Here is a 53,121-nt window from a genome sequence, read left to right as displayed (position 1 = left end):
GGCACTGTCGCCAGGGCAACAGAGTGAGACTCTGTCTCAAAAAAAATAAAAAATTAAAAAATAAATAAATAAATAAATAAAAAGTTAGTTCTCCCATGATCTTTCAGTAGGGTTTTATTCTGTTGAACATTCCCTCCCTGCACTCCATTTTGTCTTAGTTTCTGTGACATCAAATTCTACTGATTTTCCTCCTATTCCTCTGGCTTATCTTTCTCAGTTTCTTTGAAGTGCTTGTTCTCCTCCTGCCCAAAGTTCATGTTTCCCAAGTTTTGGTCTAAGACCCCTTCTCTTTTCATTTTATATGCTCTCCTTAGATGTACTTATTTGCTTCCATAATTTTAAATACTACCTCTATCACAACTCTGTATTTCCAGCTTAGACTTCTCTCGTGATTATCAGATTCATATTTTTTCTTCCTTTGACAGATAATTATTGAATGCATAGTAAGTTCACTTGACAAAAAGTGAAAAATATTGAGAAGTTCCTGGTCTTCATGCTGTTTATATCCCATTGGTGGAATAATAATGAAAAAAGTAAATAAATAAGCAAGGTAATTATGATATGTGCTATCAAGTTAATGTATAAGTTGATGTGAGAGATAGGGTTTAAGATTGTCCCCTACATATATAAGGAGTTTAGAGAAGATCTCTGTGAGAAGATGACATTTGAACTGAGATCTAGACCTTCAGAGGCAAAAGGCTTGACGTGGAAAGAGCTTCAAGTCTTCGAGGAATAGAAAAGAGTTCAGTGTGACCAGAGCATGATAAGTTAGGGAGAGAGAGGAATGAGATGATGTTGAGAATATAAACAAAGGTGTCATCTGGTATGGCCTCAGAGCAATATTAAGAAGATTGAATTTATTCTAGGTGTGAGGGGGTGACAATGTAATGTTGCTAGTGGTAGTGTCATCAGATCTGAAATGTTTTACTATGAATGTTGCATGGAATAGAGGTTATATAAAGATAAAGAATATAAATATGGATAACAGTTTGGAAGCTGTTGCAATTGACTAAGCAAGAAATGATCAAGATTTGGCTTAGTCTAAAATGGTGTTACTGGAGATTAAAACAAGGGGAGAGACTGAGAATATATTTTGAAAGTAAAATTGACAGGTATTATGGAAAGTTTAAATAAGGGGTATACATATTAAGGAAAGAAAGGAGACAAGGGATGTCCCCTAGTTTTTAAAACTGAGCAAGTGGGTGAATGGTGGTGCCATTTCTGAGATGGAGAAAACTTGGAAAAGAAAGGAAAAAGTAAGAATGCATTTTCAGAGATGTGGTTTGTGATATCGCTTAGCAACCAGGATGTGGGAAATATCAAGTAGGCCCTCTGGGATATACAGATCTGGAGTACAGGGGAGAAATTGAGTTGGAAATATAAATTTGGAAATCAATAATGAACTGATGGTATTTAACAACCATGGACCTGAATGAGATCCCCTAAGGAGAAGAGACGCATATAGAGATGAGTAGAAAATGGTGGACTAAGTCCTGGGGATTATAAATTATAGAAACATAGTTATAGCCAGTCATTAAAAGTGCAAAATTGATTCCATGTTAATTTCCATTTAACCTTTAAAATCAGATAATTATGGTGATGTATGTTTTTTCAGCCATAGAAAAATATAAAAAGCTCCCCAGATCATTTTGTGTAGGCATAATACCCAATGAGAAAAATATATTACCAAAAGAATGCTATTGACCCATCTCATTCATAAATATAGCTGCGAAGAGATTGCACCAACATTTCTATGTTACTTTTGGTTAATAGTTCAAGAGCAATTCCTTGTTGTGAGATTCTCACATTATATATTAAGTAGTATAACTTTTGAAGGTATATTATGATAAGTTAAAGATGCATATTATAAGTTAAAGATGTATATTCCACACCATAAGAAAAGATCGACAGATTCCCAGTTTATTTTGTGAATCCAACAACATTTTAATAGCTAATCAGAAAAATAGTGTACAAAACAATACAACACAAAATGTACTGACATATCTACAAATATACTTCCTAAAATATCTGAAAAGTGACTATATCCACATTCATGTGGCAAATATTGCTTGTTAATAACCAACAATAAATCCCCTCTCTTGCTAACAGAACCTTTACATCGCTCAGACAGTGATGTGGCAAGCGCTGGGTATTCTCTCATCATTGGTTTCAGCCAATGTTTTTCCCCTTTGTTGGTAATCGGCTTAGGGGTGGACATTGTGCTGGTCTATGAGAGATATCAAGACATTTATTGGGGGTTTCAGGGAAAGATTGTCCTTTGTGATTAGATAGAGAACCAATAAAGTGAAATCCTTTCATCATGAGTCCCCATCCTTTATGTTTGGGATGCAGGTATGAGAATGTGTTATTTGGAGCTGCAGTATTTACCTTGACATCATGAGAAGACACATGGCAGACATGTGTTGAGACCATCACGCAGAAACAGGATGAACCCTCACCCAAAATTTGGTTCAGAGATCAAGACTGATGATACCACATACTCACTAAAGAGAGTATGAAAATATTTATTACTTATGTAATGGAGCTACGTGGGGAGAGCAGCTAGGCCCCCAGGTTGGTCCAAAAATGGCTTGAGAGAGCAAGGAAAGGAGGCTGGCTTGGACTTTAACTGTGGTTAGGGGTGGGGCTTAGGTGAGGGTTTTTGTGTAAGGTAGGGGCTTGCATGGTTTGAAACTCCCGCTGGCACCAAAGGCAGCAGCACTGAGGCTTTCTTATAGGCTTGCCCAGATGTGGGGCATAAAGGGAGAGGCTTAAAGGGGTGAGGCTTAAAAGCTGTTAGCACTCAAACATCAAAAAAATGGAGTCAGGCTCTTCATTATAATTCACTCCTGAGGTTTGACTGACAACAAAAATGTGACATGCTTCATTTAATTGAATTTGAACTTGTTTAAATAAACCATTATGGCACTCTATGAAGCTTGAAGCCTGTAGCCTGTAAGGAAGGCGAAGTTTCCATTGAATGCCTTAAGAGCCCAATATTGTGTATTCTGAGAAGTGAAATAACTGTCTTGGTCACTATCAGTAATGTCTGGAACTCCAAAGGATATAAGGAATGTCTCAGTGAGGCCTTGTATTGTATATGTACAGGCATGTGTGACCTTGGTTTATATTTGGGGTATCTTTGAGGCAGTAGATTACCAGAGTTCTTTATTGCAAAGGAAACCTTGGATGAGGAATTATTGTTGTTGCTATTGGCCAGACCAGAGAGCTAGACCATTGGCAATGGCCCAAGAATCTGTAAAATGGTGCAGACAGGGCTTATTTTTGGCCAGGGAAAACAGTGCTAAAGTGCCTGCCTGAAGTTTGTCCAATTGTGTTGGCCCTTGGGTGTCATCCTATATCGGACGTTCTTGTTAAGGGATAAAAAGCAGTAGCTCTCCAGTGACCTCCAATCACATATAATGGTGACAATATCATCTCTAAAGTGTATGAACTCCCATTGTTGTTCACTTAGTTGATCCCAGAGGACTCTCCAGGTAGCCAAGGAAGAGAGTGATATCCTCCAGCACCATGACGTCTGGCAAGGAACTGAGGACTGGGGAGGCCACCTACCTTCTGCAGGTGGGATATGCCACAGGGCCAAGGATCAGTTCCATCCTGTAGTAAGGAGGGCTTGGTGGCCACGACAAGTCTGCAGTGTGCTACTTCCATGACCCAGTGCATAGTGGGCATGTGAGTATGGAGGGCCATGGGCTCAAGGCATGTGATACCTACCTCTATGTCCAGGAAATTCCAGGAAAGTCTAGTAAGTAGTCAGCAATTGCTGCTCTAGTGACATATAGCACAGGGCTGAGAAGGGCAGTTTTTTTGCATCAGAAGCCCATAGGTAACTTATGGTCATTATGAGTAGTCCAGAGACTCCAGGAGGCATGAGAGGAGGTTACTAACACTGCTACCATGAAAGGAGACTGATGGAGGGGCACTAACAGGAGGGGCTGTTATATTGCAATTTGGACAGACTCTAGAGCCTTTTGTTGGAGGGTGGCTTATTCAAGGTGGGCTGATTTGCAAATAACCACACAAATAGCATTAAGTGAAGTTCGTAAAGAAGGAATATATTGCCTTCTGAACCTAAAAGGCCTAAAAGATGTAGGGCTTGTTTTAACATTGCAGGGGCTCAGAGGGTCAATAGCTATTTCTTGACAGTGTCAGGTTTGGGGTAATCCATGGTTTGCCAAATAATTTCCAGGAATTTACAGAGTTGATGGAGGTTTGCACTATGTGCAAGACAATAGGTCATCCATTCTTTTGAGCTCCTTTGTGAGTATTTGTATGTCCTGAATGAGTGTGTCAAATTAATATCCTCAAAAGAGGATGTCATATATGTATTGTCATACCTGAATCCCTGAAGAAAGTTGGATGCAGTTAAAGTTGTGTTTTGCAAAGATTGTGTGTAATGGCAAGGCTGTTGAAGTACCCCATGGATAGCTGGGTAAAGATGTACCATGTCCCTTAGGAGGTGAGGGCAAATTACAGCTGAAGGGATGTTCAGGCATTAAATAGGCATTAAACAAAACATATTAGCCAAATCTATTATAGCAAAATATTTATCAGTTGCTGATAGGATGTAGTCAGTAATTTCAATAATTTGGGGTATAGGCCCTTAATGGATGGGGCCACAGCATTAAGGTTGAAGTAATCTACTGTGAGGCATCATTCATTCTTTCCAAGTTTAAGAACAGGCCAAATTGGATGGTTAAATGGAGGAGTAGTGGTAACACCACTACTTTTGTAAATATGTTTTGGATAATGGATTTCAATCCTTGAAGATCCTATTTTAATTTATATTTGACCTTATTAAATATTTTAGTGGGGGTAGGATGAGCTGGAAAGGTCCACGTGGTCCTATATTTTAAAGACCATTTGTAAGTGCCAAAAACTTTAGTTTTAATTTATTACCTGCTGGGTCAAAGCATCTGTACCCACTATAGGATATTTTAGGGCAGTGGGTACTACAATAATGAGGAATTTAGGCAAGGCAATTTCGATGGTTAAAGTCAGGCATAACTGCTTGTCCTCTATTTTATGTTCAGTAACTCCCCTAAGATTATAGGGAGTGTGTTGTTCAAATTTAGAAGGATCCCCAGGTATTACTGTAATTTGACCCCAAGTTTTGATTAAGGCCATGAAGGTTTGCCAATTGATGCATTTCAGCAGATATTAAAGTTAATCTAAAAGCTATGTTGTAGAGGTGCAAAAGCAATTCAGCACATGTTTATCTTTCTGTTTTATAAATTCTTTAAGCAAATTTTGGATTTCCAATTGGGTCAAATTGTGGACCTCTGTTTCAATATTTTGTTTCCTCCCCTATATCCAGATTCTTCTCTTCTTTCTTTCCCGTGTTCCTGCCTTTCTGTCTTTTCTTGCCTTTTTTTGTGATTACTGAATATACTTTGGGAAGTTTCTCTCTACCCTGCTTGTATTTATAATTTTTTTCTTCAGAGAGCCCGAAATAAGTATAATTAGTGTTAGGGACTCCCCCACGGCAATGGAGTGTGTGTGTATATACATATATATATATATATATATATATATGTATATACACATACTTAAGGACCTCATGCTATAATCAGGTTTGAATTTACTTCTTTGCTGTGCCTCAGGGATGCTATGGGTCATTTTCTCCATAACCCTGATGGTCAGGATCTTTGTTGTGGCATAGGCACTAGCAGCAACAGCAACAAAGGCATTTTGTGTCCTAGGGAGCCCTCTGCCTTTAGGAATGTGGACTCAAAACTTAAAATCTTCAAAGAGTAATTGCTCTTCAAATAGCAATCACTCTTCTTCCACACAAGAAACCACCCAATTGGCCTGTATATTGCACAGGGTATAGTATTTCCCAGGCGCACTCTACAGAATGGTGGTCAGTGTTTGATTGAGACACACAACCAGTCTCAGGGTTAGACTCTTTCCCCTTAGCCTAGCATCAGTCACAGCTTATATATATATATATTTTTTTTTTTGAGACACAGTCTCACTCTTTTTGCCCGGGCTAGAGTGCCGTGGGGTCAGCCTAGCTCACAGCAACCTCAAACTCTTGGGCTTAATCAATCCTTCTGCCTCAGCCTCCTGAGTAGCTGGGACTACAGGCATGCGCCACCATGCCCAGCTAATTTTTTGTATATATTTTTAGTTGTCCGATTAATTTCTTTCTATTTTTAGTAGAGACGGGGTCTCGCTCTTGCTCAGGCTGGTCTCGAACTCCTGAGCTCAAACAATCCTCCTGCCTCGGCCTCCCAGAGTGCTAGGATTACAGGCGTGAGCCACCGCGCCCGGCCTAGTCACAGCTTATATTAAAATCAAGACAGATGATTCATTCTAAGACACACGGACAGGTCTAGGCCAAGACACACAACCTAGAATCACTTTAAGGAGAGCCCCAATCCCATACTCCTGTTCCTAAATACCACATTGAAGCTTCTGACTTAAGTCAGTTAAATCTATAACGGAAGCTCAGTAGAACTCAGCAAATGCAGCACAAGGCAGCACAACTCAAAGTGCATGCTTATCACCAGGCAGCAGAATCAGTTAGCAAGTCAAAGCAAGAGAAGAAAGATACCTGGTAGTGGTGGTCATTGTCTCAGCATCCTGCTCACAATACCAATTATGGACACCTTATTAGAAGAAACAGGATGGATCCTCACCCAAACTTTGGTTTTGATGTCATGACTGATGACGCCATAAACACATCAAGAGGATGTGAAAGGTTTATTACTTACATAATGAGGCTTTCTGGGGCAACCAGTGAAGGCATCATGAGATGATCTGAAAATGGCTTGAAAGAGTAAGAAAGGAGACTGGATTGAGACTTTTATGGTGGTTAGGGTATGGGGTGAGGTAAGTATCCTGTGCATGGGATGGGGCCTGCATGGTTTGAATCTATGGCTGGTACCAAAGGAAACAGGTTCAAGGCTTTCTTATCAGCTTGTCAAGATGTAAGGCATAAAAGGAAGAGAGAAGAATGAGGCTAAAAAGCTGTCAGAAGTCAAACACTGAAAAATGGAATCAGACTCTTTATTACAACATACTTCTGATGACAGTATGGAAAAGTGAGAGAGCTTGGGTCCTTGATAATGCTATTCAACCTCTAAAATGACCTTGGAACCACCTTCTCCACACTTCTAGTGCTGCTGAATAATTCAGTGTCTTTATGGTTGAGGATATTTTTAGCCAGGCTCTCTGTTACTTGCAGCCCAAAGAATTCTGAACTGACATGACGTCAAAGATGTAATCAATTATTACCATGCTGGATATATTCAGGGAATACAAAGACAGTTAAATATAAGTAAATCTATCAATGTAATTCATAAATAAAAAGGAATTAAAGGAGAATATCACAGGGTCATATTAATAACATGCTTAAAAGCCTTTCATAAAATTCAGCAACTATCCCTAATAAAAACATAAGGTAAAGGAAAAGTAGAAAGCACCTACCTAAAAACTCCTTACTAAAAACTAACAGCAAATATCATTCTAAAGAATTAAACACTAAAGATGTTTTCAAGATAATCAAGTATTACACTGGAATGATCTTACAATTATTATTCAATGTATTCTTCAAGATTCCAGTAAAAACAATGAAAGAACAAAGTGATATAGCATAATAAATATGTAAAAAAGAGTTGTAATTTTTTCTAGTGTGAGTGTATACCAAGAAAGTGCAAGAGACACTAATAAATACTAATACAGTTAATAGAATTGTCAAGATTTCTGGACACAAGATAAACATTAAAAAGGTTTTCTCTATAGTAGGAATAAGTGAGGGTAAATAGAAGTGGGGGAAATATTTCACTCTCCAAAATGACTTAAATTATAAAATACTTCATGTGGTAGGTTTGTAATGGGTAAACTTCTTTAGGTTCAGCTACGTTTCCCGGAATTCCCTTGCCTTTATGTCTCCAGTTAGGGTGAGCCACAACAGAGATGACTGTGGGAGACTTGAAGGACAGAAGTGATGCAGTAGCCATTTTGGAGCTCTAACACATTGCCTCTTTTCTGCTGGCTCACCACATTGGCACAAGACAGCAGCTGGGTTGGAACTACTCCACTTTCCTCTGGATCCTCCTTTAGCTTCTCTGACTCCTGGGCCAGGTGTGTGAGTTTAGCTCTGTGATGAAGTGTCTTGGGTTGTGCAGGATACCCATACCATTAAGGTGAGAGGAAACAAGAACTGATACAGATTTCAGTCCATCCTTGGGGGTGCCAGCTTGTGCTTGTGGATTCCAGCTTGTTCTTGTCCTCTTCCACTTTATGTCTATATCCATCTTGCCTTATTGACTATCTGCACTCTGAACTTCAAGCTCCAGCATCATATGTGAAGACAACAGCCTTACACAGACTGCTTAACCAGCTCACATGATTGTGTAAGGTAAAATCTTTGTAACAATTGTCTTAAAAAGTTACATACATACACGCACATGCACTTGCACACGCACACACAGTAGTTCTGCGACTCTGACTGTAGCCTAACACACTTGGAAGTAAAATTTAACAAAAAGGGAGGCTACGATGATGCCACTGCACTCTAGCCAGGGTGACAGAGTGAGACTGTCTCAAAAAAACAAAAAAAGAAGGCAGGCAGATTTCCACTACTAGCAAAGATGATATAATACAGACTGAATTTACTCTCCCACCTGAAAAAATAAAACTTTTAAAATGGACAAAAGATATGAAATAGTGGTTTTCTAGTCACTGGGCATCAAGTAATGAAGGACAGTGGAGAAATTAGAAACAAATGAGACAAGTCCCAGGTTTTCTCAGCATACTTCCTGGAGGCAGTTTCTGGGCCATGGCATAGGGAGAGGGAACCCAGGAGGAATCTGGAAAACTCTGTGAGTTGAGGAGGTGCAGTGGAGAATCTGGAGAGACCAAGGTGGCTAGGAGTTTGCTAGAGTGCCAGAGAGGGGAAATGTATTGATAGAGAGGACCCCAGAGACCTACAGAGAGTCCCCTTGAGTACTGATGATCCCTTCAAGTATTGATGGACACACATGTGAAGAAACTATTCAAGGCTAAGGAATTAACCACACAAAAAATTAGCACACATAGAGCTGGAAATAGTGCCTGTTCCCTTTAGACTAGTAAAACCTCATACATGGAACATTGGATACTGACAATAGTGGAGAATTCCTCAATAGTGGAGAATATTTAGGATATTTAGGAGGAAATATATTCCTCCTTTTAAAATGAAGTTTTTCTTATTATTTAAATCTCTTTAAATTATAATTGACTGCTAAAATAATAATAATGTATCATGGGGTTTATAATATATGTAAAAGTAAAATTCATGACAATAATAATAGGAAAAATATTCATAAATCATATACAGTATCTGATAAGGGGTTAATATTTGGAATATATAAAGAAGGCTTACAACTCAACAATAAAAATCAAAAAACCCTATTAAAAATCATCAAAGAACTTAAATAGATATTTCTCCAAAGATGATATACAAATGGCCAGCAGGCATATGAAAAGATGCTCAACATCACAAATCATCACAGAAATGAAAATCAAGCCACAGTGAGGTATCACCTCACACCTACCAGGATGGCTACTATCGCAAGAACAGAAAATAAAAGTGATAATGAGAATGAAGAGAAATTGGAATCTTGTGCACTGTTGGTAGGACTGTAAAAATGGTACAACTGCTATGGAAAACAGTGTGGAGGTTCCTGAAAAATTAAAAATATAACCACCACATGATCCAGCAATCCCACTTCTGAGTATATATCCAAAGGAATTGAAAGTAGGGATGCTAAGAGATACCTGCACACTCATGTTTATGGCAGTACTATTCACAATAGCCAATAGGTGGAAGCAACCCAAATGTCCATCGATGGATGAATGGATAAACAAAATGTGTTATATTCATACAATGAAATATTATGCAACCACAAAAAGGAAGGAAACCTTGTCACATGCCACAACATAGATGAACCTTGAGGACATTTTGCTAAGTGAAATAAGCCAGTCACAAAAAGAAAATACTATTATGATTTCACTTATATTAGGTATCTAAAGCAGTCGAATTCATAGGAACAGAAATTAGAATGGTTGTTACCAGAGGTTAGAGGGAGGGGAAAAGGGAAGTTGTTGTTTAATGGTTATAGGATTTCAGATTGGCAAATAAGTTCTGGAGATCTTGCTTCATAACAATGTGAATATACTGAACACTACTGAACTATACACTTAAAGTGGTTAAGATGATAAATTTTATGTGCTTTTTACTATAATAAAAAATAACAAAGAAATAAACGTAAGTATGCAACAAAGTTTTTGCACAAGAATGTTCATTGCTATATCATTTTTAATAACAAGGAAAAAATAGGCAACAAGCTTAATGCACAATTAGGAATGGGTTAAATAAATTTCGATGCATCTATACTTTATGTATCTATTAAAAGTCATGATGCAAAAGAAAAAAAGGAATTGGTTAAAGCAAACATAATAGCATGTAGTGTGGTGTTTATAACATATGTAGAAGAAAAATATATGACAACAATAGCACAAAGATGAAAATGGAATTATGTTGTTTTAAAGTACCTATAGTATACATGACTTGAAGGTAGACAGTGATAAGTTACAGATATGTACTATGAACTCTAAAACAATGCCTAAAAAATACAAAGCAGTATAGTTAATATGTCAATATAGAAAATAAAGTGGAATTATTTTAAAACTGAATTAATCCAACAGAAGTCAGAAAAAGAAGAAAGGGGGAACAATGAACAGATGGGACCAACAGAAAACAAATAGTGAGATGGTAGATTTAAATACAACCACATCAATGATCACATTATATGTAAATTATCTAAACAACTCAAGTAAAAGAGATTGTCAGGATAAAAAAAATGCAAGACCCATGGTTATTTAAGGAACTCAATGACTCTGATAAATACCCAGCCAGACTCATTAGAAAGAAGTAAAAGAGAGAAAAGACATAAATTACCATAGAAGGAATGAGAGAAAAGACATCACTATGAATTCATCCTGACATTAAGAGGATTTTAAGGGGATATTATGAACAATTTTATGTCAGTAAAAATTACAGAGTAGAGTATAATTTGACATACTAAGATATACTATTTTCTTTAAATCTGGGTCTGTTATGATTTGAAGGTATGTGTCCCCCCAAAATTCATATGCTGGAAATGTTTTCTTAAATATGACACCAAAAGCACAAACAACAAAAGAAAAAGGATAATTTGAACTTCATCAAAATTAAAAACTTTTGTGCTTCAATTTCTACTCTCAAGAAATTGAAAAGATAACCCACAAAAAGGTAGAAAATGTTTGCAAATCTTATATTTGACAAGGGTCTAGTATCCAGAATATATAAAGAATTCTGACAAATCAATAGTAAAAAGACAATCCAATTTAAAAACGAGCAGAGTATTTGAATAAACATTTCTCCAAAGAAGATATACAAATAGCTAATGAGCAAATAAAAAAAATGCTCAACATCATTAGCCATTAGGGAAACACAAATCAAAACTACAATGAGCCTGGCATGGTGGTGCATGCCTGTAGTCCCAGCTACTTGTAGGCTCAGGCAGGAGGATGGCTGGAGCACAGGAGTTCAAGTCCAGGCTGGGCAACATAACAAGACCCTATATATATATATATATATATATATATATATATATATATATATATATATATATAGTGAGAATATAAAATGTTATAGCTACTTTAGAAAATAGTTTGGCAGTTCCTTAAAAAGTTAAACATAAAGTTGTCATATGACCAAGAAATTTGTCTCCCCCTCCCATATTTTTCCTGTCTTAGTTCATTTCTGCTGCTATAACACAATACCACAGACTGGATAATCTATAAAGAATAGAAATTTATTTCTCATAGTTATGGAGGCTGAGAAGTCCAAGATCAAGTCATCAGCATCTGGTCCAATGAAGGCCTTCTTCCTGCATCCTCACATGATAGAAGGCAGAAAGGCATACCAAACACTGCAAAGCCTCCTTTATATGGGCCTAAATCCCATTAATCACGGTGCAGCCCTCATGGCCTAATCACTTCTTAAAGGCCCCTCCTCTCATACATATTTATAAACCTCATCCCCATTAGCAGTCACTCTCCATTTCCCTCCCTCCAACCCCTGGCAACCACTGGTCTACTTTGTGTCTTTATGGATTTTGCTATTCTAGACACATCATTTAAATGGAATCCTACAACATGTAGCCTTTGTGTCTGGTTCCTTTTACTTATCATGATGTTTTGAGTTTCATCCATGCTGTCGCATGAATCAATATTTTATTCCTTTTATGGGTGAATAATATACTACATTTTGTTTATCCATTCATCAGTTGATGGATATTTCAGTTGCTTCTACTATTGGTTATTGTGAATATTGCTGTTGTGAACATTCCTGTACATGTTTTTGTGTGGACGTATATTTTCAATTACCTTTAATGTATATCTAGGAGTGAAATTGCTGGGTCCTATGGTAACTCTATGTTTAACCTTTTGGAGAACTTCCAAACCATTATTTCAAAGTGGCTTCACCATTTTACATTCCCTCCAGCAGTGTAGGAGGGTTCTAATTTCACCACATCCTCGACAGCACTTGCTATTGTTTAATTTTTTTAAAAAAATTATTGCCATCATAGTGGGTGTGAAATGATATCTTTTTTCCAGCTTTACTGAGGTATGATTGACAAATAAAAATTGTATATATTTAGAGTGTACAATGTAATGTTTTGATGTACATATACATTGTGAAATGGTTATTGCAATCGAGCTAATTAACATATCTATCACCTCACACAGTTACCTTTTGTGTGTGTGTGTATAATGAGAACACTTGAGATGTACTCTCTTGGCAAATTTCAATTATTCAATATATTATTATTATTAACTATAGTCACCATGCTGTACATTTGGTCTCCAGCTCTTACTCATCTTATAACTGAAGGTTGGTACCCTTTGACCAATATCTCCCCTTATCCCCCATGCTCTAGCCCCTGGTAACCATCCTTCTACTCTTTGTTACTATGGGTTCAACTTTTTAAAAAGATTCTGTCTATAACTGAGATCATACAGTACTTGACTTTCTGTGTTTGGCTTATTTTGCTTAGCATAATGTCCTCAAGGTTCATCCATGTTGTTGCAAATGGCAGGAGTTCCTTCTTTTTAAAGGCTGAATAATATTCCTGTGTGTGTGTTTGTGTGTATAACATTTTCTTTATTCATTCATCTATTGATGAACACTTTGGTTGTTTCCATATCTTGGCTATTGTAAATAATTCTGCAATGGACATCAGAGTGCAGATATCTCTTCAAGATAGTGATTTTATTTCCTTTGGATATATATCCCAAAGTGGATCATATGGTAATTCTATTTTTAATTTTTTGAGAAACCTCTACACTGTTTTCCACAATGGTTGCACCAGTGTACATTCCCATCAACAGTATACAAGGGTTTCCCTTTCTCCACATCCTTGGAAACATTTGTTATATTTTGACTTTTTTAATAGAAAAAAGCAATCATAAAATTCCTATTAAATCACAAAAGACCCTGAATAGCTGAAGCAGTTTTGAGCAATAAGAACAAAGCTGGAAGCATCAAACTTCCTGGTTTCAAACTGTATTACAAACCTATAGTATAGTAATCAAAACAGTATGGTACTGGCATAAAAACGGACAGACCAGTGGAACAGAATAGAGAATCCAGAAACAAACCCACGCATACATAGTCAACTAATTTTCAACAGAGTCACCAAGAATATACAATGGGGAAAGGATAGACTCTTCAATAAATGGCTTTGGGAAAACTGGATCTCCACATGCAAAAATATGAAATTGAACCCTTCTTTTACACTATACACAAAAATCAGTTCAAAATGGATTAAAGACTTAAATGTAAGATCTTATTGTGATTTTGGTTGTCATTTCCCTAAGGTGTAATGATGTTCAGCATCTTTTCACATGCTTATTGACCATTTGTATATTTTTTGGAGAAATATCTACTTAGATTCCTTGCATATCTTAACTGAGTTATTTGTATTTTTATTGTCGAGTTGTAAGAGTTCTGTATATATTCTGGATACTAATCCTTTAACAGATATATAATTTGCAAATATTTTCACCCATTCCGTAAGTTGTATTTTTACTTTTGTGATGGCGTCCTTTGAAGCACTAAAGTTTTTAATTTTAATTAAGTCCAATTTATCTATTTTTTTTGTCATGTGTGCTTTGGTGTCATATTTAAGAAACTGTTGTTTAATCCAAGGTCACAGAGTTTTATGTTTATGTTTTCTTCTAAGAGTTTTATAGTTTTTGAACTCTTCCATTTAGATCTTTGTTCCATTTTGGGTTAATTTTTGTATATGGTATGAGGTAGGGGTCCAAATTCATTCTTTTGCATGGTGATCGTCCCGGCACCATTTTTTGAAGAGACTATTCTTTGACTATTGAATGGTCTAAGCATCTTTTACAAAAATCAATTTGCCATGGGTGCATGGGTTTATTTCTGGACTCTCAATTCTATTCCTTTAATCTATATGTATCCTATGACAGTACCACAATGTTTTAATTATTCTAGCTTTATAGTAAGTTTTTAAATTGGAAATTGTGAGTCTTCCAGCTTTGTTCTTCTTTTTCAAGATTGTTTTAGTTATTCTTGGCCCCTTCCATTTCCATATGAATTTTAGGATCACTTTGTCAATTTCTGGGAAAAAAAGTAGTTGGAATTTTGAAGTAATTGCATTGAATTTGTAGATCAATTTCATTAGTATTTCCATTTTAGCAATATTAATCTCCTAATCTATGAACACAAATGTCTTTCCTTTTATTTAATTCTTCTTTAATTTATTTCAACAATAGTATGTTTTCAGTGCACAAGTCTTGCATTTCTTTTCTTACTCTTTTCTTAAGTGTTTTATTCTTTTTAGGTTATTTTAAATGAAGTTGTTTTGTTAAGTTCATTTTTAAATTGTTCAATGCTTGTGTATAGAAAGACTACTGATCTTTTATCTGATCTTTTTATACTGATCTTTTATCTTGCAACCTTGGTGGACTCGTTTATTTACTTTGATAGTCTTTTAGTACATTCCTTAGGATTTTCTATGTAGAAGATGATATTATCAGCTGGAGGTCCTCATTCGTGAACGTGTTTGTTTCTAATGGAAGTCAAAATACTTTTCTTATTCAAGTTAACTGGGTTTTTTTTATTTTTTATTTTTATTTTATTTTTTTGTCTATCTGTCAGTCTGCTTCTAGCAAGTTAACTATTTTATGAAGCTTGTACCATTCTCTTCTGGAAAGAAAATGTTTTATACAAGCTAGACTTCTAATGCAGAATTTGATTATAGAATTGTATTTGGTAAAAACAAAGCAGAATAAATTAAGGTGACTTCTTCCCCTCTCCCCCACTTCTACTGAGCATAAGGTGTAGACAAAATGCTGGGTTAAGGTGAAAATACTGTTTTTTGGAGATGTTAATGTTAAAATTTTGAAAAGATTTTAGTCTAAAAGTTCAGATATAATCATAAGTAGGTGTAGGATTTGACAGGACACTGATGAAATGTAGTATCTATTCTGTCACTTCATATCCATTCACTCCTCTTTTGTAACATAAACTCAATTTTCCTCAGAGGGATCACCTCTCCCTGGCTTTCAATCCAGGCAATTTGAGTGGTGTTGATACCACCCTAAACTCCAGGGATGGGCATGTGACTCAAGCCTGGCCAATCAGAGAAGTTTCTCCCAGTGGCCACAGAGATTTGTTCAGGGATTAGCACAGGATCCAATTCAAGCCAATGGGAGACTCCAAATTTTTATTTTTTATTTGAACTTTGAGGAAAGAGCAGCTCTCTTTTCAAGTGGACATTAACCTTTAAGGATGTAGGCCTGGCAATGCTGGCAGCCATCTTGCCTATCTTGATTTGTGATGGAGAGCAGAATAGAGAGGTAGAGAGAGACTGGTTCCTAATGACACCTTTGAATTCCCAGACCTGGCTATGCCTGAAGCAAACTATACCTGAACTTTTCAGTTATGTGATTCAGTAAATTCTCTTTTATCGTTAAGTCAATTTGAATTTTTGTGCTCATTTGTTTGCTTTGTCACTTACAAGCTAAAGATTCCTAAATGATGTACCAAAGGATACCAGATTTAGAAAGAATTTGCTTTCCTGTTCCTCTCCCTACAAGGTCACCTTGGGCTAGCTTAGTCCTTCAACAAGGTCACCACTCCTCTCAAGTCAGTCAATTGTACATGACTCACTCTTTCTGGGTTCTACTAACTGCTTCCTGCCCCTGTATCTTAGGGTCAATGGATGGTAAGAGTTCAGCTCCTACCAGGCTGGGTTACTGTACTATTTGTGGTCCCCTACATCTATGCTTTTATAAGTAATCCCATTGTAAATAAACCCTCTTGCAATTATTCTGTTTCGTCAAGTGTGCCATCTATTTCTTGTTGGGACCCTGACTGTTGTTATAGCAGTCCAGGAGCCTGCAAGGAAGTACATTCTGGAGAGTAAACATCAGACTAAGAGCCTGTTATATCCTTCTTAAACCTTTCTTAAACCGCTATCAACCCTTCCTCCCTTCTAGCCTGCAACTAAATACCTTTGTGAAGTAGTCTTTCAACTTGCCTTTCCTTGCCTTTGCCTCCATCCATTCTATCCACCCTCCTTCTCCCCAGCACACACACACAAATACCCAAACCTCCATCTTCTGCCTGGATAAAAGCACAGTGTAAATCACACTTCTGTATGAGTTGGTTAAATTACTCTATTACATATGAATATTTTAAAAAGAAGTCAGTAAAAAATTACCCTAATGAGGAATTTCAGTAGGGGGAAATATACTGGGATCATGGATTCCCCCACCCCAAATCAAACCGTATTAGCCTAGTAGACCTTAGGCCAGGGTAGCTTCCAAGGAAAGAAGGGATTCCTGCTGCAGCCTAGCTTCTGAGTTGAATAAGGGACTGGGAATATTTTTGTCTTTAATTGCAATGGCCACTAGAGATTTGCTCTGGGGGACAGTTTGTGGCCAGACGTGCCCTAAAGTCACTTAGCGAGACTTTCATCAAACATTTGCAGAGTTTCCCTTTGGATTTTGGTTCCATTCCCCTACCTCAAGGTTTCTCTTAGTGTTCCTTTCCTACACAAACAAACAGAAAAATTTATACCAGGACTCAACCTTGATGAAAAAAGGCTACTATGAAAAAGCAGTCTGAGAAATCAGAGCACGGAGACTGCAAAAAGGAAAAATGCCCAGAAATGAAACAACTTTTAGTTTCACCTTCCTATGGCTAAACCCCAAGAATCAAAAAAAGGGGGGTCAGGCATGGAAGAGAGGAAGAAAAATAGTCTTCAAGGAATAGGTTGTCAATTGTCAAATTTTCCACCCACATGGCTGCCCAATATTCCTGTGGGAAAATCAGTCTAAAAGGAAATCATACATTTCTTTTTTATTTCAATTTATTGTTGTCAACAACTCCCCAAGACAATATAAATGTTTTCTACTTGAAGATCCCCAGCAAATAGATGCTTAAAAGGTAACTTTAAGATAATAAATTCAGAAGGGTGGAAGGTAAAAAATCATAACCAAAGTCTAGCATGGACAAAACTATGAAGACAATTGGAAGTAGTATTTCTCATTGACAGTCAAGTAAAATCAAGTGCATTGCAACAGCTGATATACAAATCAAATCCTGGTACAGCACAGTATAGGGGATTATTTAAATTAATCTACTAGAAGTTTATTGAACAGTTAGAATCTAACTTTAATGAATATGTTATCATATCCAGTTCTGTATAATAAAGTTATTTTTTCGTGTCCTAGCTGACAACCCAAACTTAGTACTCTTCAATACTGCTTTGAAATTGTGGACACAGTAAATTCCATTGAATGGGAAATGTTGTTTGACAAAAGATTCATAATTCCTTGTCTGTTTAATAGTCAATGCATTTAACAGGATAATGTATTATGTACAAAATATAGCACCAGTAGTTGAATTCCTGTGAAATGTTAACTATTTTAACTCAAATTTGACATATGTTTCAAAATGTTTGGGATATCATTCATTGATTTTTAAAAAGATGGTACTTCCTGGTAAGCAGCAGCTCAGAGTAGAAAGAGCACTGGACCTGGAGTCAGATGCAATGCAGGTTGTTTTCTCTAAACGCTCTCTAATATCCTTTCCAGATCTAATGTTCTATTATCTTTTCTTACTGAATCTTGAAAGTTTGATTGATGGAGGTAATTTTAAATGGTTTAAAAGTTGTTGTCGTTTTCATTTTGGCCTTTTCCTTTTTAAAGGTTAGTTTTAAAAATTGAGGTAATTTTTAAATGGCTTTAAAGTTGTCTTTTTCATTTTGTTCTTTTTCTTTTTAAAGGTTAGTTTTGAAAATTGAATTTGTTAAGGAAATGGGTTGGCAGGAGACAGTTTCATTGTTTTTTTTTGTATTTTCCATAGACCTGATGTCCTATATCTTCTATCACTTGTTAATAGTGGTCAGCACCCCCTCTACTCTGTTGATAAGACTTGGAAGGTATCTATCTGGGAAGGAGATTTCAAAGAGCAACAACAGTCCTTTCACAAAGCCAAGAGAAAAAAACACTGCTACGGACTCGATTGGTGTAGTGTGTTTACATAACTGGCTTCAATTCTGAAGATTAAATAGCTTAGAATTTCTTAAGCAAGTTCACATAATCAAATGTTGCCCTCATTCTCATCTGCCCTTCTTCCCAACCCTACATGTGTTTACATCTCCACATCAACGTCTGACCAGTAGAAAATCACAAGCCAAGTGTCCAAAATTGATCTCAGCATCTTCCTCTCCAAACCTGCTTCTCTCTTGTTTTCCCAGTCTTAATCAACAATATCACTATCTCATTGGTTCTAGCCAAGCTCAAAACCTTGGAGTCATTCTTGACTCGTCCTTCTCCCTCATTCCCCCATTCCCCAGTCCTGTCCCTCTCCAATCCTCCCTTCACATTGTGGTTGCCAAAGTGCTCTTTCTAAAATGCAAATGCTATCACAGGGCTTCCCTGATTAAAATGCTTTAATGACTTCTTTTCACCTACTGGATAAAACTCAAAGACCCTAAATAGCTCTCTAGCCCAGTCTTTGCCACTCCCTGCCATTCCTCTGAGCCCTTTTCACTGCAGTTACATGAACTGTTCACAGTCACCCAAACACACCATGGTCTTTTCATAACTGTGGCTTTGGATGTGAAATTTCCTCTGCTACTGTCTCAGTTCTAGATAGTTATTTTCCCTCATGTTCCCCACGGTATTTCTACATACTAGTTTTATAACTCTCATCACACTATATCATAGTTGCTTCTCCACTTGTTTATCTTTACTACCAGACTGCCAATTCCCTGTTTTGGGAGAAAGTAAACATTGTAGAGGAGATTCAGACTCCGGATGCTTCTAGGTGGCATTTAAACTTGCTTTGGATCCTGAGACACTGTGCTATTCCCTGGTGCTTGCCTTTTCTCCTTGTCCCAGCCCTCCCCCTGCTGGAGGTGTTAAAAAGCAGTGGAATGATCATGGCCAAAGATATGACAAAGCAACCTGGCTGATCCACAACCTGGATAAACATCTGCCTCGTGTCATTTTTCAAGTAAATGCAAAACTGGCTAATGAGCCTTGGCTTTTGGATGGCCTGTCAGGAGCTTTCTGTCTTGTCATGTATTAGTTGGCAGGCCCTGATTTCAATCCCCAGAGCTGTAGCTGGGGGTCAACACACATATCCTTGATGGTCTCAAAGAACATCACGCTACTGTCAAACAAACAGCCCAAGAAGAATTAGCCAGTGGAGATCTTCTTCCATGGTTTCTTCTCTGCCTGAAGCTGAGACAAACCTGTTTGCAGGAATGTTTGCCTTTGGATGATTACACCGTAGAACAAGGAACCAAACAACAATCACATACATATGCTAAGTGTTCTCCCCAATTACAATGGGTTCTACCTCTTTAAAAAGTCATAGAGAAGGTCTTCATCTCTATCCCAGAACAATATCCAGTTAACACTGCTTTCTGTCCCAGTTGAAGATAACCTAGTCTTCAAATCAGTATTTAGTTGCCTGTGGGAGGCAGCCAGTTTCTCAAGCACCCCTGGATATAGAATTCTATAAATATAGTGGCCCTAAGTATAGCCTGGGTTGGTCTGAGTGGTGATTCCCAGGCAAGGACCTTGCCAGGCAGGTTTTGAAAAAAGGGGTTAGAGAATGAGCCTGGTTGGGAGGAATCTCACCTCTAAAACCCACAAAATTTTAGAGAACATGATGAATTTATAATCATCATAGAAATTCTCCTTCATAGCTATTGTAAATTTTATCAGACACTATGTTTACACTACAGTGAAATTTCTAGCAACAAGAATGGGTTTTAGTTTTAAGTGGAGGGAAAGGAAATTAATCTATTTATCATCAGGAGAGACTACCTTTAAAAAATCAAACAGCTCCCACAATGTCATTTTAGACACATGTCAAAGGCAAGGAAAGATGATCTCCTGTCTTAGGTGTCCATCTGGCTGTGTCCTAATTAAAGAAAAAGAATTCAGCTGCTACCATGGAAAACACAAGGTAAAACAGAAACAGAACTGGTTGGATTGGTCCCCTGAAGTTCTTACGTTTCTATGTTCAGGGTAAAGATTACCCTACCCACAAAACGATCATTGATGACATCATTTATGATGCCTTTGCCCTTAAGTTGGCACTGCACAGGCACTGCTTGGTTCTTCACCACGTCTGTAAAGTGCATTGCCACCAGGGGGGAGGTGTAGTTAACCTGTAAGTGGAAGAACAATGAATTCTAAGTGTGAGGAGGTGGTAGGAGGGAAGTGATCAGATAATCAGTGCAGGATGGGATAACCTCCACAAAGGGAACTGAATAAATCCCATGATGCCAAGTCACAAATGGCCAAAGCAACTGACATGCTCTCCCTCCTTGGGAAAGTGTGGGGAAATTACACATTTTTTCTCATAAGTCACTGTCAAATATCTGATTGTCCTCTGGGGGAAACCAATTCTGACTTGGTGTGATATGATTTTCTGGATATCAGGCCATGAATCAAAACAAAACTGTTACCTATCAAGTCCCTATGCTGGAGATGAAGGCTTCATTGCCCCAAAGCTACTAATGGGAGAAACAGGGAGGTGTGATTTTTTGGCATGATTGAGTGCAATGGTAGTAATTTGCCTTCTCCTGGCTCTGCCACTGATTAGCCCTGTGACCTTGGGCAAGTCATTTCCTCTCTCTGAACCCCAATTTCCTCATCTGTAAACTGGAGGGATTAGACCAGACCGTATATGAGATTCTTTCAAATACAGAAAGGAGTGTGATTGTGATGGGAATTGGTAGAGGGAGCTCCTGGTTATGGCCAGCAGCTATTCAGCCCTCTGTTACTGCCTGCCGCTCCCTAATTCTCATAGATCCCAGCCAGCCCTTCCTTCATCTCTGAACCCTTTCTGACAGCAATGACTGAAGGAAATACAGCTTACGTGAGTCAGTTTGCCGTAGTAAGGGTAGTAGCGGAGGTCAAAAGAAGCCGACTCTGGGTAGTAATTGATGGATCGGATGTCGTTTTCATCACCTCTCTGTAAGCAAAAGTAGGTATAGCTGGGTCATATGGTGGGTTGGAGTCTAAGCTAAAGGGACTCGTGCCCCAAGTGAAATCACTGTGTGACCCACAACCAACTGTCCCAGGAAGACCAGAAAAGCAGAACCCAGCAGAGCTCAGCCCTGACCTATCCCCAGGGGAGCGTTTCCAGGGAGCAATTATTCCTTGGCTTTTCAGCTTAAAGAATACCAAATAGAAAGCCTGGGCTGAGGAAGCCAAAGGTGCTCAGTATGACTCTCTGTTGGCTTCTAGAGGACCCAGACAGAAGAGATCCAAAGGGCTCGCAGTACCTGGTACTGATCTGGAAAGAGGGTCTACCACTTCCGTCCTTTTCCAGAGAATCATACTGGGCATGGCACCAGTATGATTTGACTTTGGAGCTGAGGCAGGTATAAGTTAGAACATGTGTAGTAAATCTGCTCCACAACTTGCACATTGCAGGCTCGGTTCTGTTGGAAGCTCGAACAAGTGCACAGGGACTTGATGCACAGGCATGCAGCCTACGGGTGGATCACCTAAACTCCTGTCTGTGACCACATTCTCTCAAGTGCTTAATTACAGTAGGTGGAGTTAGGAGCATAAACATGAGGGACCCAGGTAATGGAAATGATTAAAGTAAACAGGTCTACCCTCATCACATCATGTTAGGTAGGGGGCTGCACATTTGGACAAATAGTGCATCATTATTAGCAAATTTCTCACTAGGGTCATGTGATTACTTCTGTCAATATACTACAATTGTTCTTGGTACAAACTAAGCTCTCCTTAATTTATTCTAGTCATTATCTCATCCTGCTCGATTTCCACAAGCGGGTGTGGATTTGACCAGTATAGATTATTATAGAATGTATAGAGACTTTTAATATTTCTCTTTTTTTAAAGGACAGTTCTCAGCAAGGTTCAATGTAAGCTGAAAAAATGAGCAGCTTCCATTAGGGAACTACAAGCAGAACTCAGTCCAATTACTATGCTAGTTTAAGACTGAGTTGGTCTTTACGTTTTACTTATATAATCTTTTAAAAAGCACTAAAATTTAGTTTTGAGAATGGCCTGTGGAATCAGTTCTACTAGTTTTTAGTCACATCTCACATGTGTGAATATTTACACATACACACGTACATGTAAACAGAGTGAATGTCCTTCCTACCTTGTTCACCTGGCAAATACTGCCTGACTTTTCAAAGCTCATCTTCAGTGTCACCATCTCCCACATGGAACTAACCTTTCTCTCTTCAATGTCCCCATTATACCTTTCATAGCACTGGTAATACTTGATTTCCCTGACTTCAGAGAGAGAGTCATATTTATCTCAGCATCCCCAACACCTAGCAAAGGACATGGTATACAAAAAGTGATCAATAAATGCTTGCTGAATGTGGGATACTGGCTCAATAAATGCTGCCTTTTGCTGTTTTTTGATCTGCCACCATGAAGACGGAAGTTTTCGGTTGTATTTCTAATACTGAGAATGGGATTGCCCGGCCTCCCACATTTGCAAGACAACTGCCCAGGGCTGGGAGTGTTCAGTTGATTGTCATTGAACCCTGAGGAGGGAGCTACGGCCTGTTGAAGAAGCAAACCGAAGATCTAGGGCTTTCTCTTACAAAGGAGCTAATTGGTGCAGATGAGATAGGAGTTAATGGTCCCTCGAAGGACAGTTAATTAGCATATTAATGGAGTTCTGTTTATATTTCCCTTGTAGTCATTTGTTATTGCAACACCCAGTGCCACTGGTCATTGCTGCAAAACGTGAAATTCAGTTTTAAAATTGGGGACTAATGACTCTAATGAAAGCTGTTTGGTTAGTTCAAAGAAACAAGTAATTAGAGCTAAAAGCAAAAGTGTAAACAGAATCCCAATTAATGACTTGGCACATTGTTGTTCCCTGCTGTGGCCCCTGGCTGAGGTTCAGTCTTCGGCTTTTACAGGTATAAATCATGACACACTGACACACACACATACACATACCACACACGCAAACATATATGAACTGAATCCTTTCTGCAAAGAGGAAGGCCTGAAGGCACTAAAGGGAGTTGTAGTTATGAAAAGATTAACCCTTAACCTAACCTACTTTCTGTGTCTAAGTCCTTGGAAGGGACGAACTACCTTTTCGCATGAAACAGATGTGCTAACAACGCTTACTCGAAAGGGCACTTTACCTGAACTTTGCAGGAAACCTTCACAGGATCTCCAAGCTCAGGACGAAAGCCTACAATCTATCAAAAGAAAACCAGTGTTGTTTTTTTTTTTTTAAACAAAACAGATTTGACAGTAAAAACGGGGCTTTTCTAACCCCCTACCACCAGTCATCCTTCCTCAGGCACAAGCTTCATCTATTTTGCCCTCTCAGAAATGTTCCAAACAGTAGGAAATGTCAAACATCTTCAGAGCTGTGCAGCTCAGCTTATTCCTTGTTGTATTTGTGCCTGATATTCATACACAGGGGAAACTGCAGCAAGATAACCCTAAGGATGTAAAGAACTTTCTGATTTCAAGAGGGTGTGCCTGATAAGGCTCTGCCATACCTAAGGCACGGCAGGAGAGAAGAAAATGCATTTTCTATGATGTAAGAACTGTCCCCCATTCCACCCCATTCCCTGTTCCAAACAGCTCAGGACCCCATTCTTGACAGAGGCCATCAAGGGGCAGGTTTGGGGGTTGGGGAAAAGGATAGCAATAGGAAGTGTTCAGAGAGAAAAAGGATTTGATAGGTTTGTCTGGTTGTTTGTATTTCTGATGCTGTCAGTAAAAATTGCCAAACCTGCAGTGTGTGAAGACAGAGCCCAAGACAAATGGAGTGGCCAGAGCCCTCCTACTCAGCTCATCCACTTATCACCACCAGATATCAAGAGCCGATATACCCGGTTCATCTTTAGAAGAATACAGGGCTGTCCAGTAGAGTATCCAAAAGTAGGGTCCTCCAGACCAGAGCAGTTCTTCAGGAAGGAGCGCTTAAATTGGCAGGCCTTCTTGTCCTCATCCTCGTTGCCATCTTGGATGAAGTACTGCCCCGGGGGACAATCTACATTCATTTCCTCTTGAAGACTGTCATTATAACCTAAAGCATGTATGGGTGGCAAGGGGTCATTAGGCAGGTGCTACAGGGGAACACCATGTGCTCAGTAGTCCTCCCTCCCCAGTTTCCTTTCTGCAGCTTCCTTGCACTCCTCTGAAAGCCCACTCGGTCTACCCAAAGCCCTGTGCCCTGGCATCAAGTGCCGAAGGGCCTTCATCAGCAACATCCCTCCAGGAAGCCTTCCTGGTTAGTCACCTCAGCCCACTTTTATTGCCTTCCCCCTTGCTTCTCATTCCATGGAACTTCTGGACATCCATCTCTGGGTCATATGTTGTTCACTTTTTAACTTTTCTCTATTTCCCATTTTATCTTTTCAGATATGGTAAACTATAAACTTGGAGGGCTTCCTCTTCTACTTCTGGAAGAGGAATAGCACATAGTTGGTAGATTTTTGGAAGAGAGACTGACTGAATCATGGCAAGGCATGGCGTGTATAAAGAGGCTAAGTTCCTGGATTAAATCTCTTTTAAGTTCATGTTAGGAAATGTCTTCCTTTGAGTTCAATGAGAGGCACCTGATTGTAAGAGAGTGAGAACCATGGGACAGAAGGAAAGTGGAAAAAGAGGAAGAGGAAGAGGAGAATGGGGGAAAGGGGAGGAGGAGGAGGAGGAGGGAATAAGCCAGTTTCTCATCCTTTACAGAGGGAAGTTAGCACTGCAAAATAGAAGCTCAGATTAAAAGATATAAACCAATGACAACCACAGGGTCTCTACTGAGAGGGCGAGGGGGTGAGATCTTGTCTACTGAGGCCTGAGGCATTCAGGGTTAGTGTCCTTTTACATTGGATGGAATGTAACATGTGTCCAGGGTACACATATCAGGGAGAGAGCTGAAAGGGGCTATCTGTGAGGTGACTCTTTGGGTTACCAAACACCATACATAGAACTGGCTTTGAAAATAGCTGCATTATTTCCAATTTGGTTCTAAATGATGGAGCCCGGTTAGTCCTGTTAGACCTAGTCCTCATGTATTCATGTTCGAAGTAGCTTGCTATTTCAGAGGCGACTGTGCACCTGTGATTCACCAGAAGTAAAAGTCAGAATATACTGCTGGATCTTCATCTACATAGGTTGTGACTTGGGTTTGATATTATTAAGTGGCAACTGGGAATTTTAAATCTATTTCAATTACGGCTATGCCTTTATTTTTCCTTTGACAAAGCTACATTTAATTCAAGGCTTTGTTTTTTTTTTTTTTTTTTTTTTTTAACAAGAACTATAGTCAAATAATACCTTCCTAAATAGAAGCTGCAATCACGTGCTCATTGTTTCTCTTGAGGTAGTTCCGTTAAAAATAATGTGACATGAGCATGACCCTTATTGCAAAATCCCAGTCCTCATGGGAATGAAACTGATACTCTTGGATGTCTATTTCAGAGATGTGTTTCTGTTTTAGCAGGACATATTATCTGCTCTTAGGAACTAAAAACTCTCAGCTTTTCCTAACATTCCCTGCCTTCATCATCAGGTCAGAATTGGTATTTCTCCGTTTACTAGCTTCTCAGAGGGATTTCCTCAGCAGAGATTCTGGCAATACATTTGCAACATCTCACAAACACTTTGAAAGAAAAGAAGATTTCATGCTGGCTATGATGTCCAAAACGTTTTTGTGGCCCAAAATGGAACTACATGGACTCAGAAAGAACCCAGCCTCCTTCATTTTACAGGTGAGGAATCTGAAGCTCAGACTTAACCAAAATATTAATAACACTGAGCATTACTGATATAAAGTTTCTAACTCCTGGTCATATGGCAGCAGCACAGAATTATGAAAAGCAGCACCTCTCAAACTTTAAAGTTCATATAAATCACCTGTGGATTTGGTGAAAATACCTATTCCAACCCAACAAGTCTGGGTTGGGGCCTGAGATTCTGCCTTTCTCTTTCTAACAAACTCCCAGGTGATGTCCATGATGCTGGTCCCTGGGTGACACCTTGAGTAGCAAGGGCATCAAGAACATGAATGTGGGTTCAAACACTGGTTCTGCTGCTGGGAGACTTTGATCAAGTTACTTCCCCTTTTTGAGCCTCAGTTTCCTCACCTGTAAAATTGGGACGATCGACTAACTCTATTATATAGGGTTAAAGTTAAATGACAAAATTTATGTATTTAAATAACACTTCCTGGCACATGATAATGGATTGTTCTCCTCCTAATTCAGTGCACATTCTACCAGCTACCCTCCATCCCCCCACCTCAGCCAGGCCAGGACAACCAAACCAGACTAACTGGGTTTTTTTCCCCACAAAGATTAGATGTATCAATGCAAACCCCACTGGAGCTCCTCTTTGATAGCTGGATAAATACAGAATCTGTGTGCTCTGTGTTTAACCTTAACCAAACTGCTACCTCAGCTTTTACTACGTGGAAGGGCCTCCCACAAACCCATTCATTTGTCCCTGAAAATTTATCTGATGATGCTATAGAGATAGATATCTTGAAAATATTTGGGATCAAAATGTTGGAGTTGATTACCACCCAGGGATTCTTCCTCTAACTCCTTCCTGGAATGCTGTTAAATAAAGACACTTGTTCTCTCTCTTCAAGATAAGGCCCATCTCCAATAAACAATTTCTCTTACCTTGAAAAAGTATAGAAGCCAGGAATCTTCCATCTCTGGAGAACATTCTCCTTTTCTCACCACTATCTCCCCCCAGAATTATCTTTTATAAATGATCATTATTGAGCTACCTGGATGTGCTCGGGACTTAACTAAGTGCTGTAGGGTGTTCAAGAAGAGAAAACAGGCTCTCTGCCTCAAAGAGCGTATAGTCTTGCTGGAGAGTTGGTTTGTATGCTTTCAAGACAACATACACTAGAGCAGTTCTGATTGTATCTACAGGTGCAGAGGGGGATGAAAAGTAAGGAAAGACCATGATGGGTTGCGGTTAGTAAGATTGGGATTTCTGGGCCAGGTGAATTTTGAATTTTGAATTCCCACCCATCACCTTTCAAAAGAGCTTTCCACTATTCAGAGGAACTTACTTACCCTGGAGAAAGCCATTTAGGCTAATCACATAATGCTGCCAAGTGTCAGGTTCAGAAACGTTGAAGTTGAAGTTAAGGCTATGGGCGAAGGGTCTGATCATAACTCCTGGAAATGAAAACAGGTCTTGGATATATTAACCCATTCTTTGGATAATTTTTTGGTATTGATTCCCATGAAACCATTTCCCCCCAGGCAATCAAAATGAAAAGGACCATAATTTGCCAAGTACCATTTTACTTTTACTCTTAATAATTGAATCTCTAAGTCATTACCGGGAAGAGCCAAAGTTAATTGAGGCTGAACATGCTGTGCAAGCAGATTTCTGTCCAGCAAGTTCTGACAACACAGGGCATTTGGGCACACTCACCAGGAGGCTTCACCCGCTCAGTGAAGGTCGGCATGTAAGGACTGATGGTCAGAAATAGTGTGTACATGCAGAGAGTGATCACAGCAGCCAGGGAGGCATAGAAGAAGAAGTAAATGACTAAGATCAGGCCTGCAGAGTAATCAAACATGAGAGTGGTCAGTGCTTGCCAACAAGCCCTGCCTCCCCACTCGAACTCATGAACCAGAACCAACCCAAACGAGAGATGGCTTTTTAATAAATCCCCCAGATTCAGTATGTCCTTGCTTATTCAGACTTCACCGATTTGGAATTGGTGAGGATTGTGTCAGGGGTCCGATTGCAGTTTACCTTTACAGCGTCTCCGATGGAAGGGCTTGCTGAGCAAATGATGATCATGAACAAGATTATAGGGGAGTAGAGTTTAAAGTACTGCAGAGGGCAAATTGCTTGAGAGTCTTCTGGGCAACGTTGATGTCCTAAGTACAAATCATTCTTCTCTATTCATTAAAGCAGGTGCCCTGAAGAGTCCTAGCAGCTTGGTTCCAGTGATTATATGTATTTGCAAGTGATGAAAACAGCGTTTCTTTTCACATAGTCTATAATTCAAACTTTTGATTAATTTCCACTGGACTTGCCTCTAATCAAGGCAAAGTGAGATTTTGCCCTACTTATTTCAAATCTTATTCATCTTTAGCAAAAGTTTAAGTGGTTCAGCTTTTCAAAAAGAACACTAACACAGGGTGGGGAAGGGAAAAGGAGGAAATGGTACTTAATCACTGATACTGCCCGTGAACTTACGTAAGTAATAGAACTTCTCTGTACCCCTGATTCCTCACAGGAAAGCAGGGATAAATTTAGCACTTACTTCATATTGTAATCTATATCCCTAACAATATCTGAAATTCAGCCTTTCCTTACATTCTATCCTGACTATACTACTTCCTAACTGTTTACACTTGGACATACTGTTCGCCTCTCTTTTTGCCTCAATTTTCTCATCTATAAAATAAGGACTATAAAATAATAGTACTCACTTCTTAGCATTGAATAATGCATATAAACAGCATAGCACAGAGCCTGGTAGATACTAAGTGCTCTATAAATGGCAGTCATTGTCATTGTTACTATTGATATTATTATTGCTATGGAACCAGAAGCATAGTTGTGTGAATTTTCCCTCTGTGGGCTGTATTAAGACTAGGTTTGCCCCAGATTAGGCACCACAGAGTGAGGTGAATGAGCACGAGATTGCTGAGAAACTCTTTTCAAGTCCTCCTTGGGGTTCTCTCAGGCAACAATATTTGGCTCCACTAGCAGCAGTGACATGATGTCAGAACTACAGATTTGAACTGAATCATGAACGAGAAACTGGAACAAACCACAAAACTTTGCTGTACTCAAAACTGAATCCAAATATTAATTTTTAAATTGAACCATGAACCAAATAAAATTAACCAAAAAAGGAGTGGGGGAAGGGGGGAAAACTGTAGCAATTCAACTAGAAGTAGACCTGACCTTTTATGTTTTATTAGATGAACTAAAGCAGAACTGTAACCTGAACACATTGATTCAGCAGGAGTCTCTGGGGAAGAAACAACAGTGCCTGTGTGCCTGTGATACTTGGCTGTTGCCCAGTGGCTATTCTAATGGGATTTTCCCCTGTGCTTCCTCCTCCATTCCAATACCCTTATCCCCATCCTGGGAGTGGATCAACACCTGGAAGCCATCCTAGGGGACCAAAAGACTCAGTTTTGTGGATGAAGGGAAAGCAGTGAAATACAGGTGCATTCCCTTGGAGTTATCTTCCTTCTTTCCCAGCATGTGTGGCCAGGAAGCTGTAGATGGGAAAGTGGCACTAGCAATGAATTCCCTCAGCCTCACCCAGGAGTGGGTGCTCAGAGTCTGTGATAGACTAAATATCTCAGCTACCCCCAGGTGAAACGAAGCAGGGTCCCCATCTGAACCCACTGATCCCTCCAGCCCTTTCTGCCACAGATGTTCAGGTATTACTTGGGCCCCTCCTCTAGGTAATGTAGGGTTCTCTCTTGAATGCCCCACCCAGCCTTGGATAGACCAGTAAGTACCCATGTTCCCAACTCTTCATTCCTCCCACTAAAACACCTCATCAGGTCCTGAGGCCCTATCCATTAGGGCCTTGTTCATTATTACAGTTCATGAAGATGGTGTGGTGCTCTGGCAAGAGAATGAAATCCGGTGTTCATCCAACCTGGGCTTGAATCCCAGCACTGCCACTTAGTAACTGTGTGACTTTAGATAAGTTACTTACCCTCTCTAAGCCTCAGTTTCTGCATCTGTAAAATGGGGATAATAATATTACTACCTCATATGGTTCTTGTCAGTATCCAATAAAATAACATATAGTTCCTAAGAATAGGGGTTGCCCAGCTACCAAAGGAAAAGCCCAGATTGTATTAACAGGCTGAATATATATGTTGGGCAGGTTGATGTCCAGATTGGAACAGGGTTAGTAAATGCTCCAGTGGGAATGTAGTTCTTAGGAAAGAAAACAGCAAGGCATGTGCTTTATGGCCAAGGCATTAACGTTACGATTTGCCTTTTGCCCAGGGTAGCCCAACCAAAGAATTCCTGGGCTCTCCTTAGACCTACTACCCAGAAGTCTGGCTATGGCCTACCATGCAGTGTTCCCACTGCCATCTCTTCCCTGGGCACTTGAACCTTCCACCCTCGTCCCCACTTATTGGCCTATGGATTGTCCTCCACAGGAGCAATTTGGATCAATTCATCTGGTGAAGTTCCAGTGGCTGGCTGCTTAAGGGTTAATGTATGGCTCCCACTTCCAGAATCACACTTGCATTCTACAATGACTGTTTTTCCAGGCCTCTTTAGGCAAGAGAGAAACAGCTGTGCTCCCTTTGGAACCCCAATGAGTGTCCAACACTTGTCTGCAGCTTCCAGAATGTCGGAATGTCCCTTAAATGGTACATTTGTTCCAGTTGAGAGTTTGAGGGATGGGCAGAGGTGGGGCTGGGAACTGAGGAGGGGTGAAGGGAGATGGGTGTTGTTCAGAGCCCCACACCTGCTATTCCTAATTCCAGGAAGCAGGACTGGCTGTTTCACCCTGAGTGAGCTGAATTAACTAGTCAGGGTGAAACGTTAACTACGAGGGAGAGAATTCTCAGCCAAAGGGTCTTTAGAAGGCACAGCCATCAACTTCAGCAACCTAGACCCTTGGCACTAGGGGACTCCTATTTCATCCATAATATCCTCTGTTATTTTTCTTCTGCAAATTGACTGAGTTCCAAACCAGCAGCTGCTCTTTTTCTGGGCTGTACAGAAAGTGTGGTAAGTATGAATTTTACCATGGGCTAAATCTCCTGGTGGGGAAGGCTCAGCATTAATAGTTTAAGAGGTGAATAGGACCCTGGGAGGGAGGTGCTGGGGAAGTTGTGAAGTGAAAATGGTGGCGCCATGTGGTACAAAGAGGAAATGCTAAGGAATACAATTCTGTCATTGATCAAGCAACATGGAGGCTCAACCTTAATCTCCAGTAACGATCCTTTTAAACCTAATTCCTCTGTGTCTACCACGGGAGAGGAAAGCACCCACAAGCCAGGGCCAAGAGCAGGCCTCCTGGCTCTCCTTCTCTGACATTATAAGATAAAGTGATGAGGCTTTATAAAAACCCTTGGTCAGGTTGGCAGGGACTTGGGTCTCATATCCTAGAAATAGTCTTCGGCATAGTTCTTTCAATTTTACAATTTTAACATCTTATTGGAGCCTCACTCTGATCCTGTGAGAGAGGCAGGGCAGGGATCGTTTCCCCCAGGAAAGGTAAACTGAGGCTCAGAGAGGGTAAATGGTGGGTCCAAGGACACATGGATAGAAAGTGACAGGACTGGGACTTTAAAAAAAAATCCTGTGTTTTTTCAACTCATTCTCGCTGTCTCTCTGCATTGCAATGGATGTTGAGCCCAGTGTATTTCAGTTACACAATCAAGTTTGTTCATCCATTTGGAGTTTGTGCTGATGGAATCTGTCCACAGTGCAGGCATTTCCCTAGGCATTGGTGCCTTTACATGAAATGCTAAGAGAAGTTTGCAGACAAGCCCATTCCAGCGTATGGTAAAGGACACCACACCAAAAGCAAAGGACACCAGACTGGGGCATTGGATGATTGGGACTTACTCCAACTCTGACCTGTTCGGGCCAGAGACATCCTTCTCTCCGGATCCCACAGGTATTCGTTCAAGATCTGCAATTTCTGCCACCAGGCATTGCCTGTTGGCTGCCCCTGACCCTCTTCCTCCTCCTTTTCCTCCTTCTCTTCTTCTTCTTTCTCCTCCTCTTCCTCCTCGTCCAATTCAGGCACCACCATCACCCGAGCTTCTTCTTCTGCTTCCTCCTCTTCATCTGCCAAGTAGTTCTGGTTCACTTCATCCTGATCATCCTGAAACAGTGACAAAACACAATCCCCTTTATGAAAAAAATTTCCAATGGTGCATCCCACCAGCCAAAAATAAATGGAAACAACTCAATATTTGGAGATGCTTCAAATTTCCACTTCCCCATAAACATACCAATTGTTACAAGAGGAGGATTCTCTTTCTCTCTGTTGTTTTGAAGGAAATATCCTTTCTATGACCCATTTTAACTCAATATTCTTTCCCTAGAGGTGCAAATTTTATTCTCGGCTTCAGGCATTTGGGCTCTTCCCCTAGCACTGTTCATGTCACTACTCTGTCCTGGGGCATTAGCCACCTGTTTAACTTTGGCCTATAAGTACAGAGCTGAGGTCACACGGGGGGATGGAGAAGTCTTAGACATTTGTATCCATGATGGCAAATTCCCAGTCTAAGCCAGCTTCGTCCTAACAGCCTGTACACTTTCAGCTGCTCAACCTCACCATCCCAAGTAGTGTCTAAAAATAGTCTGGGACAGACATCAGGAGGAGAGACCAACTGCTGTACCCCTCCTCAAAACTTAGCCTGGCTTCCCAGCAGCAACAAGAGATGGGCAGTTATTTGTTGCTTCTCTGACTATTGCCTTAGCTGGAACCTCTTCCTGCCTTAACCTGGTGGGAGAGACCACCTGAGAGCTGGGACCCCAGGCTTCCTTAGTCTCCCCCTGTAACCTAGGCAAAAAGCTGGGCACGTAGTAAATGCTCAGCACATATTTGTTGATTGACTGATTGCAGGCATTACTTGAGATTTGAAACTGTAATCTTCTCTGAGTGGTTCTAAGAAAATTAAACCAAAAAAAAAAAAAATAGAAAAACCCAGACTTCACCAAGTGGTGTTTCAAATGCCTCCCAGCCACAGGCTGGAGCGCTGTATCTTTGCTCTTTGGGGGTTTGCCAAGGCTCACTGCAGCAGCAGAAAATGAGGCCACCCTCCCTTGCCTTTGCTGTCCAAGTCTGAAGAGCGGCGGGGCCTGTGCACCTGTTGGGTTGGATATGTCAAACACTAGAGGCCAGGGGCTCTGTGCTGCTCCCTCCCTGCCTGATTCCTCAAAGGCCACTTAGAGGGCACTCAGCTAAAATGCTGCCTTTGGTGGGGGATTTAGCAAATTTGCTTGTTCAGAATCAGTAAAAGTGATACAGAATGACGAGGCTCATCTCTCAGCATTCAGCTTGCCCAGAACTATCTAGCTCTTGATTATAAGCACTCTTAAATTGCTCTCCAATTTGTTCCAATGTACAGCTCTATATCACACACCATATCAGAACTGACAGGGACTTTCAAGATTTGCTTGTCCATCTAAGGCCCAGAGAGGGGACAGGATCTAGGCAAACCCACACAGCAAGTTCATGACAGAGTTGACAGTCTCCGAACCTACATCTCTTGATACCCTGAATAATGATGTTTCTCTTCTATCACATTGAGCACAGGTGCCTAGAGGTAGCTTAGCAGATTTATGAAGCACAACAATGTCTGAGGTTCCGTGTTCCCAAAAGATTGTAGGCACTTAGAAGCAAGGATTTGTGATTGACATGGACTCATAATGTAAGGCTCAGGAAAATAACCTCATCCATCACTCAATATTGAATGGATTAATATTTGTTCTTAAATCTCTTTCACTTATGTGTGAACCTATGTACATATTTGACCTCTCAAAATACACTTTGAGCACCCCGGAGGAGGGTCCGTGTTTTCTAACCTCTCAATGGCCTCCACAGTGTGAAGCCCACAGCTTCACAGGACCCAGTGGGTCCTGACCAAATAACAGCGATGCCTGCCTGACTTAAAACTCCTGATGCAGGACTCCGGAGGAATGCTCTCACAGAGCTGGTGCCCCTAACCTGGCAGTCATGTGTGCTGGAGTGGGAAGTCATCATGGCCCCCAGAAAATCTACTGTACCTGAGAATCTCAGACAATTTGAAGCGTAACATTTTATCAAGGAGGAATTTATATTCCTTTTATATTTTATGAATAAATTTCTTTTCTCCCCTTGTTGCCTATGCCTGCCTTTCTCCTCTGCTCCACAGAGGAGGCAGTTGGCCTTGGCCTCAGCCTGATCTCATTTGTAGATATGAGCTCTTGTGGTAATCCCATTAAAGATGGCTTGTCATTAAAGCTTTACCCTCCTGGGAAGAATTGATCTTCTCGGAGCTAATTTCCCCCTGCAGCTCTCATGCCACCTGAGACTTACTTCAGGAACCTCAAATCTTTTCTCCTCTCCCATTTCCAGGTATAGAGGAACATCACATTGTGCAAGGGAGGTTTTCCCAAAAGGTTCCTCATTAATTAAATCCTGTGTAAAATGCACTTTTGTGAAACTATTTAACAAAATGCATTAAGGAATCCTTTGGCGATGAGAATGCTTATCCCCAAGGTTCTGTTTTTGTTGTTTCCTAAAGTGGCACTACCCTCGGGTGATATTGTGTGTGTGTGTGCACTGGAATATGGTAGTGGGCGTGCGCTGGGCCCATCATGTTTCCCTAAAAGGGAAGAGTCTGAAGGACAGAGGGTGGCTCCATTTTGAGCAATCTAAATATATAAACATATAAACAAATATATAAACAAACAGTATGACCCAAAGGATAAATTTGTGCCCTGCATTGAGTAATACCCCATAAACATTTGAATGGTTGGTTAATTTTAAAAAAGAAATTAGTGCATGATTGCATCAAATAATTTCTTTTTAAATTTTTATCAAGTATTATAAAGAGCAAGATCCCCTGATGTATTTAAAATCCAAGCCACTTAACAACTAACTGAAGTTATGCACAACACTTTAACAACATTACATAGAAAAGAAGGCAAGTAAGGAATAGTTATATATGCCCCACAGCTCATAACTGCTCTGAGAGCTAGAAGGAACCTTGCGGAATTCAAAAGAAAGATTTTACAAATTGTGGCTAGAAAGCTAAGGGAAGCCCTCTGTAGGTTGATATGGGGTTAGAAGAATTTGTGTTTTCTTCTGCTGGCTGTTGACAGTCTTCGCTTAACTCCCTGGTTATATAAGTGGCTATACCCAAAGAAAAATGAATTAGGCTTTGTTTCCTCCTGGGCTCAGATCACAATCCTCTCTGGGAAAGACTTCAGAATCCTCACCAAAAAGTACTGTGTGTCATGCATATTAATAATTTATAGCAAAGTAAATGCAAAGAAACTTTTAGATCAAATAATTTGTAATGCACCCTGGAAATAAATGGTTACACCAAAGGAGTGTGTGCATGTGTGTGTGTGTGTGTGTGTGTGTGTGCATGTTTGTTAGGCAGCGTGGGGTGGCAGATCAGGGGTTAGGGAGCTGCATACTGCACATAAAATGGAAAGAGCACACAAGATTAGAAGCAAGGAGACTTGCGTTCTCACTTTGGCTCCTTCACTGACTTGCAGGTACCTCCCGAGCTCTTGAGCCCCAGCAGCCTCCTTTACCTAATGAGGGGTTCTGGAGAGATGATGTCTAGGATTCCTCCCAGCTCCGATTGACAATCCTATGATTTCAGCTCAAGTTTGATATTTCTGTTTTAGAAAAAGAGCAGCTGCGTTCTAAGAAACTATCACCCAAAGGGACTGAGACAGCTGGATAGGCAATGCCTTTCATTTCCTCTTCCTCTTCCCTTCTCTCTTGGCTAAATTTCTTGCTGTCAAAATGAAACCTCTGCTCCCAGACTTCAAAAGGTCTGTTCAAATTCTAGACTCCCAGGAAAAAACCTTAGAAGTCCCTCTATTCTCTGGTATCTTCCCCTTCCCTAATCTTTCTTCCACAGTAAGAGGGGCTTCCTCCTTCCAGCCAGCAATTTAGGGTGCCCTGGGATTCTAGGAGTCACTGTTCCTTTTTGAAACCCTGGGCTTCCCTAGACTTTGCTGTTTCTGCCCATCCCAAGGAGAGGCAGCTGTGAACCAAGGACTACACAGCCCCCAACCCCTACCCCATTACAAAAGGAGGAAGCAAAATATTCTGCCCCCTGGGACTCACAAGTCTGTAGCGATAGCCGTAAGGAAAGGCTGGAGCCCTTCTGGACCGGAGTTGCCTTCTCATGGCTATTCAGTGGGCAAAGACACAGCAGAGGCAGGCAAGTGGGCGAGAGTTCTGGAGCTTCTGCTGGTACAGGAGACACTGGTTGCTGGGGACACTTGGCGCCTGGCAAAAGTGAACCCTCCTGGCATGAGCCCTTCCCCAAAATAATCTAACATGCCCCTCTCTCATTGGTTGGCCCCTTCCCCGAATGAAGGGAAAGCCCTTATGGAAAAGCAAGCTCATCATTACAGGGAGGGGGAGATATTCTGGGTCACGAGGATGAGCGGCTCACTGCCCCCCCCTTCATGTGTCTTTCCACCCCTTGCCCTTCTCCAGCACTTGAGATATGATGGGCCCAATGGAAATCTTAAGTCATGTTCTTCTCAATTGAGAGTTGGATATCAGTGTGTGCAGGGGGTGGGGCCCGGGTGGGAGTTGGGGGTGAGGGGAGATGGCCAAGAATAACTTGCTTTTTTCATGAGGCTGATCTCATGCAAAAGGATCTAGGGTGTCAGGAAAGATTCCCTTTGCTTTTCCCCCCACCCCCACACACACTCCAAGCCACCTACAATATTCCTTATTTGTGTCAATCCACGAGCTTCTTAAAATGTGGAGTGTGCTTTCTGATTTTAGAGGCCAGGCTCCTGCTTTACCCCTCCCTGCACTAAAGAGAGTCTTGGGCATTAAAGAAGCCTTTTCCTAGCCCACATGTCAGAGTGGCCCCATCAGTCACTGCCCCGCATACACACACCCCTTGGATTCCTGGCCAAATGTCTGTAGTGGTTGAGATCTATATTTATCCCTTAGCATCAGGGCAGGGAGTAAGCCAGAACTTTGCAGTGTCAATTTCCCAGACATATATAACTCCTCAAGCCAATGTGGGATCCAACAAAAGAAAAATTAGTAGAAACAGCCAAGAACACTGTATAGCATTTTTGGTCTGTTTGGCCCACCCCACTGGAGCCTGGGTGGCTAAAAGGCCTGGATGGAGTTTGTGATCCTTCCTTCACAAATCATCCCCCATTACACCCAGGTGGCTGAGAATGTTGCAGATACTGAGATTCTGGGCATATTCATAACCAAGGAAAACAGCACAATAGCTTAGATAGAGGGATTTAGTCACAAGTTCAAGTCTAGGCCTATTCTGATGAAAATGGCTTCAATTGTAGTTAATTTTTATTTTTATTTTATTTTATTTTTGAGACAGAGTCTCACTCTGTCACCCAGGCTGGAGTGCAGTGAGTGGTACAATCATAGCTCACAGCAACCTCAAACTCCTAGGCTCAAGCAATTATCCTGCCTCAGTCTCCCAAGTAGCTGGAACTTTAGGCACAAACCACCACACCTGGCTAATTTTTCTTATTTTTTTTAGAGATGGGGTCTTACTATGTTGTCCAGGCTGGTCTCGAACTTCTAGCTTCAAGTGATCTTCTTGTCTCAGACTCCCAAAGTGCTGGGATTATAGGCATGAGCCACCATGTCCAGCCTCATATTAGTCTTTCATGTGATTCCTAAGGCCTTTGGAACCTTCAAAAAGTAAACAAAGGATAGGTTAACTGGTCTTGTGTTAAGGTAAAAAAAGAGAGTACAGTCATTTTAGCAACATTTCAAAAACTAAGGGTGGGGAGGCAAAATGGGGTTTGGAGTGACATGACCTCACGTAACAAAATAGCCCATGCTACAGAATCTCTCATTCCTTAGCATTCTGGGTAATTGGTCGTTTGATATATACTTAATACATTTGTGATGTATTTCAACTATAGCCCAAGCTGCCTTCTGGAATGCCAGCTGTTGGGTGGGGTAAAATAACCAAATCCCATAGGATGTCAAAGACAGAAATCTGTATGAGTTCACACTCAAAACACTCTAGTTAAAGGAAAAATCATTCCTGCCAATTTTGAAAACAAGCAATATGCTTAACAGTGCAGCAGAATGGAGCCAGAAGTGGCCAATGGGGCAGCTAATGAAGCAGCAGCTACAGAAGCAAGAGAGGAGAAGAAAGGAGATGTTTGGAATAGAACAGTAGGTTCAAAGGCAAAATTATTCAAGTCTTGAAAACTACATGCTCATTTATTGGACAAACTTGTTAGAAGGTGCTTCTATAAGCTCTTTGTCCTGGGTGCCTGCTCCAGTAAAACCACGTGGTTGGTGACAGTGGCAACTGGGAACAGAAACAACCTTATGGACCGGGTCCTCCTGTTCCCAAAGGAAGGAAGAAATGGTAGCATCCTTCAGAGAATTTTTGACTTTACCACAAGATGTGCTAGTATATGGTATCTGTTCTTGTGGGCCATTTCCACAATTGTGTATGTGTTGTAGGGCACAATGTGTCTCAGAGCCATCAAAGAGCAATCGTGTACTTTCCCTACTCAGGGATTGAACTAGATCTTCAGGGAGACTCTGGGACATCAAGTGCAGTGGAGCTTAAGAGTTGTTTGCCATTGCAGTCACGCAGGCATTGTCAAATACTTTTTAGAACAGGTCCCTTCCAGAATTAGTGACCTGTGGAATCTGAAGGCTTTGGGTAAGGAAGCTCCAGGACAAGCAAGGGCCTGAGGCTGCCTATGAGTGTGCCCAGAATAACGTGTCCTTTTCGAAGTGCATAGAGGAGGAAGAACTTACTCGGGGCTACAATGATCAGGGAAGGCTTCCCGGAATAGGCGGGGTTTGGGCTGGACCTTGAAGGGCAGGCCTTCAAGCTGGAACAGTTACTGCCCGACTTTGATGATGCCAGTCTGGTCCCCAGTGCCCAAAGTTCCCCCTCCCGAAGAGCTAGCCTCTGAATAGTGGCCAGCAGGCGTAGCCAGCAGGATCACTGGCTAAGGCCAGAGGGTTTCCTTGACCTGAATGGTCCAGATAATGGCCCCATATCCCTACTTCACTGGGTTCCAGGAAGAACCCTTAGCGCATCACATTCCTGAGCAGAGTTTCCATCTGTCGAGTACAGTTGTACAGTGAGAGATGCTTTCATTTCAAAGGACTGAAGGCTGTGGGTTTGTAACTGTATAAGCCTACCCCTGGGGAAAAAATGAAGGCTTGGGAAATTGTGAGGTCCTTGTGGAGATTCAAGCCTATTTCCAGTGGCTAAAAGGCACTAATGAGTATAATGCAGGCAAGAGACATTGGTTCAAACAAACAACTAATTGGAATTAAGAGAAGAAGTGTGCAGAGTCCCCTAATGAATGGATATGCTAATTGGTCTTCTTTGTTAGCCCCTTGGGCTTTGGCTGTGACATAGACTAGCCTATTAGATGCCTGCTCTGTAATAGCTGCTGAACGCTGGGGCCCTTTATTGCCATGGTAACATTGATGTCTAGAGTCTAGCTGAGCCCTGGATCTCTTAATTTACTACTCAGGCGGCTACAATTCTTTGGGTTTTATTATTCTTCGTGCCCTGGGTGCCAGAGTGGCAGTGAATCATGCTTATTCATCCTCTGCACCGCCCACGGTGTCTTTGAATAAGTCAGGGTGTCTCTTACTGTGTGCGACGAGCAGATTATTAAGTTAGAGCCTATTTCTGCCTTAGCTAGACTGGTGCCTCTCAGAAACCCAATGTACCTCTCCAACCACTTACTTACCTGCTGCCTCAAATGGCTTTTGGCAAGCAGAGTGATGGCACTGCAGTGGGCCCGCAGAGGCCCAGCCTCCCAGAAACCTTTGCTTAACTGGTGGGCAGGGAGGAGCAGCACAGTATAGGTAGGGCCACACTGACAAGGAGAATGACACTTGGAAACATATGCCATCAAAATGGAGCAGTCAGAGGAGGGGGAGAAGAGTCACTGTAAAAAGGGTCCTGGCTGGGAACTGTGGGGCTAGAAGGTTTAATCCCTCTAGGATAAGGGGGTTGGGCCTGTGTGGAAAAGGACATCCCTTGTTCTGAGTGACTCCAGAAGAAGGCAGTAGCCCCCAAAGGCTAGAAGGTACAGGGGGGATGGATTTTATTAGACCTTTGTTGCAAAAGCTGGTAAGCTTGGAGCCGGAAAGTTGACAAGCAACTTATCACTGGAGCTGCCCAGACTGGTATCTCAGTATAGAGATGCTCTAAACATCCACGGCCGGGGAGTGAGGAGTAGGATGGAGGGCCTTGCTACATGACCTCTTAGGACTCAGGACTCTTCCAACCTTGCAATCTTGCGTGTCTATATATGATGCTGTTTAATTTATCAGGACATATGCTAAACTTGGATAATGCTTTATATGTACATGTGCTTGATTCAACAGCACATATGCTAAAATTGGGGTGATACTCTATATGTGTGTGTCTGTGTCTGTCTCCAGCCATAAATGAAACTTTGCAACAGGTGCAGAGATGTTTTCCTGACATCTCTGTCGCTAAGAAATGGACGAGCTGAAACTGAAGATAAATTGTGCAATAAATCCCCAAATTACAAATGACTCTTACAAGCAGGAGAGATTCTTGGGGTTGTTGGTTTTTGTGGTTTGTTTGTTTTGTTTTTGTCAGTTCACTGCAGCATTTGCAGCATTTCACTGGGCACTCTCATGGGAGAATTGGCGGACTACAGAGAAAACTGTGGGCTGCACAAATTTGGAGCACATTTACAAGGCTTTTTTCTCTTTATTGGGATTGGAAGGTATAGGGAGGGCGTGAGAGGTCTTCTTGAACTAACCAGATTCTAAGAGGAAAAGTTTTTCCCTGTGCCAGGCTGAACAGAGAGCTGTAAACCTAAGGATAGTCAGTCGAGTGTGCCAAGCACAGAAGGGGCTATTAGGCAACATTGGTCTTTTCCACCAAACTCTGCAAACCTGTTTATTATCAAGCAGCAGCATTTCCCCACACAGAGGACAGTGCTATTAATCCAACCCGAACCCACTCTGGATTCAGCAAGCACCAGTCAGAAATCACAGTGGCTCTCAGCTGCCTCTTAAATCAAAGTCAAATTCATAAGCAAGAGCTTAAGGTCTCTCCATCAACAGCCCTGTTCAGTTACTCACTTGCTGTAAAACCACAGGAATGCCAATTGATTTCTTTGTCACACCATCTCCCCACCTTGAAAGAAAATAAGTCCAGCATCTCTGCTTCCTTGCTCTCAGGAATGCTGTGGGCCTGGAACTCTTCAAAAGAAAATGGCAAGAGAATCCTGAAATCAGGTAGAATTATTGCTTATTAGGGAGTAGAGCATTGAGTTTAAAAGTGTGGGCTCTATAATTGGAACTGGGTTTGAATCTAGTTCCCACTCTTAATAGCTGTGTGACCTTGGGAAAGTTACTTCACCTCTCTGAGTCTCAATTTTCCCATCTGTAAAATCATTAGATTGGTATAAAGATGAAGATGATTTAATTTCTATAAAGTGCCTGGCCTAGTTCACTCAAAAAAGGTGACTAGTATTTATTATCAGTATTATTATTATGTGTCCTATGTGAATGTTGTTAGTAAAGTAGTTCCCGGAACACATGACTTCTCAAGGCTCTTCTCTGTCAAGACAGCAATTGAATCAATAGACTCTAAAACCATTGGTGAAAGTGATCAAATTTAGTATCACTAATAACAAGGCAATGGGCAATGACATATTGGCCTCCTAATATGATACAATGGGACATCGACAACATTACTTCTGTAGTATTCTTATAAAAAATGTTTAATCTGAAAGTAATCATGAGGAAACCGTCAGACAAATCCAGACTGTATGCAAGACAGCTTACCTGGACTCTTCAAAAATTTCAGCATGGGCCAGGCGTGGTGGCTCACGCCTGTAATGCTAGCACTCTGGGATGCCGAGGTGGGCGGATTGTTTGAGCTCAAGAGTTCGAGATCAGCCTGAGCAAGAGTGAGACCCCGTCTCTACTAAAAAAATGGAAAGAAATTAGCTGGACAACTAAAAATATATATATAAAAAATTAGCCGGGCATGGTGGCACATGCTTGTAGTCCCAGCTACTCAGGAGGCTGAGGCAGGAGGATCGCTTGAGCCCAGGAGTTTGAGGTTGCTGTGAGCTAGGCTGATGCCACGGCACTCTAGCCCAGGCAACAGAGTAGGACTCTGTCTCAAAAAAAAAAAAAAGAAAAAAAAATATCAGAATGATTGAGAAAAAAAGCCAAAGGTACTGTTCCAGAATCTACATTAAAGGAGACTAAAAAGAAAAGACAATCAAATGAAATTGATGATTCTTGATGGAATCCTGAGAACACAAACAGCTATGATATTTTGGAGGCAATCTGAGAAATTTTAATGTGGACTAAATAGTGTATAGTTATTAAAATGTTAAATTTCTTGGATGTGATAAGGATATTATGATTATGTGAGAGAATGTTCTGGTTCTTAGGAGGTACTTGTTGAAGTATTTAGTTGTGAAGTGGCATGATTGCAATTTAATTTCAAATGCTGTAACTGAACACACACATGTGTATTTTATATATATGTTTTTGAGAGAAAGTATGTGTGCAAATGTTGTAAAATGTTAACAATTTCTGGGTGAAAGGTATGCTGGTATTCATCATAATTTACCTTCAATTTTTAACATTTTTCCAAATAAAAAGTTGGGGGCAAAATATAAATCTCTCCCTCCAGCTCCATCCCAGATGTACCTTCTCATGTTGCCAACAGGTCCCTGCACCCCAGTTCTATATCCCAGTATCCCCCATCCCATAGCAACAGGAGAGAGTTGGAGTTAAGGAGGAATTAAATCAAGGAAAGCTTCATAAAGACAGCTATATCTGAATTTGGTCCTCAGGGATGGGGTAGGATTTCACCAAGCAGAGTTGGGAGAGAAAGAACTTGCCACAAAGAGGCAATGACTTAAGTGAAGCTTGGATAATATAGAGCAGAGATTCTCAACTTTTGTGTACACAGAGTTATGTGAGGAGTAGGTTCCCTGATCCCAACACCAAAATTCCTATTCTGCAAGTCTGAAGTAGGGCCCAGAAATTTGAAGGTTTAAACAAGCAGTAAGATGAATCTGATGAAGGGTTCAAGGACCATAATTTGGGAAACACTGGCATTGACAGTTGCCTGTTCTACCTACACAGTAAAGTGTCCTTATTTCTCTCCTGTTCAGCTGAATCTCTCATAGGTGAGTTGCAACCAAGTCTTATCTAAACCTACAGAGGGAAATCCTCTGTACTAGACCTGTCAGTCATGGTGTCTGCCATGTCCAATACTCTGACTACCACTCCCTGCTCGGGAAAGCAAATCCAGCTAGTTGTGGCATGGGGGTGACCTTGCATCCCAGGAATGAGCCCCATGATTTGATGACAGGTAAGGTAGCCTGGCACAAAGAGCTCTGTCCAATAGGATTGACAGTAATGAGCTAAGAGAATCAGACTAACACCCTGTGTAACTGTCCCTACAGACTATGGAGAGAATTTTCCAGTTAGTGGCAAGAGGAAAATAGAGAAATTTATAGAAGGAAGCAGGGACTGTATGGAAGAGGAAGAGAACGAGATGCTGATGCCTAGAGTGGCTTTGGAATATAGTAGTTTCCCAGACCATGTGTATTACCATAATCTTACTTTTCTTGAGGTGTCCTAAGTGGACCTCTGTTATTTATGACAAAAGAATTAAATTAATGCACCCTCTATGACGTTCCCAGTTCTTAGAGAACTCCTAATGCTCACACTACAAAAAAAGCATCTCTAGGGCATGTTGCTGCCCAGAAGTGGCAGGCCAGAAACAAGCTAATTGTTTCATTGTCTTTTCAAGCAGACATACAGGTGGGAACGGCCTCACTGCTCCATAGCCTCCTGTTTCTCCTCTCCCCAACCCCATGCTGGCAGCTATTTCTCTACCTTTAGTGAATAGGGAGAATGATTGTCTTACATACCAACATCGTTGAAGATAAAAAGAGTTTGTAGGCAATGAAAGCAAAAGACCTATATGACCAAAGGTGATACTTGGGACTCCAAAGATTAAAAATCTCTACTGAATCTGCTTTATATAATTAATTTGGGGGTTAGAAATATATGAAAATGTGATCTTGGGATCCCACCAATGTACAGCCCCTGAACTACCTACTACCCAAGTGGCCCATCAGGGATATAGGAGGCATAGTATATTTTAATGTAGAGTTTGGCAAGTATCCCCCCAAAAGCTAAAACTAGCTGGTTATTTATGAAGTGTCTAAGATGTTCCAACTGTGTCCTCTGGGAATTCCTATTTATCAATATGAAATCTGCCTGGCACAATACTGACTATTGCAAGAATCGCAACCCTAGGAAAATAGCATGACTGAAATAATGGGATGATGGATTAAGGACTTCCATTAACCTAGAAAACAGAAGGCAAGACAGTCAGATACTTTAAACCTCTTCTCTTTTCTGTTTAATGGGTCACTGAAATCATCCAACTTGAAAACTAAGATCAGGTCAAGTGACACAGAGGTATAGGGGAAGTATAGGGATGAATGATATTATGTGACGTAGTAACTACCCCTGAGCACAGCTCAGGAAGCAACATAATCCTGGGAAAAAAGTGTGGGTTCTGGAGTCAAATAGACATGGGTGTAATTCCCAGTTCTGATACCTTTCACCTGTGTGACTGTCAAGACTTATGAAGGTTCTGAGATTTTATCTTACTTGCAAGCTAATAAGTTAGTCTGCCACATTTTCATGGATGCTGGCAGAAGACATGAGATTCCTGGGTCAGAGATAAGGGACTTTATTTTTCACAGCAATAGTGTTAGCCAGAGTATATGTATTTTCTTGTGTCACTACCTCTTGTCCCAAAGTCTCATAGGAGCTACTTGAAGAGGGTCCGGTGACACCTGCACATGCTGTGTGTTGTGTTACAGGAAAGCAACACTGAGTTTGATAAATTTTAATCTTTTATGACGGGCAGTAAATGTTCCTGCCTTTACTCCAGAGGGAGATACTCTATCTTCCAAAGCTATTCACTCTACACATATCCTTGAAGAGGTAGTCTGGAGCAATGTCAATCACTGTTTCTGCTCACAAGAAGTGCAGAAATATGAGAGACCCATGGGAAATTGTCTCACAATAGTGATCATAAATTAGCTGGGCATAGGGGTGCCCACCTATAGTCCCAGCTACTCAGGAGGCTGAGGCAGGAGGATTGCTTGAGCCCAGGAGTTGGAGGCTGCAGCGAGCGGTGATTGCACCACTGCACTCCAGTCTGGGGGACAGAGTGAGACCCTGTCTATAAAAGAATTGTGATCATGAGAAAGTTATCTAACCTCTTTGAGTCTCAATTTTTTTCATCTGTAAAATGTGTATCATAATAGTACCTACCTCTGCAGTTGTGAGGATTAAATGCATTTATACCTGTCGAAGTACTAAGCACTTAGAAGATGCCCAATATTAAATGTTAGTTTTATTCCTCCCACATTCAATTTCTCACCACTACTGTTAGAAGGCCCTACTATTCTACATTTGTTCTGTTCTTGTAGTCATTACCTAGCTCACAACGAAGACCTCAGTTTATTTCTCACGACCTTTACTCACTCATTTGCTAGTTTCCATCCACATCCTGTCAGGATTGAAGTCCCACTTAATCAATTAATTAATTTAACAAATAGTTATAGAACACTTAGGATGTGTCAGATACTGTGCTAGGTTCTGGGGATACAGTAACTAGAAAATGAAAAAGACATAGTCACCACTCCCATGAAGTTTTGCCTTTAGTTGTGGAAACAGACATTAAACAAATAAATCATATAAAATTATTGGTCACCAGGAAAGCATAACATGTCCCCTGTGCTGCGCTACTGAGAGCTAGACACTATCCACATAGAATCACATCTCTTACCACTTTTCCTTGATGGAGTCAGACTTCATTTCTGGGCCCTAACTAGGTGAAAGGTCAGTCTAAACTTGTAGACCAACTAGGATGTAGAACACTGTCCAAGGAGTGGAGTCCTATTACTTTCCAAGACAGGCAGAGACACTAGTGATAGAAAGGAGGGTCAGGGAAACAAGGCTTCTAGAATCTGCTGAAGACTTGAAAGAACAGGTCCCAGTTGGCATTAGCAGAGCCATTCTTTAAGAGAAAACACAGCTGCAAAAGGGGTGTTTGGAAGCAAATCTGTTAGCCATCACTCCTAAGGAACCTACACAGTATCATCATTTTCCACCATTAATTAGCTACACAAACCTTCCTTCCCTTCCTCAAAGGTCAGTCTCACCTCTGGCATATAAAGAAAGGATCACGTATTCCAAACTAGTGAGATATTTCACTGGATTGCTACCATCCTTTCTCCTACTAGGTGAATATTTTCTCTCTCCAATAGGATTATAAGAACCTTGAAGACAAGGCCTATACCTTATACTTCTCTTATAACTCACTTCTATTCCTTCCATTTCCAGCAAAGTTTGCATCTGTTCAGTGACACAAACAATCTGTTCTTAAAAAATAACTAGCTAAAAAAAGGAATGATGCCGTGGAATGGCATGGTGTTTACAAGCAGATTCATGGTTATTTTATTTATAAAAATTCCCAGGCTTCTTTGGTCAGTCACGCTTATGGTATCAACAGAAACATTTTTTCCCAAGTAATTTGTGAGCCCAAAAAGATTGGTTTCCCTAGTTTCACAGATAGAAAGTCAGGTGTTAATTTGAACCAATCACATGCTAGTACAATATTGCTAGAAATAGAAGCAAAGAAACATTATCCCTAACTCTCACTTTAATCATTAGCTTGTCCTCTTTCTTAGTCTAATCCCTTTGATCATGAGTCAGTAACCTTTCCAAGCATAATGCCAAAGCTTCTGCCACTGTTTCTCCCTGAGGCAAGGGGCACAGAGTGATTAACTTCTGGGGAAAAAGTGGAATATAAGGTCGTTACCTGTAAGCTATTGTAACTTGAGGGTCAAGGAGAGAAATCAACTTTTTGGAGAGAGTGGGATTGGAAGAAACTTTGAAATGTAGCAGTAAGGAGACCCTCACAAGTAGGGAAGGGGGACAAGCTATGACGATTGCAAAAGTTAGCCCAGGCACTGAGTCTGGCTGTTCACTTATCAGGACTGGGCTTGGGAGACCTTGGGAAGTCAATAATTCCTAACTTGATTCTAGAGAATAAAAATGGTATAATAGGAAATGCATAGAATTTGGGCTTTGACATCCCGATATACTTAAGTCTAAAGTTAACATACTGATGTACCTACTAAAAAATGAAAGCATTTTAAAACACTATAACTATAATCACTTCTCTCCAGACATCTCTTCCGTTTTAAAAATTGTGAAATATACATACAAACATTTTAATGGATTTTTTAGAGCAGTTTTGATTCACAACAAAAGTGAGAGAAAGGTGCAGAGATATACCATATAATCCCTGCTCCACATATGCATAACTCCCCCATTATCAGTTTCACCCACCAGAGTGGTACGTCTGTTACAATTGATGAACCTACATTAACACATCATTATCACCCAAAGTCCATAGTTTACATCAGGGGTTTATCTCGGTGTTGTACATTCTAAGGGTTTTGACAAATGTATAATGACATGTATCCACCATTATAGTAGCATATGAGTAGTGTCACTGCCCTAAAAATCCTCTATGCTCTGTTCGTTCCTTCCTCCCTTCTAACCCCTACCAACAACTGGCCTTTTTACAATCTCTATAGTTCTATCTTTTCCAAAATGTTATTAATATATAGTTGAAATTCTATAGCATGTGGCCTTTCAAATTGGTTTCTCTCACTTAGCAATATACATTTAAGGTTCTTCCATGTCTTCTCATGGCTTCATAGCTCATTTCTTTTTAGTACTGATTACATACAGTAGTTACATACAGCAGCCTAATGAAAAATTATAGAGCTACTACCATAAGGTAGTCACTACTGAGGTCAAGAAATAGAAGATTGACAGCACTCAAGAAACAACATCTCCTATGTGGACTTCTAAAGGACAACTAGTCTGGACTCTTTAAAATCTCAATAACGTGAAAAGAAAAGTTAGGAGGTCTGTTTTAAGTTAAAGGAATCTAAGAAGACAAAGCAGTGAAATGCAAGATATGAACTTTGTTTGGATGCTGACTTTCCACTCCACCCAACTAAAAAAAAATCTATAAAAGACATTGTTGGAGAAATTTGAATATGCACTATTTATTAGATGATACTATAGAATTATGTTAATTTATTGAAGAGTGATAATGGTATTGCAGTTTTGTAGGAAAATGACCTTATTTTGGGGGAGATGCATGCTGAAGTGTCCGGAGCCATGAGGCCCGGCAGCTGCTTACCAAGCCCACGCATTTGCAAAAGCCGCGAAAGAGCTTGTAAGTTTCTATTTACCCATTATAACTATGTAGCCCTTGAAAGCCCCTGAGGGTTTCCTTATATAGAAATCCTCTGGCCGGAAAGCCAGAGCCTAGGAAAGCACCGCCCCTTTACTGTTACTCTTTCTGCCTTACTTAAGCCTCTGCCTTCCTGCCAATAAACGAGACTTGATCAGACTCCTGTCTTGTCTCCATTTCTTGTGTCTCCTGCCTCTCCCAATTCCCACTCCCTCCTCCAGGGTCTGCGTTGACTACCCTGCGGGTCGGGACACTGAAGTATTTAGGGATGAAGTTTCCTAATGTCTGTGACATATTTTGATATGGCTCAGCAAAAAATATATGTATGGGAGTTCCACTTCTAGCATAAAAATGTGAAGAGATCCGTGAACTGGCTCTTCGTTGAAACGAAAAATTATGAAAAAACCCACAACCATTAAAAGTCTCTGGAAATGATCCTAAGGACATACAGCAAATGAAGAAACATCTATTTAAGAAAGTCTGCTAAAACTCAGTGAGAACATTAGGAGTCTGTAATACTTGAACCAAGACCCATCCCCTTCCTTCTCCTTTCCCAGCTCTGTAACAGGAAACTCCACTCCACATTGGTGCAGACAAGAACACATGGCTCTACCTTCCCCCAACTTTCAGTTGAAAGATTAGCTTCTAAGAAGGGGCAAGACATGAGCATTTCTCATCCTGCCCTCAGCTACCTGTTGCTGAGGCTAAGATCCCATAAGTGTAGCCAAGAGGTGTGGGCTCCCTTCTTCTACCCATCCTCCACTTGTGCAGTGGAGGCTCTACCTTGAGCATGGCGTTGCTGAAAACACTGGAACCTTGATCATCCTTTGCCCTGGTTTGTAAGGTGGTGGTTTCATATTGGTAGAGGCAAGCCTAGAAGACTTGAATCTACTGCCTCCGCATTCCACTGAGCACTAATTTCCTAGAGTGAGGGTGTCACTCAGATAGAAATGTGCCATTGTCCCAACCCCCAGCTCTAGAGACAAAAGTTAGAGATTTTGTCTTGGGGAGAAGCAGGCCATGAGCAGAGAGCTCTGAATGTCTTCCCAAAGGAACTGACTTCATTTGCAACAGAATGTGGAGAAATACCAGTTAAGGGTGCTCTCAAAAACGGTGGAGGTTGTGGTGAAAGGCAGGGGATTGGTAGATTTATTGGAGATTTAGGCTAAACTATAGGTTGGCTAGTTTGCTGGAAAGAACCTGAAAAAAATGACAGCTAGGAGACTTTAAAGAGTCAGAACAAATCAAATACTTACCTTGGGAACTGTCCTTTCAAAGCAGTCTGAATTTGATTGGATCAGTCTGTTGAGCAATTTATGCCCCCAGAGCATTGTTGAAAACAATAGAGCAATTAGCTGACAATTAGTGGAGCTTAACAGCTAGATGTGATTAGGAAGAGAGACAAAGAGAGCCCTGTGAAAACTATTGTCATCCCAGGGTGCCGTGAGACTATCCAAGGCTTCATCAGTGCATAGCAACATCATAGCCTTGACATTGTAGTGGTGGTGGGTGGGGAATAAACTTCACTAAAATAATCCAGACAGTCATTAAACAAACAAAACAGAACAAACAAGCAAGTACAAATAACAAGCCCTTGAGGGAGAACCAGTACCCAGAGTTGCTATGATATATTCTCTAAAATATTCAGTTTCCAACAAAAGATTATGACACATGAAAAGAAACAGGAAAGTATGACCCACACATTGGGGAAAAAAGACAGGCAACAGAAACTTTCTGTGAAAGTGTTATGGATTGAATGTTTGTATCTGCCTAAATATCACATATTGAAGCCCTAACCCCAATGTCACAGTACTTGGAAGTGGGGCCTGTCTTATTCCATTTCTGTTGCTATCACTGAATACCACAGATTGAGTAATTTATAAAGAAGAAAAGTCTATTTATCTCATAGTTCTGGAGGCTAGGAAGTCCAATATCAAGAGGTTGGCATGTGGTGGGGGCTTTTTTGCTGCATCATAATATGGAAAAAAAGGCCGGGCGCAGTGGCTCACGCCTGTAATCCTAGCACTCTGGGAGGCCGAGGCGGGCGGATTGTTTGAGCTCAGGAGTTCGAGACCAGCCTGAGCAAGAGCGAGACCCCGTCTCTACCAAAAATAGAAAGAAATTAATTGGCCAACTAAAAATATATAGAAAAAATTAGCTGGGCATGGTGGCGCATGCCTGTAGTCCCAGCTACTTGGGAGGCTGAGGCAGGAGGATCACTTGAGCCCAGGAGTCTGAGGTTGCTATGAGCTAGGCTAACGCCATGGCACTCACTCTAGCCCAGGCAACACAGTGAGACTCTGTCTCAAAAAAAAAAAAAAATATGGAAAAAGGCATCACATGGTGAGAGAGCAAGAGCATGGCAGCACAAGTCTCTCCTCCTCTTCTTATAAAGCCACCAGTATCATCATAGGGGCCCCACCCTGATGACCATACCTAATCATAATTACTTCCCAAAGGTCCCACTTCCAAATGCCATCAATATATGAATTTGGGGATTAAGTTTTCAACACATGAAATTTGGGGACACATTCAAATCATAGCAAGGCCTTTGAGAGGTAATTGGGTTTAGATGAGGTCATGAGGCTAGAGCCCCCATGATGAGATTAGTGTCCTTATGAGAAAAAGGAGATACTGGAGCTTACACACATATTCTCTCTACCCCAATGATGACACAGAGAGAAAGCAGCCATATGCAAGCCAGAAAGAGGGCTCTAACCAGAAACCAACTATGCTGGCACCTTGATCTTGGACTTCTACCCTCCAGAACTGTGAGAAAATAAACTTCTGTTCTTTAAGCCACCCAGTCTATGGTATTTTGTTATAGCAGCTGAAGCTAAGACAGACAGTGACCAGATGATAGACTCAACAAAGACTTCTGAGTAGCCATTATAAACATGTTGAAGGGACTAAAGGAAATCACAATTAGAGAAAAAGAAGGTATGATGACAATATCACATCAAATACAGAATATCAATAAAGAACAGGAATTATAAAAAGAACCAAATATAACTTCTGGAGTTGAAAAGTACAATAACTAAAGTAAGAATTTCATTAGGACTCAGGAATAGATTTGAAGTTGCAGAAGAAAGAATTAGTAATTAGTAATTAGAAAGACCAATAGAGTTTATCCAATCCAAAGAACAAGGAAAAAAGAATGATGAAAAATGAAGAGATCCTCAGAGAAATTTGGGACACCATTAAGCACATTGACATACATACAATGGGAGTACCAGAAAAGCATAAGAGAGAGAGAAAACAGAGAAGAAAAATTATTGAAGAAATAATGGCTGAAAACGTCACAAATGTATTGCAAAACATTTATCTACACATCCAGAAAGCTCAACGAACTCCCAAGAGATATAAAACCATACACATTGTAGTAAAAATGCTGAAAGTCAAAGACAAGGAGAAAATCTGGAAAGTGACAAGAGAAAAATGACTCATCACTTACAAGGGAACCCCAATAATATCAACAACTGAATTATCATTAGACACAATGGAAGACAGAAAGCAGTAGGATAATGTATTCAAGGTGTTCAAAGAAAAAAAACTGTAAAGCATTTCGTATATCCAGACAAGATTTCTTTCAAAAACAGAGGTGAAATAAACATTCCCAGATATACAAAAATTGAGAGAAATTGTTACTAGTAGAACTGCCTTACAAGAAATACAAAAGGAAGTACTTCAATTTGAAAGCAAGTGACCCTAGACAGTAATCTGAATCTACATGAAGAAACAAAGAGCACTGGTAAAGGTAATTATGTAATTACAAAAAACAGTATAAATTCACAATCTGTTCTCCTTTCTTCTCTTAACTGATTTAAAAAGCAATTATATAAAAGAATATGTATATAATATATAGTTAGGACAATAATATATGGAAATATAATAGAGTTACCAATAACAGCACAAAGGAGATGGGTGAAGGCAAAGATGCATTGAGCCAAGAAAATGACTTAAGATGATAACTCACATCAAGAACAAATAAAGAGAATCAGAAGTGATAAGAAGGTTGATATAACAAAAGCTGTAAATATATACTTGCTTCCCATTCTTCACTCAGCTCCAATAAAAATCATAAAATTATATAAAGTAATCATTCTATAGCAATGCATTGTTAAGTTTACAAAATTTGTGACTGTAATATGTATAGCAATAATATCCAAATAGGAGGAAAATGAAATATAACTATATAGGAATAACATACCTATATTTCACTGAAAATAAGTTACTATAAATCTAAATATGATTCTGATAAGATGCATATGGTAAGCTCTAGAACAACCACTAAAGAAATAACTAAAAAAAAGTATAAAGATCATAAAAATATTAAAATGCTGGCCAGGCGTGGTGGCTCACGCCTGTAATCCTAGCACTCTGGGAGGCCGAGGTGGGCGGATTGTTTGAGCTCAGGAGTTCGAAACCAGCCTGA

At 40.5% G+C, this 53,121-nt stretch overlaps 1 protein-coding gene across 2 annotated transcripts; it reads right to left on the bottom strand.

Annotated features, from left to right (window-relative positions):
• Window positions 1-20,599: 20,599 nt before the first annotated feature.
• Window positions 20,600-36,579, bottom strand: ATP1B4 (ATPase, Na+/K+ transporting, beta 4 polypeptide). Of its 2 annotated transcripts, none has more exons than XM_012662865.1 (8): window positions 36,437-36,526; window positions 32,200-32,461; window positions 28,054-28,182; window positions 27,687-27,791; window positions 24,483-24,679; window positions 23,781-23,837; window positions 21,500-21,595; window positions 20,600-20,786 (listed from the first exon to the last, which is right to left on the bottom strand). In XM_012662865.1, the coding sequence occupies exons 1-8, from the start codon at window positions 36,497-36,499 to the stop codon at window positions 20,625-20,627; spliced, it is 1,071 nt and encodes a 356-aa protein (XP_012518319.1). In that variant the 5' UTR covers window positions 36,500-36,526; the 3' UTR covers window positions 20,600-20,624. The 2 variants fall into 2 exon arrangements, with proteins under 2 accessions (XP_012518319.1, XP_012518320.1); XM_012662866.1 differs by having other exon boundaries at window positions 20,625-20,786; window positions 32,212-32,461; window positions 36,437-36,579.
• Between the last annotated feature and the right edge of the window lie 16,542 nt (window positions 36,580-53,121).

This window comes from Propithecus coquereli, unplaced genomic scaffold, assembly GCF_000956105.1.
Source record: "Propithecus coquereli isolate 6110/MARCELLA unplaced genomic scaffold, Pcoq_1.0 Scaffold786, whole genome shotgun sequence".
NCBI lineage: Eukaryota > Metazoa > Chordata > Mammalia > Primates > Indriidae > Propithecus > Propithecus coquereli.
The sequence above is the reverse complement of the archived record's forward strand: the minus strand, read 5'-3'. Positions and strand labels throughout refer to the sequence as shown.

Coding starts and splice junctions, on each gene's coding strand:
- ATP1B4 (XM_012662865.1), bottom strand. CDS start 36,499: ATGAGAAGGCAACTCCGGTCCAGAAGGGCTCCAGCCTTTCCTTACGGC. Junction 23,838..24,482: donor TTCTTCTAAAGATGAACCGG/GTATATCGGCTC, acceptor TTCTTTTGATAG/ATTGTAGGCTTTCGTCCTGA. Junction 20,787..21,499: donor ACTACGGCAAACTGACTCAC/GTAAGCTGTATT, acceptor TTCCACTTACAG/GTTAACTACACCTCCCCCCT.